This window comes from Mesoplodon mirus (genome assembly GCF_964341445.2).
Source record: "Mesoplodon mirus genome assembly, chromosome: 1".
NCBI classification, from domain to species: Eukaryota; Metazoa; Chordata; class Mammalia; order Artiodactyla; family Ziphiidae; genus Mesoplodon; species Mesoplodon mirus.
Window position 1 is genome coordinate 77,240,668 of NC_138976.1, and position 72,089 is coordinate 77,312,756.

The window sequence follows — 72,089 nt, forward strand, 5'->3', positions numbered from 1 at the left end:
TCCTGGTGCTCGGGTCCCAACTCCAGCCTCTTTTCTAGCAATCTACTCACCAGGGGAAGTCAGCACCTGCTGACTTCCTTCAACATCCTGTTTCGCACAGTTTGGAATTTGTCTGGAGGATGAAGGGGAAGAGGGGGAACAATGAGAGACGAGCCCGAGGTGTCTGAACAGGGACATGCCACTCTAATTTCCAATCAGGAAGGGGAATTGACCAAAGGCTCAGCTTGCCACCAAAACCAGAATAGGGTTGGAAGCAATCCTGGAAAAATGCCTTGAGGTAAGTCACGAAAAAGTACAAGAAAACAAGGCAGGATTGCAGGAAGGGGTTTTCAAGAGGTAGACTGAACTTGCCATGGAAGCAAATGGAAAGGGATAGAACATCTTCAACGATGCCATTGGCCAAAAAGGGCATATGCGTTTTTCCTGAATATATTCAGGAAAAACGCATATGTGCCTTTTCGCCAACCAAAGAGCTGCACAGTGCAAATCAACACTACAAAGAGATATCACTTCACGTCACTCCGAAGGCCATCCTCACAAAGTGTAAAAACCAGAAATGCAGCATAGGGCATGGAGAAAAGGGAGCCTTTTTACGGTGATTGTGGGAAGGTAAATTGCCAACGGCACTCTGGAGAAGTGTATTGTGTTTCCGAAAAAAATCTCAGAAACAAAGCTACAGAGCATACGACACTTTCACTCATGGGGGTATATCTTGGGAAAAGCAACACTCGACAGGACACAGGCACCACAACGTTTAGTGCTGGTCTGTTTACAAAAGCCTTGACTTGGATACAACCAAAATCTCCTTGGAAAGAAAACATGGATAAAGAAGATGTGATATATATGTACAGTGGAATATAACTCAGCCATGAAATCAATGAAATAAGGCCAGTTTCAGCAACTCAGGTGTGCTTAGGTATGATCATTCTCAGTGACATAAGTCAGACAGAAAAAGAGACTTATCATAAGATATCAGTTATAGGTAGAATATCAACATTGCTACACATGAACTAAATGACAAAAGAGACACAAAATCACACATTTAGAAAACACACTTATGACTGCTAGAGTGCAAAGGTCAATTGAGGTGAGGCATAAACCAGGAGTTTGAAATGAGCAGATACCATTCCATAGACCAAATAGGGAATCAACAAGACTTATTCTAAAGCTCGAAGGACTGGACTCAGCACAATCTACACACCGGAAAAGATTATATACGACTGGTAAGAATCTGAAAAAGAATTTATCGATGTCTCTCTGTAAGTGAATCAAGTGGATGTACAGCAGCAAGGAACCCAGCACTGAAAATCACCTACAACCCCTTATAAAAATATATTTAAAAAAAGACAGAGTAAGAGATAAATTCCTACAGAATTCGTTCACAGGCTGGGATGCAAGCTGGATTGAGCATATCTAAACACACAGCTGGATGAGACCTAAGGCTGGACACTCGTGGGGCTGAGAGGATTGGTGAGCATGAGTCAGCTAATGCAGCCTCTTTAGAGTAATACTGCCTGGTCCTGATTCCATGGGTCCCAAATCTCCAGATGCAGGCCACTCTTCGTACAGCTAAAACATGCATGGGACACCCAGAGGACGGTACACCATTGGATAGGGAAGAGTTTGAGAAAACCACCTCATCTCATCTCCTGGTGCCCGGGTTCCCACCTCCACCCTCTTTCCCAACAATCGCCCCACTTGGGGAAGTCAGCACCTTCAACACCCTCTTTTGCACACTTTGGAATTTGTCCGGAGGATGAACTGGAATGGGGGGAACAATGAGAGACAACACCTAGGTGTTTGGACAGGCACATGCCACTCTAATTTCCAATGAGGAAGAGGAATTGACCAAAGGCTCAGCTTGCCCTTCGAACCAGAATAGGGCTTGAAGCAATCCTGCTGTTTGATGGCCAATTCCCAAAGAAACAAGTTGAAAAGTGGAGCTCAGGGGCACTGCAATTCACAATCCTGCAGCATTGTAAAAGATTCCTAACGTGGAAAAATGCCTTGAAGTAAGTCATGAAAAAGGACTTGAAAGCAAGGCAGAATTGCAGGAACAGGATTTCAAGAGGGAGATTGGTCTCGCCTCGAAAGCACATGGATAGGGGCAGAACTTCTTCAACGACTTGGATACAACCGAAAACTCCTTGTAAGGAAAACATGGATAAAGAAGATGTGATACTTATGTACAATGGAATATAACTCAGCCATGAAATCAATGAAGTAAGGCCAGTTGCAGCAACTGGGGTGTACTTAGGTACGATCATTCTCAGTGACCTAAGTCAGACAGAAAAATGAGACTTATCATCAGATATCAGTTATAGGTGGAATATCAAAATTGTGACACATGAGCTAAATGTCAAAAGAGACACAGAATCACACACTTAGAAAACACACTTATGACTCCTAGAGTGCAAAGGTCGGTTGAGGTGAGGCATAAACCAGGAGTTTGAAATGAGCAGATACCGTTCCATAGACCAAATAGGCAATCAACAAGGCTTACTCTAAAGCTCAATGGACTGGACTCAGCACACTACACACCAGAAAAGATTATATACGACTGGTCAGAATCAGAAAAATAATTTATTGATGTCTCTCTGTAAGTGAATCAAGTGGATGTACAGCAGCAAAAAACATAGCACTGAAAATCACCTACACCCCATTGTAAAAATAAATTCAAAAAAAAAGAAAGACAGTGAGTGAGAGATAAATTCTTACAGAATTCGTTCAGCGGCTGTGATGCAACCTCAACTGAACACATCTAGACCCAGAGTTGGATGGGTCCTAAGGCTGGACACTCGTGGGGCTGAGAGGCTTGGTGAGGATGGGTGAGCAAATGCAGCCCCTTTACAGTAATATGCTTGTTCCCCCTTCCATGGTCCCAAATCTCCAGGGGCAGGGGACTCATCCTACAGCTAAAAGATGCATTGCACACCCAGAGTATGGTACACTGTGTGACTGGGAAGAGTTTGGAAAAGGCACCTCATATCCTCATCTCTTGGTGGTGGCTTCCCACCTCGAGCCTCTTTCCTAACAATCTCCCCACTTGGGGAAATTAGCACCTTCAACATCCTGTTTTGCACAGTTTGGAATTTGTCTGGAGAATGAAGCCGAAAGGGGGGAACCAATAATAGACAAGCCCTAGGTTTTTCAACAGGCACATGCCACTCTAATTTCCAATAAGGAAGAGGATTTGACCAAAGGCTCACCTTGCCCCCGGAATCTGAATAGGGTTTTAAGCAATGCTGCTCTCTTGTGGCCTGTTCCCCACAAAATATGAAAAATTCACATCAGGGCCCTGCAATTTTCAAAGCTTCAGCGTTGTAAAGGATATCTATCATCGAAAAATGTCATGAGGTAAGTCATCGAAAAGGACTTGAAAGCAAGGCAGAATTGCACAGAGGGATTTCAAGAGGTAGACTGGACTCGCAGTTAAAAGCACATAAAAAGGGGCTGAACTATGCCAATGATCCATTTGGCCAAGGTGTATGTGTTTTTTCTGAATATATTCAGGAAAAATGCATACTCCCTTTTTGCCAACCAAACAGGTGAGCAATGAATATCAACACTTCGCATCAGTCAGATCTGCCATCATTACAAAGTGTAAAAACCACAAAAGCAGGACAGGGTGTGGAGAAAAGGGAGCCTTGTTTCACTGATGCTAGGAACGTAAATTGCCAACGGCAACTCTGGAGAAATGTATTGTGTTTCCTAAAAAATCTAAAAAAGAGAGCTACAGAGCATACGGCACTGCCGCTCATGGGTGTATGTCTTGGGAAAAACAAAATTCGACAGGACACAGCAAACACAACTTTGAGTGTATCTATGTTTACAAGAGCCTCGACTTGCATACAACCTAAATGTACTTGGAAGGAAAAATGGATAAGGAATATGTGGTACTTGTGTACAGTGGAATGTTAATCAGCCAGGAAATCAATGAAATAAGGCCAGTTGCAGCAACTCAGGTGGACGTAGGCACGATCATTCTAAGTGGCATAAGTCAGACAGAAAAAGAGTCTTATCATAAGATATCACTTAGAGGTGGAATCTGAAAATGGCTACACATGAACTACTTAAAGAAGAGAAACGGAGTCACACATTACGGGCTTCCCTGGTGGTTCAGTGGTTAAGAATTCACCAGCCCATCAGGGGAAACAGGTTCGAGCCCCGGTCTGAAAAGATCCCACATGCCACAGAGCCACTACGCCCGTGCACCACAAATACTGAGCCAGCATTCTCGAGCTGGCAAGCCACAATTACTGGGCACACGTGCCACAACTACTGAAGTCCGCATGCCACCGCCCGAGTTCTGCAACAAGAGAAGCCACCCAATGAGTAGCCTGCGCACAGCAACCAAGACGCAACACAACCAAGTAATTAACTAATTAAAGAAAAACAAGTTGCTGACAGGATTGGTGAAGTTGGGTGAGCAAATACACACCCTTTAGAGCAATACTGTGTGCTACCAATTCCATGGGTGCCAACTCTAGGGGTTTAAGGGAATCTTCCTACACCGAAAACATGCATGGGAAACCCAGAGGATGGTACACCGTGTGATAGGGAAAGGTTTCTAAAACGCACCTCATTTTTGCTCTCCTGGTGCGCAGGATCGCCATTCCAGCCGCTTTACTAAAAATATCCCCACTTGGAGAGTCAGTGCATTTAAGGTCCTGTATTGCAGTTTGCAAATTATCTGGATGGTGAACGGGAAGACGGTGATCTAAAGAGAGATTGGCCGTAGGTGTTTGGACGGGCACATATCACTCTAGTTTCCCATCAGGAAGAAGAATTAACCAAAGACTCAGCCTGCCGCCTGGGAATTAGGATAGAGCCTGAAGCAATCCAGCGGTTTTGAGGGCAGCTCACAAAAAAGCGAGTTGAAAATTGGAGCTCAGGGGAACTGCAATTCACAAACATGCAGGGTTATAAAGGACAACTATCGTCCAAAAACACACTGAGGTAAGGCAACGAGGAGGATTTGAAAGCAAGGAAGAATTGAATATATTAAGGAAAAAATGCATACGCCCTTTTTCGCCAACCAAGCAAGCGGGCAATGCAAATCCGCGCTACAAAGAAGTCTCACTTCCCACCGGTCAAAAGGGCCATCCGAAAAAAGGGTAAAATCCAGAAAGGTAGGACAGGCCATGGAAAACAGGGAGCCTTGTTACACTGATGGGTGCGATGTAAACTGTCAACAGCCACGCTGGAGAAGGGTGCGGTATTTCTTAAACATCTAAAAAACAAAGCTACAGAGCATACGGCACTTCCACTCATGGGCGTATATTTTGGGAAAACTAAAAATCAACAAGACACAGCCACCCCAAAGTTTAGGGCTTCTCTGTTTACAAAAACCTCGACTTTGGTACACCTTAAATATCCCAGGAAAGAGAAAAATGGATAAAGAAATTGTGGTACTTCTGTACAATGGAATATCACTCAGCCATGAAATCAATGTCATAAGGCCAGTAGCAACATAATGACTGGATTTAGGTACAATGATTCTAAGTGGAATAAGTCACACAGAAAAAGAAACTTATCGTAAGATATCACTTATGAAGGGAATGTAAACATGGCTACACATGAACTTAATTAGAAAACACAACAAAGTCTCACATTTAGACAACACAATTATGCCTGCTTAAGGGGAAAAGTGAGGTGGGGTGATGCATAAAACCAGAGTTTGATATTAGCACAGGTACCGTTCAATAAACCAAATATGTAATAGACAGGACCTACTCCTGCTCAGTGAACTGGACTCAACACTCCCTATTCACCGCAGAGGAATATCTCTGACTAGTAATAATCGTAATACCTATGTATTGATATGTCTCCGTAAGGGAATCAAGAGTGTCTAGAGAGGCATAAACACAGCAGTGAAAATCAGCTCAACCCCATTATAAAAATACATTTCAAAAACAAGACACAAAAACACTGATATTCTTACACAATTTGTTCAAGGGCTCTGATGCAACCTGGATTGACCCCATCTACACCCACAGCTGGATGAGACTTAAGGCTGGACACTTGGGGCTGAGAGGACTGGTGAGGTTGGGTGAGCAAACACAGACGCTTTAAAGCAATAATGCGTGCCACCCATTCCATGGGTCCCAACTCTCCAGAATTAAGGGAATCTTACTACAGATAAAACATGCATTCAAAACCCAGATGATGGGACAGTGTGTGATCGGGAAAGGTTTCTAAAACGCCCTCATTTTTCCTATCCTGGAGCTCGGGTTTGCCATTCCAGCCGCTTTAGTAACAATCTCCCAACTTGGAGACTCAGTGCCTTTAACCTCCTGTTTTGCAAAGTCTGCAGTTAGTGCGGAGGATGAACGGGAAGAGGTGAACCAATGACAGACTAGCTGTAGGCATTTGGACGGGCACATGTCACTCTAATTTCCCGTCAGGAAGAAGAATTAATCAAAGGCTCAGCCTGCCGCCCAGGAACCAGAATAGGGCCTGAAGCGATCTGGCGGCTCTGTGGCCAGCTCACAAAAAAGCGAGTTGAAAAATGGAGCTCAGGGGCGCAGCAATTCACAAACCTGCAGAGTTATAAAGGACAACTATCGTCCAAAAATCTGTTGAGGGAAGGCAACGAGGAAGAATTGAAAGCGAGGCAGAATTGCAGGAAACAGATTTCAAGAGGCAGATTGGAATCGCCTTTAAAGGACAGGAAAAGCGGCATAACTCCCACAATGATGCACTTGGCCAAAAAGGGCGTATGCGTTTTTTCCTGAATATATTCAGCAAAAAATGCATACGCCCTTTTTGGGCAACCAAGCAAGCGGGCAATGCAAATCCGCGCTACAAAGAAGTCTCACTTCCCACCGGTCAAAAGGGACATCCGAAAACAGTGTAAAAACCAGAAAGGCGGCACAGGCCATGGAGAACAGAGAGCCTTGTTATGCTGATGGGCGGGACATAAATTGCCAACAGCCAATCAGGAGGAGTGCATTGTGTTTCCTAAAACATCTGAAAAATAGTGCTACAGAACCTAGGGCACATGCACTCATCGGCGTATACCTTGGGAAATCTAAAAATCAACTAGATACTGCCACCCCAACATTGACAGCTGCTCTGTTTACAAGAACCTCGACTTCAGTACACCTTAAATATCCCAGGACATTGAAAAGTGCATAAGGAAATTGTGGTACTTACCTACGATGGAATATCTCTCAGCCATGAAATCAATGTCCTAAGGCCAGTAGAAGCATAATGAGTTGATCTAGGTACGATGATTCTAAGTGAAATAAGTCACACAGAAAAAGAAACTTATCGTAAGATATCACTTATGAAGGGAATGTAAACATGGCTACACATGAACTGAATTAGAAAACACAACAGAGGCTCACATTTAGAAAACACACTTATTCCTGCTTAAGGGGAAAGGTGAGGTGGGGTGATGCATAAAACCAGAGTTGGATATTAGCACAGGTACTGTTCCATAAACCAAATATGTAATAGACAAGACCTACTCCTTGCTCAGTGAACTGGACTCAACACGCCCTATTCACCGCAGAGGAATATATCTGACTAGTAAGAATCTTAAAACCTATGTATTGATATGTCTCCGTAAGGGGATCAAGTGTGTCTAGAGCGGCATAAGCATGGCAGTGAAAATCAGCTCAACCCCATTATGAAAATACATTTCAAAAACAAAACACAAAACCCACGAAATTCTTACACAGTTGGTTCAGGGGTTCTGATGAAACCTGGATTGACCCCATCTACACCCACAGCTGGATGAGACATAAGGCTGGACACTTGGAGCTGAGAAGATGGGTGAGGTTGGGTGAGCAAATGCAGACCCTTTAAACATTACTGCGTGCTACCCATTCCATGGGTCCCAACATTCCAGGACTGAGGCAATCTTACTACAGCTAAAACATGCGTGGGAAACCCAGAGGATGGGACACCGTGTGATCGGGAAAGGTTTCTAAAACGCCCTCATTTTTCCTCTCCTGGTGCTCGGGTTCGCCATTGCAGCCGCTTTACTATCAACCTCCCCACTTGGAGAGTCAGCGCCTTTAACCTCCTGTTTCCAACAGTTAAAATTTGTGCAGAGGATGAAAGGGAAGTGGGGGAACCAATGAGAGACTAGTTGTAGGCATCTGGACGGGCACAGGTCACTCTAATTTCCCGTCAGAAAGAAGAATTAATCAACGGATCAGCCTGCTGCCCCGGAACCAGAATAGCGCATGAAGCAATCTGCCGGTTTTGTGGCCAGCTCACAAAAAAGTGAGTTGAAAAATGGAGCTCAGGGCCACAGCAATTCACAAACTTGCAGAGTTATAAAGGACAACTATCGTCCAAAAATCTGTTGAGGGAAGGCAACGAGGAGGAATTGAAAGCGAGGCAGAATTGCAGGAAACAGATTTCAAGAGGGAGATTGGAATCGCCTTTAAAGGACAGGAAAAGCGGCATAACTCCCACAATGATGCACTTGGCCAAAAAGGGCGTATGCGTTTTTTCCTGAATATATTCAGCAAAAAATGCATACGCCCTTTTTGGGCAACCAAGCAAGCGGGCAATGCAAATCCGCGCTACAAAGAAGTCTCACTTCCCACCGGTCAAAAGGGACATCCGAAAACAGTGTAAAAACCAGAAAGGCGGCACAGGCCATGGAGAATGGGGAGCCTTGTTATGCTGATGGGCGGGATGTAAATTGCCAACAGCCACTCAGCAGGAGTGCACTGTGTTTCCTAAAATATCTAAAAAACAGAGCTACAGAGTCTAGGGCACATGCACTCATGGGCGTAGACCTTGGGAAAACTAAAAATCAACAAGATACAGCCACCCCAAAATTGACGGCTGCTCTGTTTACAAGAATCTTGACTTTGGTACACCTTAAATATACCAGGACATTGAAAAATGCATAAAGATGTTGTGGCACTTAAGTACAATGGAATATCACTCAGCCATGAAGTCAATGTCCTAAGGCCAGTAGCACCATAATGAGTGGATTTTGGTACAATGATTCTAAGTGAAATAAGTCACACAGAAAAAGAAACTTAACATAAGATATCACTTATAGACGGAATGTAAATATGGCTACAAATGACCTGAATTACAAAACAGATCAGAGTCACACATTTAGAAAAGCCACTTATACCTGCTTAAGGGGAAAGGTGAGGTGGGATGATGCATAAAGCCAGAGTTTGAAATTTGCACAGATACCGTTCCATAAACAAAACATATTATAGTGAAGACCTACTCATTGCTCAATGAACTGGACTTAACACACCCTATTCACCATAGAAGAATATATGTGACTATTAAGAGTCTTAAAAATATTTATTGATATCTCTCTGTAAGTGAATCAAGTGGGTGTAAAGCGGCATAAACACAGCAGTGGAAATCAGCTAAACCCCATCATAAAAGTATATATATTCAGGGAAAACGCATACGCTCTTTTTGGCCATCTAAACAAGCGCCAATTGCAAATCAGCACTCCAAGGATGTCTCACTTCGCATGTGTCAAAAGGGCCATCCTAGAAAAGTGTAAAACCAGAAATGCAGCAGAGGCCATGGAGAAAAGGGAGCGTTGTTATGCTGATGGGGGGGATGTAAGTAGCCAAGGCCACTCTGGAGAAGTGTATGTTGTTTCCTAAAACATCTAAAATACAGAGCTACAGAGCATACGCCACTTCGACTCTTGGGCGTATATCTTGGGAAAACCAAAAATCGACAGGACACAGGCACCCCTACGTTTAGTGCTGTTCTGTTTAGAAATGCCTCGACTTGGGTACAACTTACATGTCCTTGGACGTAAAAAATACATAAAACAGATGTGGTAGGGGCTTCCCTGGTGGCGCAGTGGTTGAGAATCTGCCTGCCAATGCAGGGGACACGGGTTCGAGCCCTGGTCTGGGAAGATCCCACATGCCGCGGAGCAACTAGGCCCGTGAGCCACAACTACTGAGCCTGCGCGTCTGGAGCTTGCGCTCCGCAACAAGAGAGGCCGCGATAGTGAGAGGTCCGCGCACTGCGATGAAGAGTGGTCCCCACTTGCCAAGCCCTCGCACAGAAACGAAGACCCAACACAGCAAAAATAAATAAATAAACTCCTACCCCAACATCTAAAAAAAAAAAGATGTGGTACTTACGTACAATGGAATATTACTGAGCAATTATTCAGTGAAATAATGCCAGTTGCAGCAACTCGTGAAGTCTGAGGTACGATCATTCTAAGTGACATAATTCAGACATAAAAAGAGACTTATCATAAGGTATCACTTATACACGGTATCTAAAAATGGCTACACATGAACTCAATTAGAAAACAGAAACAGAGTCACACATTTAGAAAACACACTTATGGCTGCTAAAGGAGAATTTTGGGGTGGGGTTATGCATAAACCAGGAGGTTGGAATTACCATAGATACGGTTCCATAACCAAAATAGGTAATCGACAGGACCTACTGTATAGCTCAAAGAGCTGGACTCAGCACACTGTTGTCACTGGAAAAGGATATATAAGACTAGTAAGAATCTGTAAAATAATTTATTGATGCCTCTCTTTAAGTGAATCAAGTGGATAGATGTAGAACAGGAAGAAAGACAGTACTGAAAATCAGCTATACCCCCTTATAAAATTAAATAACAAGAACAAAAAAAAGACAGTGAGAGAGAGAGAAATTCTTACAAAATTTGTTCAAGGGCTGTGATGCAACCTGGACTGAACACATCTAGACACACAGCTAGATGGGACCTAAGGCTCTACACTCGTGAGTCTGAGAGGCTTGGTGAGGATGGGACAGCAAATGCAGCACTTTTAGAGTAATAATGCCTGGCCTCCATTCCATGGGTCCCATATCTCCAGGTGCACGGGACCCTTCCTACAGCTAAAACATGAATGGGACATCCAGAGGATGGTACATCGTCTGTTCGGGAAGAGCTTGGGAAAGTCACCTCATCTCCACTTCTCCCGGTATTCGGGTTCCCCAGCTCCTTTCCTTAGAGCCTCCCCACTTTGGGAAGGCAGCACACTCAACAGCTGGTTTTGCACAGCTTGGAATTTTCCGTGTGAAGAAGAGGAATGGGGGGATGGACTGAGACACAAGCCCTAGATGTTTGGACAGGAATATGCCACTCCAGTTTCCTAATCTGGAAGAAGAATTTCCCTATCCTTCAGGTGCCCCAGTAAACGGAATGGGTCTGTAGAAATCCTGCCCCTTTTTTGGCAAGGAGTTTCTCCCAAGGAGAAAACACTCCATGTATTTAAAAACAATAAAACAATAAGCATATAATATCATGTTTATAATAAGCTTATAATAAGCGTATATTATATCATATAATATATAAGCATATATAAGCATATAATATCATGCTTATAATAAGCATATAATAAGCATCTTAGATAAAGTAGTCTTTAAGTTCAGAACAATTTGTCATTATTGTAATTAGTATTATTATCCCAATTTCTTAAAAATATTTCAATACTTTTTCTATTTGAAAAAATATTTTATTATTTTTTTCTTCACTCTTTTGTGGTCTAATACATGGTAACTATTTAGGTGCTAACATAACCTAAAAATATATGTTGTTTTTTTACAGCCAAACAAAACTGAATCAAGAAGAAATAGATGACTTGAACATACTGATCACTAAAATCAAAATAGAATCTGTAATTAAAAAAAACTCCCTACCAACAAAGGTCTGGGATCACATGGTTTCAGAAGCAAATTCTACCAAATATACAAAGCAAAACTTATACTGATTCTTCTCAAACTCTTCGAAAAGTTTGAAGAATAAGGAATACTTCCAAAGACATTCTATGAAGCCACCATCACCCTGATATCAAAAACACATGGGGCGGACTTCCCTGGTGGCACAGTGGTTAAGAATCCATCTGCCAATGCAGGGGACATAGGTTCGAGCCCTGGTCTAGGAAGATCCCACATGCCGTGCAGCAACTAAGCCTGTGTGCCACAACTACTGAGCCTGATAGCCACAACTGTTGAAGCCTGCACACCTAGAGCCCATGCTCTGCAACAAAAGAAGCCACCGCAATGAACAGCGTGCACACCACAATGAAGAGTAGCCCGCACTCACCACAACTAGGGAGAGCCCGTGCACAGCAACGGACACCCAATGCATCCAAAAAAAATTAATAAAGAAATTTACCAAAACAAACAAACAAACAAATGGGGACTTTCTGGTGGTCCAGCAGTTAAGATTTCGCCTTCCAGTGCAGGGGGGGTGGGTTCAATCCCTGATGGTGGAGATAAGATCCCACATGCCTCACAAACAAGAAACCAAAACATAAAACAGAAGCAATATTGGAACAAATGCAATAAAGACTTAAAAAAACACAGAGAAAGACACTATCAAAAAAGAAAATTGCAGGCCAATATATTTGATAAATATAGATGCAAAAATTCTCAACTGAATATTAGAAAACCGAATCTGACAACACATAAGAGGATCATATACCATGACCAAATTTGATTCACCCCAGTGTCACAAAGTTGTTTCAACATATGCAAATCAATCAACATGATACACCCCATCAACAAAGGAAAAACACAAAACAAATGATCATCTCAATAGATGCCGAAAAAGCATTTGAAAAACTTCAACAGCCATTCATGATAAAATCACTTACAAGGGCTTCCCTGGTGGCACAGTGTTTGAGAGTCCGCCTGCCAATGCAGGGGACACAGGTTCGTGCCCCAGTCTGGGAAGATCCCACATGCCGCAGAGCGGCTGGGCCCGTGAGCCATGGCCACTGAGCCTGCATGTTCGGAGCCTGTGCTCTGCAACGGGAGAGGTCACAACAGTGAGAGGCCCGTATACCGCAAAAAAAAAAAAAAACACTTACCAAAGTGGGTATAGAGGAAACATATCTCAACATAATAAAAGCTATTTATAACAGACCCATAGCCAATATAATACTCAATGTTCATAGGCTGAAAGCCTTCCCCCTAAAATCTGGAACAACACAAGGATGCCCACTCTCACCTCTTCTCTTCAACATAGTACTGAAAGTCCTAGCCACAACAATCAGACAAGAAAAAGAAATAAAATCTAACCACATTGGAAGGGAAGATGTAAAGTTGTCATTATATTCAGATGACATGATAATATATATAAAGGAAACCCTAAAAGTTCCACACAAAAACTACTAGAACTGATAAACAAATTCAGCAAAGTAGCAGGATACAAGATTAACATACATAAATTGGTTGCATTTCTTGGTTTTTCTTTTTTTTTATTTTGGCTGCATTGTGTCTTCATTGCCATGCATGGGCTTTCTCTAGTTATGGCCAGTGGGGGCTAATCTTCGTTGTGGTGCACAGGCTTCTCATTGCAGTGGCTTCTCTTGTTGTGGAGCAGGGGCTCTAGGCATGCGGGCTTAAGTAGTTGTGGCACACAGGCTCAGTAGTTGTGGCTCATGGGCTCTAGTGTGCAGGTTAAGTACTTGTGGCACACAGTTCAAGGTGCTCCACGGCATGTGAGATCTTCCTGCACCAGGGCTCAAACCCATGTCCCCTGTATTGGCAGGTGGATTCTCAACCATGGAGCCACCAGGGAAGTCCCTGGCTGCATTTCTTTACACTAACAATGAAATATCAAAAAGGAAATGTAAACAACCAATCCTTTTTAAAATGGCATCAAAAAATAAAATACTTAGGAATAAACATCACCAAGGAGGTGAAAGACTTATATGTTTAAAACTACAAAACATTAGTAAAGGAAACTGAAGAAGATTCAGAGAAATGGAAAGACATCCCATGCTCTTGGATGGGAAGAATTAATACTGTTAAAATGGCTATACTACCCAAAGCAATCTACAGATTTAATGTGATCCCTATCAAATTGCCCATGACATTTTCCCCAGAAATAGAACAAATAATCCTAAAATGTATCTGGAACCATAAAAAGTCAGAACTGTCAACACAATCCGGAGGAAAAAGAACAAAGCTGGAGGCATAACCCTCCTAAACTTCAGACAATACTACAAAGTTACAGTAATCAAAACCACAAGGTAGGAGGACTGGGGTTGGTGGCGGGAAGAGAGCCTGAAGGGGTTAGTGCACCACGGCTAGCTGGAGGGAGTCCGGGAAAAAGTCTGGGGCTACCAAAGAGGCAAGAGACTTTTTCTTCCCTCTTTGTTTCCTGGTGCGCGAGGACAGGGGATTAAGAGCGCTGCTTAAAGGAGCTCCAGAGACGGGCGCGAGCCGCAGCTAAAAGCGCAGACCCCAGAGACGGGCGTGGGATGCTGGGGCTGCTGCTGCTGCGGCAAGGGGCCTGTGTGCGAGCGCAAGTCACTGTCCACGCCCCCTTTCTGGGGAGCCTGTGCAGCCCGCCACTGCTGGGGTCCCGGGATCCAGGGACGGCTTCCCCGGGAGAGCGCACGGCACGCCTCTGGCTGGTGCAACGTCATGCTGGCCTCTGCAGCCGCCCGCTAGCCCCGCACTCCTTACCCCTCCCTCCCCCCGGCCTGAGTGAGCCAGAGCTCCCGAAGCAGCTGCTCCTTTAACCCCGTCCTGTCTGTGTGAAGAACAGACGCCCTGCGGCGACCTACACGCAGAGGCGGAGCCAAATCCAAAGCTGAGACCCGGGAGCTGTGAGAATAAAGAAGAGAAAGGGAAATCTCTCCCAGCAGCCTCAGAAGCAGCGGATTAAAGCTCCACAATCAACTAGATGTACCCTGCAACTGTGGAATACATGAATAGACAACAAATCATCCCAAATTGAGGAGGTGTACTTTGAGAACAAGATCTATGATTTTTTCCCCTTTTCTTCGTTTTACAACGAATTATCCCAAATTGAGGAGGTGGACTTTGAGAGCAAGATTTACGATTTTTTTCCCCTTGTTCTCTTTTCGTGAAAGTGTATGTGTATGCTTCTGTGTGAGATTTTGTCTGTATAGCTTTGCTTCCACCATTTGTCCCAGGGTTCTATCTGTCCGTTTTGTTTGTTTGTTTTGTTTTGTTTTTATTTTTTTAATAATTACTTTTTTATTTTAATAATGCTATTATATTTTATCATACTGTATTCTATTTTATCTCCACTCTTTCTCTTTTTCCTTTCCGTCCTTCCTCCCTCCCTCCCTCCCCCTCCCTCCTTCCTTTCTTTCTTTCCTTCCTTCCTCCATCCCTCCCTCCCTCCTTTCTTTCTTTCTTTTTTTCCTCCCTACCCCACTCCATCCTTTCTTTCTTTCTTTCTTCTACTAATTCTTTCTTTCTACTTTTTTCTCACTTTTATTCTGACCCAGGTGGATGAAAGGCTCTTGGTGCTGCAGCCAGGAGTCAGTGCTGTGCCTCTGAGGTGGGAGAGCCAACTTCAGGACACTGGTCCATAAGAGACCTCACAGCTCCACATAATATCAAACAGCAAAAATCTCCCAGAGGTCTATATCTCAACATCAGCACCCAGCTTCACTCAATGACCAGCAAGCTACAGTGCTGGCCACCCTATGCCAAGCAAATAGCAAGACAGGAACACAACCCCACCCATTAGCAGAGAGGCTGCCTAAAAACATAATAAGGCCACAGACACCCCAAAACACACCACCAGACGTGGACCTGTCCACCAGAAAGAAAAGATCGAGCCTCATCCACCAGAACACAGGCACTAGTCCCCTCCACCAGGAAGCCTACACAACCCACTGAAACAACCTTAGCCACTGGGGACAGACACCAAAAACAACGGGAACCATGAACCTGCAGCCTGCAAACAGGAGACCCCAAACACAGTAAGATAAGCAAAATGAGAAGACAGAAAAACACACAGCAGTTGAAGGAGCAAGATAAAAACCCACCAGACCTAACAAGTGAAGAAGAAATAGGCAGTCTACCTGAAAAAAATTCAGAATATTGATAGTAAAGATGATCCAAAATCTTGGAAATAGAATAGACAAAATGCAAGAAACAGTTAACAAGGACCTAGAAGAACTAAAGATGAATCAAGCAACAATTAAAAACACAATAAATGAAATGAAAAATACTCTAGATGGGATCAATAGCAGAATAACTGAGGGAGAAGAACGGATAAGTGAGGTGGAAGATAAAATAGTGGAAATAACTGATGCAGAGCAAAATAAAGAAAAAAGAATGAAAAGAACTGAGGACAGTCTCAGAGACATCTGGGACAACATTAAACGCACCAACATTTGAATTATAGGGGTTCCAGAAGAAGAAGAGAAAAAGAAAGGGACTGAGAAAATATTTGAAGAGATGATAGTTGAAAACATCCCTAATATGGGAAAGGAAATAGTTAATCAAGTCCAGGAGGCACAGAGAGTCCCACACAGAATAAATCCAAGGAGAAATATGCCAAGACACATACTAATCAAACTGTCAAAAATTAAACACAAAGAAAACATACTAAAAGCAGCAAGGGAAAAACAACAAATAACACACAAGGGAATCCCCATCAGGTTAACAGCTGATCTCTCAGCAGAAACTCTATAAGCCAGAAGGGAGTGGCAGGACATATTTAAAGTGATGAAGGAGAAAAACCTGCAACCAAGTTTACTCTAACCAGCAAGGATCTCATTCAGATTTGATGGAGAAATTAAAAATTTTACAGACAAGCAAAAGCTGAGAGATTTCAGCACCACTAAATCAGCTTTACAACAAATACTAAAGGAACTTCTCTAGGCAAGAAACACAACAGAAGGAAAAGACCTACAATAACGAACCCAAAACAATTAAGGAAATGGGAATAGGAACATACATATCGATAATTACCTTAAATGTAAATGGACTAAATGCTCCCACCAAAAGACACAGATTGGCTGAATGGATACAAAAACAAGACCCATATATATGCTGTCTACAAGAAACCCACTTCAGACCTAGACACACATACAGATTGAAGGTAAGGGGATGGAAAATGATATTCCATGCAAATGGAAATCAAAAGAAAGCTGGAGTAGCAATTCTTATATCAGACAAAATAGACTTTAAAATAAAGACTACTAGAAGAGACAAAGAAGGACACCACATAATGATCAAGGGATCAATCCAAGAAGAAGATATAACAATTGTAAATATTTATGCACCCAACATAGCAGCACCTCAATACATAAGGCAAACACTAACAGCCATAAAAGGGGAAATTGACAGTAACACACTCATAGTAGGGGACTTCAACACCCCACTTTCACCAATGGACAGATCATCCAAAGTGAAAATAAATAAGGAAACACAAGCTTTAAATGATACATTAAACAAGATGGACTTAATTGATATTTATAGGACATTCCATCCAAAAACAACAGAATACACGTTTTTCCAAAGTGCTCATGGAACATTCTCCAGGATAGATCATATCTTGGGTCACAAATCAAGCCTTGGTAAATTTAAGAAAATTGAAATTGTATCAAGTATCTTTTCCAACCACAACGCTATGACACTATATATCAATTACAGGAAAAGATATGTCAAAATTACAGACACATGGAGGCTAAACAATACATTACTTAATAACGAAGTGATCACTGAAGAAATCAAAGAGGAAATCAAAAAATACCTAGAAACAAATGACAGTGGAGACACGACGACCCAAAACCTATGGGATGCAGCAAAAGCAGTTCAAAGAGGGAAGTTTACAGCGATACAATCCTACATTAAGAAACAGGAAATATCTTGAAATAACAACATGACCTTGAACCTAAAGCAATTAGAGGAAGAAGAACAAAAAAACCCCCCAAAGTTAGCAGAAGGAAAGAAATCATAAAAATCAGATAAGAAATAAATGAAAAAGAAATGAAGGAAATGATAGCAATGATCAATAAAACTAAAAGCTGGTTCCTTGAGAAGAAAAACAAAATTGATGAACCATTAGCCAGACTCATCAAGAAAAAAGGGAGGAGACTCAAATCAACAGAATTAGAAATGAAAAAGAAGAAGTAACAACTGACACTGCAGAAATACAAAAGATCATGAGAGATTACTACAAGCAACTCTATGCCAATAAAATGGACAACCTTGAAGAAATGGATAAATTTTTAGAAATGCACAACCTGCCAAGACTGAATCAGGAAGAAATAGAAAATATGAACAGACCAATCACAAGCACTGTAATTGAAACTGTGATTTAAAATCTTCCAACAAACAAAAGCCCAGGACCAGATGGCTTCACAGGCGAATTCTATCAAACATTAAGAGAAGAGCTTACACCTATCCTTTCCAAACTCTTGCAAAATATTCCAGAGGGAGGAATACTCCCAAACTCATTCTACGAGGCCACCATCACCTTGATACCAAAACTAGACAAGGATGGGACAAAGAAAGAAAACTACAGGCCAATATCACTGATGAACATAGATGCAAAAATCCTCAACAAAATGCAAGCAAACAGAATCCAACAGCTCATTAAAAGGATCATACACCATGATCAAGTGGGGTTTATTCCAGGAATGCAAGGATTCTTAAATATATGCAAATCAATCAACATGATACACCATATTAACAGATTGAAGGATAAAACCATATGATCATTTCTACCGATGCAGAGGAAGCTTTTGACAAAATTCAACACCCATTTATGATAAAAACCCTACAGAAAGTAGGCATAGAGGGAACTTTCCTCAACATAATAAAGGCCATATGTGACAAACCCACAGCCAACATCATCCTCAATGGTGAAAATCTGAAACCATTTCCACTAAGATCAGGAACAAGACAAGGCTGCCCACTCGCACCACTCTTATTCAACGTTGTTTAGGAAGTTTTAGCCACAGTAATCGGAGAAGAAAAGGAAATAAAAGAAATCCAAATCAGAAAAGAAGGAGTAAAGCTGTCACTGTTTGCAGATGACATGATAGTATACATAGAGAATCCTAGAGATGCTACCAGAAAACTACTAGAGCTAATCAATGAATTTGGTAAAGTAGCAGGATACAAAATTAATGCACAGAAATCTCTGGCATTCCTATACACTAATGATAAAATCTGAAAGTGAAATCAAGAAAACACTCCCATTTACCATTGCAACAAAAAGAATAAAATATCTAGGAATAAACCTACCTAAGGAGATAAAAGACCTGTATGCAGAAAATTATAAGACGCTGATGAAAGAAAATAAAGATGATACAAATAGATTGAGAGATATACTTGTTCTTGGATTGGAGGAATCAACATTGTGAAAATGACTCTACTACCCAAAGCAATCTACAGATTCAATGCAATCCCTATCAAACTATCACTGGGATTTTCACAGAACTAGAACAAAAAATTTCACAATTTGTATGGAAACACAAAAGACCCCGAATAGCCAAAGCAATATTGAGAACGAAAAACGGAGCTGGAGGAATCAGGCTCCCTGGCTTCAGACTATACTACAAAGCTACAGTAATCAAGACAGTATGGTACTGGCACAAAAACAGAAAGATAGATCAATGGAACAGGATAGAAAGCCCAGAGATAAACCCATGCACATATGGTCACCTTATCTTTGATAAAGGAGGCAGGAATGTACAGTGGAGAAAAGACAGCCTCTTCAGTAAGTGGTGCTGGGAAAACTGGACGGGGACATGTAAAAGTATGAGGTTAGGTCACTCCCTAACACCATACACAAAAATAAGCTCAAAATGGATTAAAGACCTAAATGTAAGGCTCCAAACAATCAAACTCTTAGAGGAAAACATAGGCAGAACACTCTATGACATAAATCACAGCAAGGTCCTTTTTGACCCACCTCCTAGAGAAATGGAAATAAAAACAAAAATAAACAAATGGGAACTAATGATACTTCAAAGCTTTTGCACAGCAAAGGAAACCATAAACAAGACCAAAAGACAACCCTCAGAATGGGAGAAAATATTTGCAAATGAAGCAACTGACAAAGGATTAATCTCCAAAATTTATAAGCAGCCCATGCAGCTCAATAACAAAAAAAAAAAACAACCCAATCCAAAAATGGGCAGAAGACCTAAATAGACATTTCTCCCAAGAAGATATACAGACTGCCAACAAACACATGAAAGAATGCTCAACATCATTAATCATTAGAGAAGTGCAAATCAAAACTACAATGAGATATCATCTCACACCAGTCAGAATGGCCATCATCAAAAAATCTAGAAACAGGGCTTCCCTGGTGGCGCAGTGGTTGAGAGTCCGCCTGCCGGTGCAGGGGACACGGGTTCGTGCCCCAATCCCGGGGGATCCCACATGCCGCGGAGCGGCTGGGCCCGCGAGCCATGGCTGCGGAGCCTGTGTGTCCGGAGCCTGTGCTCCGCAACGGGAGAGGCCACAGCAGTGGGAGGCCCGCGTACAGCAAAAAAAAAAAAAAAAAAAAAAAATCTAGAAACAATAAACTCTCGAGAGGGTGTTGAGAAAAGGGAACACTCTTGCACTGCTGGTGGGAATGTGAATTGGTACAGCCACTATGGAGAACACTCTGGAGGTTCCTTAACAAACTACAAATAGAACTACCATATGACCCAGCAATCCCACTACTGGGCATATACCCTGAGAAAAGCATAATTCAAAAAGAGTCATGTACCAAAATGTTCATTGCAGCTCTATTTACAATAGCATGGAGATGGAAACAACCTAAGTGTGCATCATCAGATGAATGGATAAAGAAGATGTGGCACATATATACAATGGAATATTACTCAGCCATAAAAGGAAATGTAATTGAGTTATTTGTAATGAGGTGGATAGACCTAGAGTCTGTCGTACAGAGTGAAGTAAGTCAGAAAGAGAAAGACAAATACCGTATGCTAACACATATATATGGAATTTAAGAAAAAAATGTCATGAAGAACCTAGGGGTGAAACAGGAATAAAGACACAGACCTACTTGAGAATGGGCTTGAGGATATGGGGAGGGAGAAGGGTAAGCTGTGAGAAAGCGAGAGAGAGGCATGGACATATATACACTACCAAATGTAAGGTGGATAGCTAGTGGGAAGCAGCCGCATAGCACAGGGAGATCGGATCGGTGCTTTGTGACCACCTGGAGGGGTGGGATAGGGAGGGTGGGAGGGAGGTAGATGCAAGAGGGAAGGGATATGGGAACAGATGTATATGTATAACTGATTCACTTTGTTATAAAGCAGAAACTAACACACTACTGTGAAGCAATTATACTCCAATAAAGTTTTTTAAGGGAAAAAAAGAAAAAGAGAGGACTCAAATCAATAAAATTAGAAATGAAAAAGGAGAAGTTGTAACAGACACCACAGAAATAGAAAGCATCCTAAGAGACTACTACAAGCAACTCTATGACAATAAAATGGACAATCTGGAAGAAATGGACAAATTCTTAGAAAAGTATAACCTTCCAAGACTGAACCAGGAAGAAATAGAAAATATGAACAGACCAATCACAAGTAATGAAATTGAAACTGTGATTAAAAATCTTCCAACAGGGCTTCCCTGGTGGCGCAGTGGTTGAGGGTCTGCCTGCCGATGCAGGGGACCCGGGTTCGTGCTCCGGTCCGGGAGGATCCCACATGCCGTGTAGTGGCTGGGCCCGTGAGCCATGGCCGCTGAGCCTGCACATCTGGAGCCTGTGCTCCACAACGGGAGAGGCCACAACAGTGAGAGGCCCGCGTACCGCAAAAAAAAAAAAAAAAAAAAAAATCTTCCAACAAAAAAATGTCCAGAACCAGATGGCATCAGAGGTGAATTCTATGAAACATTTACACAGGAGCTAACACCCAACCTTCTCAAACTCTTAAGAAATTTTCAGGGGAAGAAACACTCCCAAACTCATTCTATGAGGCCACCATCACCCTGATACCAAAACCAGAAAAAGATACTACAGAAAAAGAAAATTAGAGACTAATATCACTGGTGAATATAGATGTAAAAATCCTCAACGAAATACTAGGAAACAGAATTGAACAACACATTAAAAGGATCATACACCATGATCAGGTGGGGTTTATCCCAGGGATGCAAGGATTCTTCAATATACACAAATAGATCAATGTGATACACCATATTAACAAATTGTAGAATAAAAATATGATCATCCCAATAGATGCAGGAAAACTTTTGACGAAATTCAACACCCATTTATGATAAAAGTCTCCAAAAATTGGGCATAGAGCTAATCTACCTCAACATAATAAAGGCCGTATATGACAAACCCACAGCAAACATCATTCTCAATGGTGAAAAACCAAAAGCATTTCCTCTAAGAAAAGGAAAAAGACAAGGATGCCCACTCTCACGACTATTATTGAACATAATTTTGGAAGTCCTAGATACAGCAGAGAAGAAAAAGAAATAAAAGGAATACAAATTGGAAAAGAAGAAGTAAAATTGTCACTGTTTGCAAATGACACGGTCCTACACATAGTGAATCCTAAAGATGCCACCAGAAAACTACTAGAGCTAATCAATGAATTTGGTAAAGTTGCAGGATACAAAATTAATGCACAGAAATCTCTGGCATTCCTATACACTAACAATGAAAGATCAGAAAGAGAAATTAAGGAAACAATCCCATTCACCATTGCAACAAAAAGAATAAAATACGTAGGAATGAACCTACCTAAGGAGGTAAAATACCTGTACTCAGAAAACTATAAGACACTGCTGAAAGAAATCAAAGATGATATAAACAGATGGAGGTATAAACCATGCTCTTGGGTTACAAGAATCAATATTGTGAAAATGACGATACTACCCAAAGCAATCTACAGATTCAATGCAATCCCTATCAAATTACCAGTGGCATTTTCTACAGAACTAGAACAAAAATATCTTAAAACTTGTAGGGAGACAAAAAAGACCCAGATAGCCAAAGCAGTCTTGAGGGAAATTAAAAGAGCTGGAGTAATCAGACTTCCTGACTTCAAAGTATACTACAAATCTACAGTAATCAAGACTATATGGTACTGGCACAAAAACAGAAATATAGATCAATGGAACAGGATAGAAAGCCCAGAGATAAACCTACGTACCTATGGCTAACTCATCTATGACAAAGGAGGCAAGGATATACAATGGAGAAAAGACAGTCTCTTCAGCAAGTGGTGCTGGGAAAACTGGACAGCTACACGTAAAAGAATGAAATTAGAACACTCCATAACACAATACACGAAAGTAAACTCAAAATGGATTAGAGATCTAAATGTAAGGCCAGACACTATAAAACTCTTAGAGGAGAACATAGCCAGAACACTCTATGACATAAATCACAGCAAGATCCTTTTTGACCCACCTCCTAGAGAAATTGAAATAAAAACAAAAATAAACAAATGGGACCTAATTAAACTTTAAAGCTTTTGCACAGCAAAGGAAAACATAAACAAGACGAAAACACACCCCTCAGAATGGGAGAAAATATTTTCAAATGAAGCAAATGACACAGGATTAACCTCCAAAATTTATAAGCAGCTTATGTAACTCAATATCACAAAAACAAACCACCCAATCCAAACATGGGCAGAAGACCTAAACAGACATTTCTCCAAAGAAGATATACAGATTGCCAACAGACACATGAAAGGATGCTGAACATCACTGATCATTAGAGAAATGCAAATCAAAACTACAGTGAGGTATCACCTGACAGCAGTCAGAATGGCAATCATCAAAAAATCTACAAACAATAAATGCTGGAGAGGCATTTATTGGAGAAAAGGGAACCCTCTTGCACTGTTGGTGGGAATGTAGATTGATATAGCAACTAGGGAGAACAGTATGGAGGTTCCTTAAAAAACTAAAAATAGAAGTACCATACGACCCAGCAATCCAACTACCCTGAGAAAACCATAATTCAGAAAGAGTTATTTACAACAATGTTCATTGCAGCTCTATTTACAATAGCCAGGACATGGAAGAAACCTAAGTGTGCATCGACAGATGAATGGATAAAGAAGATCTGGCACATATATAAAATAGAATATTACTCAGCCATAAAAAGAAACAAAACTGAGTTATTTGTAGTGAGGTGGATGGACTTAGAGTCAGTCCTACACGCTGACGTAAGTCAGAAAGAGAAAAACAAATACCGTATGCTAACAGAGATATATGGAATCTACAGGAAAAAAAAGTTTATGAAGAACCTAGGGGCAGGACGGGATTAAGGACACAAACGTAGAAAAAGGACTTGAGGACACGGGGAGGGGGAGGGGTAAGCTGGGACGAAGTGAGAGAGTGGCATGGACATATATACATTACCAAATGTAACATCAATAACTACTGGGAAGCAGCCACATAGCACAGGGTGATAAGCTCGGTGCTTTGTGACCACCTAAACGGGTGGGATACAGAGGGTGGGAGGGAGATGCAAGAGGGAGGGGATATCATGATATATGTATATGTATAGCTGATTCACTTTGTTATACAGCAGAAACTAACACTCCATTGTAAAGCAATTATACTCCAATAAATGTGCAAAAGGAAAAAAAAAAAAGAAAGCCCAGAGATAAACCTACACACCTATGGTCAACTAATCTATGACAAAGGAGGCAAGACTATACAATGGAGAAAAGACAGTCTCTTCAATCAGTGGTGCTGGGAAAAATGGACAGCTACATGTAAAAGAATGAAATTAGAACACTCCCTAACACCATACACAAAAATAAATTCAAGATGGATTAGAGACCTTAATGTAAGACCAGACAGTATAAAACTCTTAGAGGAAAACATAGGAAGAATACTCTGACATAAATCACAGCAAGATCTTTTTTGATCCACCTCCTAGAGTAATGCAATAAAAAAGAAAACTAAACAAATGGGACCTAATGAAACATAAAAGCTTTTGCAAAGCAAACAAGATGAAAAGACAACCCTCAGAATGGGAGAAAATATTTGCAAACGAATCAATGGACGAAGGTTTAATCTCCAATATATATAAACAGCTCACGCAGCTCAATATTAAAAAAGCAAACAACCCAAAACAAAAATGGGCAGAAGATCCAAATAGACATTTCTTCAAAGAAGACATAGAGATGGCCAAGATGCACATGAAAAGATGCTCAACATCACTAATTATTAGAGAAATGCAAATCAAAACTACAATGAGGTATCACCTCACACCTGTTAGAATGGGCATCATCAGAAAATCTACAAACAACAAATGCTGGGAAGGGTGTGGACAAAAGGAACCCTCTTCCACTATTGGTGGGAATGTAAAGTGATGCAGTCACTATGGAGAACAGTATGGAGGTTCCTTAAAAAACTAAAAATGGAATTACCATATGATCCAGCAATCCCACTACTGGGCATGTACCCAGAGAAAACCATAAATCAAAAAGACACATTCACCACAATGTTCATTGCAGCACTATTTACAATAGCCAGGTAATTGAAGCAACCTAAATGCCCACAGACAGACGAATGGATAAAGAGGTGGTACATATATAAAATGGAATATTACTCAGCCATAAAAAGGAATGAAATTGGGTCACTTGTAGAGACGTCAATGGATCTAGAGACTGTCACGCAGAGTGAAGTAAGTCAGAAAGAGAAAAACAAATATTGTATATTAATGCATATATGTGGAACCTAGAAAAATGGTACAGATGAACCAGTTTGCAGGGCAGAAATAGAGACACAGAGGTAGAGAACAAACATATGGACACCAAGCGGGGAAAGCTATGGGGTGGTGGTGGTGGGATGAGTTGGGAGATTGGGATTGACCTGTATACATGTATATGTATAAAATAGATAACCAATAAGAACCTGCTGTATAAAAAAATAAATTAAATTAAAATTTTTTTTAAAAATAAATAAAACAGAAAAAAAGTTCTTCCCTTCACATAGATGTATTTATATGAATGAATTATTTCCATGCTTATATCTATAAATACAAAAAAGAGGAATAAAATCGACCTTGAACCAAAAAAGAAAAAAAAAAAAAAACCCCAGAACCCACCAGTTATACAGAGGAAAACCCTATCAGGGCACTTGCTCCAGTGGTAAACAATTCTGAAGTTGGTCAGAGGTGGTGAATCGTCTCCCATGCAGCCAGCAGCCCCCCCTCAAGGAGCGTCCTCATTGCAAAGCTGGGGGACAGTGCCGAGGCATCTGTGAGTAAACGTGAGCTAAGCCCCAGGCCAGCTGCTGCTGAACTGTTCCCACCCTCCCCAGGTAAAACACCTGAATGTGTACAAGGACTTGAAATCCTAGAGGAAGGGCCGTGGAGCCACACCAGTGACAGCACGCAGGCCAACTTGGTGCCTGAAGGCCAGCCAGGAAGGTCCTGGCTCCAGGCGCTGTTTTGGAAGCTTTCCATTTCCCTGCCTGAGGTACCCCTCCTGTCCCGGCCCCCACTGTTTTTTTCCTTCCTACCTCTGCCCGGGGAGAAATTCCAGGGGCAGGTATGCGTGACACATCCTCTTGTTTAGCAGGTGGCAGCCTGGCAACTCCTGCAGAAAGTCCAGCAGAGCCCCACTCACACCGGGCCACCCACAAAGCCGTGACCCCTCACTCCGTCCCACCAGCACAGCCCCGAGACTGCTGACGGGGCAGAGAACATGGCGTCAGGCACAGCTGCAGGGGCTCTTGCTGCCTGGAGCCGTGTTTATATTGACCTCAAACCAGGCACACCTGAGGAGGGCTGGCCAGCAGCGTCAGGCTGCCCAGGTCAGCCAATCCTCACCCCTCAGGGGCTCACATTGCAGAAAATGGACCTTGCTGAACCAGCCAGGTCCAAGGAACAGGTGTATAGTCCTGAGGGTCAGGATAGACAAGGGGTTGCAGCCATGGCTTGTTTTCTAATCATTTTATCTGGCCCATGAGTGGGAGACAACTTCAAGAAGACTCTCTCCTAATGAGAGGAACCCAGGAGTCAGGGAGAGGAGGGGTGGTGGGTGGAGACAGAGGCCTGGTGCCACGGCTGCAGTGGAAGCCTCTGGAAGACCAGGCAGAGGGAGGCCGCACAGAGTGATGCCCAGGGTCACAGACCTGTCGGAGCTGCTGTTTGTTAGATCAAGTCCTGCTCTGAGGTGCTCTGTGTCAGCTCCGAGTGACAGGCGATCTGGGGTGCTCTGCAATGAGGGCTATGTGCACGGTTCCTGTGTGCCTAGCCCTGCCGGGGCACCTGACCAGGGGAGCTCCGTATCCTGGGAGGGGCCTGACCACGAGAGCCCCATGGGCTGCTGGGTAGCTGCACAGGTGAGCTCCATAACCTGGGAGGGGCCTGACCAGCAGAGCCCCGTGGGCGCCTGGGCATGTGCCCAGGTGAGCCCCATATCCTGGGAGGGGCCTGACCATGAGAGCCCCCGTGGGCTGCTGGGGCCTGCCCAGGTGAGCTCCATATCCTGGGAGGGGCATGACCACGAGAGCCCCGTTGGCTGCTGGGGACCTGTCCAGGTGAGCTCCATATCCTGGGAGGGGCCTGACCACGAGAGCACCATGGGCTGCGGGGGACCTGGTAAAGGATGTCAGGACAGTCAGTGAAGCCACTGAAGATATACATCCAGTAGTTCCTAATTCCTACACCCTGCTGGTCATTCTACCCTCCACCAGGACATGGTATTCTGTATTAGACTTCAATGATGCCTTCTTCTGTATTCCGTTAGTCCCAGAGTCACAAGAAATTTTGGCTTGTGAGTGGCAGGACTCAACATACAAGAAAAACAACACTGCTGGGCCGTCCTGCCCCAAGGGTTCAAAAATTCCCACACCATCTTTGGGGAAACTTTAGCTAAAGACCTAAAAGTTCTACGTCTGGAAAAGGGAACCCTCCTTCAATATGCAGATGACATTCTCATCGCCAGCCCTACTAAGGAGGCCTCTGAACTACCTAGCCAATAAAGGATAGAAGGTGTCCAAGAAAAAGGCTCAAATATCACAGACTAAGGTGACCTGCCTGGGCTTCATTCTCATGGAAGGTCGGAGAAGCCCATCCCAGGAAAGGGAAGAAGCCATTTGCAGCCTTTCCCCTTCTAAAACTAGAAGACAGCTTAGGGGTTCCTGAAGAGGCTGGGGTTTGCTGCATCTGGATCCCTAACTACAGTCTAATAGCTGAGCCTGTATATGAAACACTGAAAGGAAAAGATGATGATCCTTTCGAATAGAATCCAGAAGCGGCCTTTCAAGAATGGAAAGAGCAGTCAATTCAGACCCTTGCCCTGGACCCCCCCTAATTTAGCTAAACCCTTTGACCTTTACATTCCCGGTCAAAGGTGAATCGCCCTTTGAGTATTAGTGCAAAAACTGGGACCACTTGAAATGGAAAAATGCAAGAATGCCCTCCAGGTAGGATAAACTACGGTCACCAAGGGCTTGGCCCGCCTCCCCATCCGGCCAGGATACTGGGGGTATCTAAAAACCTGGAAATCAGCAGCCCGCAAGGCCAGGCCTTCCTAAGGGAAAAGGACCCCATGTGGTGATCCTACCCACCCACCATGCCCTGAAGTTGCAGGGGTCGCTCCGTGGGCACACTGACCCCCAGTGAGGAGGCCCTCCAACTCCAACCTCCAGAGAGACAACCAGGGGCAACGGGCCCCCATGACGACTCATGTGACCATCACTTGACCTGGAGTTTCTCTCAGAAAATAACAAGAGTGTACCCCAAAAGAGCAGACTACTGCTTGCAGGACTTACTGCACCCAGAGGGGAGCTAATAAGCTTGGCGGGGGAACCGTATATCACGCTGTCACCATAGAAAAGCCTACAGACACCGTGGTGACGGTGGCCAACAAGACCGGCTGGACTCCTGGCTACTTCAAAAGGCCGTTGACTCAGTGGCCGTCATGGTCCTGGATCACCACCAACCCTGGACTCTCTCGGAGTTGAGCGGGCAGGGCTCTGACACCTGGTGCTGTTTGTACGTTAATTCAGGGGCCTAATTGAAGAAAGCGCAGACTACTGGTCAGAGCATCTAGGCTGGCAGAAACCGTCAGCCTAAGGTGGCCAAACAAATGTGGGGCGGGGTAAAACCGACCCCACCCAGCGTCTCTGTGCATCTCTTTCCTGGACCCTTAAAGGTCATTAGAATCTATAACACTTCCAATGCTGGTGCTCAGGCGGACGAGCAGTGAGGCAGGAGGCCTGGGGACAATCAACCTCACCTGGAGGCTGCTGGGGAGAAGTTCGGCCCCTCCCCCCCGGGTATGAGGACTCCCAACTCAGCACGAAGCACTTACAGAAGAGGGGTCTGCACCCTCAGCACCCCAAGAATGAGGAACGGGACAAAAGGCAGAGGAGGGGTTTGTCACTGGCAAAGCCCATGAAAAATTCCTGGGAGATAAAAATAGAATCTGGGCAATAAAATAAAGTCTAACCTTTTTTTCCTTTGTGCTTTGTCTAATTTCACTTGCTCCTAGGGTTCCGCATGCAGAGGTCCCACACCCGGCACTTCAGACCTGATTTCCTAGTGCAGAATAGCTGGGGCGACACCTCAGCTCGCGGGGACCCATGCAGACTCCACCATAGAGAGCCTCAGCTGCAGCCAACCCGGCCCTCGAGAGCTCCGCCCCCTCCCTCCCGCTGACTGCTGCCGGGATCCCTACACAGCAGCCCCGCCCACAGCCCGCGGGGGAGCGCAGGCTCTCACCTCTCCATTCTCTGATCAAAATATAAAATTTTCCTTTGCTTCTGAACCAAACTCAGTCTCGTTCTGTTGGCTCCAATGACACTGGGCAGGGGCACCCTTGTTGGGGCCCACTCTGGAGGATCAGTAACAGAAATTGAGAACATTGTAACTTCAATGAACAGATGTGTGAGCCAAACTGTAATTAACATAGAGCAGTGTATAAGGCTCAGGTAAAATAAGATGTTTCTAAAACTTCCATTTGATATTTCCATCACTTTATTATAAGCAAGTTCAGTAGAGGGGTTTGTCTTATTTGTCAGGTCAACATTAGAGAAATGAAGTGATTTCTTTCCAAGGATGTACATCTAATAATCTTGGCTGAAGCTTCAATCTTGTTTTGAATGCTTTTCCATTGAAAATGATACCTCTCTTTCAGCTCCCCCATTTCTGAGAAGTATAAAATCTTATAATTTATTATTACGAAAGGGGAAAGGTGGGAGGAGGGATAAATTAACAGTTTGGGATTAATACATACACACTGTTATGTATAAAATAGATCATCAACAAGGAACTACTGTATAGCACAGGGAACTACACTCAGTATTTTGCAATAACGTAAAAGGGGAAATAATCTGAAAAAGAATAGATATTTTTATCGACATCATCTATCAATGACAGATAAAATGTAACCTAAGGGAAGCCGATGGTGAGTGCTTCTGACTCTGAAGACTTCAATCATCTAAAGTTCGGACTCTGCCTACTTCCCAAAGCCCTTAATGAACATACGTGTAGGCTTAGCTTAAAAATTCCCCAGTTTGGGGTTCGGGGAGACATTGACTTGGAAAAATCCCTGGTGTTCTCCTTACATGCACGGGACCCTTCCTACTGCTGAAACATGCCTGTCACACCCAGAAGATGGTACACGTTTGATCGGGAAGAGTCTGGAAAAGGCATCTCATCTCTTCATCTCCTGGTGCTCGGGTCCACCCCTCCAGCGTCTTTCCTAACAATCTCCCCACTTGGGGATGTCAGCACCGTCAACATCCTGTTGTGCACAGTTTGGAATTTGTCCAGAGGATGAAGCGGAAGGATGAGAAACAATGAGAGACAATCCTAGGTGTTAGGAGAGGCACATGTCACTCTAATTTCCAATCAGGAAGACGAATTGACCAAAGGCTAGGATTGCCCACGGAAACAGAATAGGGCTTGAGGAAATCCCGCTGTTTTGTGGCCAGTTCCCAAAAACACAAGTTGAAAAATGGAACTCAGGGGCACTAAAATTCATGAAACTGCAGAGTTGAAAATATCTATCGTTGAAAAATGTCTTGAGGTAAGTCACCGAAAAGGACTTGTAAGCAAGGGAGAATGGCAGGAAAGGGATTTGAAGAGGTAGAAAGGACTCGCCATTAAAGCACGAGAGAAGGGGCTGAACATCGCCAACGATGGAGTTGGACAAAAAGAGCGTATGCGTTTCTTCTGAATATATTCAAGAAAAGGGCATACTCCCTTTTTAGCCAACCAAACTGGTGGACACTGGAAATCAATACTACAAAAGGTATCACTTTGCATCAGTCAGAAGAGCCATCCTCATAAAGTGTAAACACCAGAAATGCAGGACAGGGCGAGGAGAAAAGGGAGCCTTGTGAGGCTGATAGTGGAAATGTAAATTGCCAACGGCCACTCTGGAGAAGTGTATTGTGTTTACTAAAACATCTAAAAAATGAGCTACAGGGCATAGGGCACTTGCACTCATGGGCGTATATCTTGGGAAAAACAAAAATGGACAGGACACAGGCACCCCAACATTTACCACCTCTCTGTTTAAAAGAACCTCGACTTGGATATAACCTAAATGTCCCTGGAAGGAAAAAATGGGTAAAAGAGATGTGGTACTTACGTAGAGTGGAATATTACTCAGCCCAGAAATCAGTGAAATAAGGCCAGTTGCAACAATTCTGGAGGAGTTACGTACGATCATTCTAAGTGACATAAGTCAGAAAGAAAAAGACACACATCATAAGATATCACTTAAAGGTGGAATCAAAAATGGCTACACATGAAATAAATTACAAAACAGAAACAGAGTCAAATATGTAGAAAACACACATAAGGCTGCTAAACGGGAAAGGTGGGGAGGGGTGAGGCTTTATCCAGGAGGTTGAAATTAGCAAAGATACCGTTCCAAATACCAACTTGATAATCGACAAGGCCTACAAGGTACCTCAAAGAACTGCACTCAGCACACTCAAGTCACCGAAAAAGAACATATACGACTGGTGAGAATTTGAAAAAGAATTTACTGATGTCTGTCTGTACGTGAATCAAGTGGATGTACAACAGCAAGAAACAGAGCACTGAAAATCAGCTGTAACCAATATAATAATAAATTTTAAAAAAAGACAGTGAGACAGAAAAAAATTCTTTTGGCAAGGGGCTGTGATGCAACATGAATTGAAAACATCTAGACCCACATCAGGATGAGACATAAGGCTGGAAACTGTTTCCGCTAAGATAATTAGTGAAGATGGGTGAGGAAATGCAGACCCTTTAAAGTAATACTGCCTGGTACCCATGCCATGGGTCCCAAATCTGTAGGTTCAAGGGAATCTTCCTACAGCTAAAATATGCATGGGAAACCCAGAGGACTGTACACCGTGTGATCGGGAAAAGTGTCCAAAATGCACCTCATTTTTAATCTCCTGGTGCTCGCGTTCGCCATTCCAACCACTTTAATAACAATCTCCCCACTTGGAGAATCAGCGCCTTTAACCACCTGTTTCGCACAGTTTGCAATTTGTGCAGAGGATGAACGGGAAGTGGGGGAACCAATGAGAGACTAGCTGTAGGCACTTGGATGGGCACATGTCACTTTAATTTCCCGTCAGGAAGAAGAATTAACCAAAGGCTCAGCCTGCTGCCCCGGAACCAGAATAGGGCCTGAAGCAAAACGGCGGATTTGCGGCCAGCTCATAAAAAAGCGAGTTGAAAAATGGAGCTCAGTGGCAGTGAAATTCACAAACCTGGAAAGTTATAAATTACAACTAATGTCCAAAAATATATTGATATAAGGCAACGAAGAGGATCTGAAATCAAGGCAGAATTGCAGGAAACAGATTTCAAGAGGTAGATGGGACTCGCCTTTAAAGCACAATTCGACAATGATGCCCTTGACCAAAAAGGGCGTATGTGTTTCTTCCTGAATATATTCAGAAAAAAACGCAGACGCCCTTTTTGGCCAACCAAGCAAGCGGGAAATGCAAATCCGCATTACAAAGAAGTCTCACTTCCCACCGGGCAAAAAGAACATCCGAAAATATTGTAAACACCAGAAAGTCAGGACAGGCCGTGGGGAACAGGGAGCCTTGTTAGGCTGACCGGCCGGATGTAAATTGCCAAGAGCCACCCTCAAGAAGTGCATGGTATTTCCTAAAACATCTAAAAAACAGAGCTACTTGGCCTAGGGCACTTCCACTCATGGGCGTATGCCGTGGGAAAACTGAAAATCAACAAGACACAGCCACCCCAAAGTTTAGGGCTGCTCTGTTTACAAGAACCTTGACTTTGGTACACCTTACACATCCCAGGAAAGAGAAAATTGGATAAAGAAGTTGTGCTACTTACGTACGACGGAATATCCCTCAGCCATGAAATCAATGTCATAAGGCCAGTAGCAACATATTGAGTGGATTTATGTACCATGATTCTAAGTGAAATAAGTCACACAGAGAAAGAAACTTATCATAAGATATCACTTATATAGTGAATGTAAACATGGCTCCACATGAACTGAAATAGAAAACAGAACAGAGTCTCGCAAGTAGAAAACACACTTATGCCTGCTTAAGGGGAAAGGTGAGGTGGGGTGATGCATGAAACCAGAGTTGGATATTAGCACAGGTACCGTTCCATAAACCAAATATGTAATAGACAAGACCTACTCCTTGCTCAGTGAACTGGACTCAACACCCCCTATTCACTGCAGAGGAATATATCTGACTAGTAAGAATCTTAAAACCTGTGTGTTGATTTGTCTCAGTAAGGGAATGAAGTGTGTCTAGGGTGGAATAAACACGGCAGTGAAAATCAGCTCAACCCCATTATAAAAATAAATTTCAAAAACAAAACACAAAAACAGCGGCATTCTTACAAAATTCGTTCAGGGGGTCTGATGCAACCTGGATTGACCCCATCCACACCCACAGCTGGATGAGACATAAGGCTGGTCACTTGTGGCTGAGAGGATTGGTAAGGTTGGGTGAGCAAATGCAGACCCTTTAAAGCAATAATGCATCCCACCCATTCCATAGCTCCCAACTCTCCAGGTTTAAGGGAATCTTACTACAGCTGAATCACGCATGGGAAACCCAGAGGATGGGACACCGTGTGATCAGGAAAGGGATCTAAAATGAACCGCATTTTTCCTCTCCTGGTCCTCGGGTTCGCCATTCCAGCCACTTTACTATCAATCTCCCCACGTGGAGAGTCAGCGACTTTAACCTCCTGTTTCTCACAGTTTGCAATTTGTGCAGAGGATGAAAGGGAAAGGGCGAACCAATGAGAGATTAGCTGTAGCCATTTGGACGGGCACAGGTCACTCTAATTTCCCGTCAAAAGAAGAATTAATCAACAGATCAGCCTACCGCCCGGGAACCGGAATAGGGCCTGAAGCAATCTGGCGGTCCTACGGCCAGCTCACAAAAAAGCGAGTTGAAAAGTGGAGTTCAGGGGCACAGCAATTCACAAACCTGCAGAATTATAAAGGACAACTATCGTCCAAAAATCTGTTGAGGGAAGGCAACGAGGAGGACTTGAAAGCGAGGCAGAATTGCAGGAAACAGATTTCAAGAGGGAGATTGGAATCGCCTTTAAAGGACAGGAAAAGCGGCAGATCTTCGACAATGATGCACTTGGCCAAAAAGGGCGTATGCATTTTTTCCTGAATATATTCAGGAAAAAACGCATACGCATACGCATATGCCCTTTTTGTCCAACCAAGCAAGGGGGAAATGCAAATCCGCACTACAAAGAAGTCTGACATCCCATCGGGCAAAACGGACAGCCGAAAAAATTCTAAAAACCAGAAAGGCAGGACAGGCCGTGGGGAACAGGGAGCCTTGTTATGCTGATGGGCGGGACGTAAATTGCCAAGAGCCACCCTCGAGAAGTGCATGGTATTTCCTAAAACATCAAAAAACAGAGCTACAGAGCCTAGGGCACTTCCACTCATGGGTGTATACCGTGGGAAAACCTAAAATCCACAAGACACAGCCACCCCAAAGTTTAGGGCTGCTCTGTTTACAAGAACCTCGACTTCGGTATACCTTAAATATCCCAGGAAAGAGAAAATTGGATAAAGAAGTTGTGGTACTTACGTATGATGGAATATCCCTCAGCCATGAAATCAATGCCATAAGGCCAGTAGCAGCATAATGAGTGGATTTAGGTACGATGATTCTAAGTGAAATAAGTCACACAGAGAAACTTATCATAAGATATCACTGATAAATGGAATGTAAACTTGGCTCCACATGAACTGTATTAGAAAACAGAACAGTCTCACATTTAGAAAACACACTTATTCCTGCTTAAGGGGAAAGGTGAGGTGGGGTGATGCATAAAAATAGAGTTTGAAATTAGCACAAATACCGTTTCATAAACCAAATATGTAATAGTGAAGAGCTACTCATTGCTCAATGAACTGGACTCAACACACTCTACTCACCACAGAAGAGTATATCTGACTAGTAAGAATCTTAAAATGTATTTATTGATATCTCTCTGTAAGTGAATCAAGTGGTTGTAAAGCAGCATAAATACAGCAGTGGAAATCAGCTTAACCCCATCATAAAAATAAATATATTCAGGAAAAACGCATACGCCCTTTTGGCCATCGAAACTAGTTCGAAATGCAAATCAGCACTACAAAGAAGTCTCGCTTCGCATTTGACAAAGGGGCCATCCTGGAAAAGTGTAAAACCAGAAATGCAGCACAGGACATGGAGAAAAGGGAGCCTTGTTACGCCGATGGGGGGGATATAAATAGCCAATGGCCACTGTGGAGAAGTGTATGGTGTTTCCTAAAACATCTAAAAAACAGAGCTACAGAGCTTACGGCACTTCCACTCTTGGGCGTATATCTTGGGAAAACCAAAAATCGACAGGACACAGGCACCCCTATATTTCGTGCTGCTCTGTTTAGAAATGCCTCGACTTGGGTGCAACTTACAAGTCCTTGGAAGTAAAAAATGTATAAAGAAGATGTGGTACTTATGTACAATGGAATATTACTGAGCAATTAAAGCAGTGAAATAAGGCCAGTTGCAGCAACTCGTGGAAACTGAGGTATGATCATTCTAAGTGACATAAGTCAGACATAAAAAGAGACTTATCATAAGGCACCACTTATAGATGGTATCTAAAAATGGCTACACATGAACTCAATTAGAAAACAGAAACAGAGTCACACATTTAGAAAACACACTTATGGCTGCTAAAGGAGAATGGTGGGGTGGGGTGATGCATAAACCAGGAGGTTGGAATTAGCATAGATACAGTTCCAGAAACAAAATAGGTAATCGACAGGACCTACTGTATAACTCAAACAGCTGGACTCAGCACACTGTTGTCACCGGAAAAGGATATATAAGACTGGTAAGAATCTGTAAAATAATTAATTGATGTCTCTCTTTCAGTGAATCAAGTGGATAGATGTAGAGCATGAAGAAAGACAGTACTGAAAATCAGCTATACCCCCTTATAAAATTAAATAACAAGAACAAACAAAAGACAGTGAGAGAGAGAGAAATTCTTACAAAATTTGTTCAAGGGCTGTGATGCAACCTGGACTGAACACATCTAGACACACAGCTAGATGGGACCTAAGGCTTTACACTCGTGAGTCTGAGAGGCTTGGTGAGGATGGGACAGCAAATGCAGCACTTTTAGAGTAATAATGCCTGGCCTCCATTCCATGGGTCCCATATCTCCAGGTGCACGGGACCCTTCCTACAGCTAAAACATGAATGGGACATCCAGAGGATGGTACACCGTCTGTTCGGGAAGAGCTTGGGAAAGTCACCTCATCTCCACTTCTCCTGGTATTCGGGTTCCCCAGCTCCTTTCCTTAGAGTCTCCTCATTTGGGAAGGCAGCACACTCAACAGCCGGTTTTGCACAGCTTGGAATTTTCCGTGTGAAGAAGGGGAATGGGGGGATGGACTGAGACACAAGCCCTAGATGTTTGGACAGGAATATGCCACTCCAGTTTCCTAATCTGGAAGAAGAATTTCCCTATCCTTCAGGTGCCCCAGTAACTGGAATGGGTCTGTAGAAATCCTGCCCCTTTGTGGCTGCTTCCCTAAACAAGTTGAAAACTGGTGCTCAGGGGCACTGCAATTCACAAACATGTAGGGTTCTAATTGACACCGCTAATGGAGTCATTTCCTGAGCCAAGTATGAGTAAAGGCCTTGTAAGCAAGGCAGAATTGCAGGAAAGGGATTTCAAGAGGTAGTTTGCACTCGCCATTAAAGCACATGCAAAGCTGCTGAACATCGCCAATGATGCAGTTTGCCAAAAAGGCCGTATGCGTTATTCCTTAATATATTCAGGAAAAACCCTTACTCCATTTTTGGCCAACAAAACAGGCGGGCAATGTAAATTAATACTACAAAGCGGTATCACTTCACACCATTCAGAATGGCCAAGCTCACAAAGTGTAAAACCTGAAATGCAGGACAGGGCATGGAGAAAAGGGAACCCTGACAAGCTGATGGTGGGAATGTAAATTGCTCACAGCCACTGTGGAGAAGTGGGTGGTGATTCCTTAAAAATCTAAAAAACAGAGCTTCAGAGCATATGGCGCTTCCACTCCTGGGCCTGTATCTTGGAAAAAACGTAAATTGACAGGACCCAGGCACTCCAAAATTTATGCAGCCCTGTTTACAAGAGCCTCTACTTGGAAGCTACCTAAACGTCCTTGGAAGGAAGACTGGATAAAGAAATTATGGTAGATATGTACAATGGAATATTACTCAGCCATGAAATGAATGGAAAAAGGCCATTTGCAGCCCCTCGGAAGGACATAGATACATACATGCTAAGTGTCATAAATCAGACAGTGATAAATATCATATGATATTACTTACCGGTGTAATCTAACAATTGATACAAAGGTACTATCTTACAACACAGAAACAGAGTCCCAGACTTAGAACACAAACTTATGGTTACCAAACTGGAAAGGTGTGTTGGAGGCATAAATCATGTGGTTGGAGTTAGTATATACATATTTAGAGAGAGAAAACTTGTAATCAACATGAACCTGCTGTAGAGCACTTGGAACTCTTCTCAACACCCTTTACTAACCTCAATGGGAAAATAATTCCAAAAAGAATATATAGACTTCTCTGTATAAATGAATCATGTTGGTGTGTAACAAAAATGAACACAACATAGTAAATCAACTATACTCCATTATAAATTTAAAATTAAATTATAGAAAAGAAAAATGATCACTAAATACATTGAGTCATGGTGAACGTGCTAGTGTCACATCCCTGGACACAGACCCAATTTGGTCCCAAGGCTGGACTGTTGTGGGCCTGAGGACCTCGGGAGGATATGCCAGCTAATTTGACCCCTTGAACATGTAGTACCTGGTCCCCTCTGCATGGGATCACAATCTCCAGATCTAAGTGTGCCCTCATACTACTAAACCAACCCTCTGACACCCAAAGGATGGTGGACTCTCTGGGCTGGATGACATTTGGAAAATCACCTGGTCTCTACATATCCTGGTGTTGGGGTTCCGACCTCCCGACTCCTTCGTTAGGGTCATCCCACTCTACAAGACAGCACCCTCAACAGGTGATTTTGCAGGGGGTTATACTTGTTCGGGAGATGAAGGGTAAGGGGGAAGAAGGAATGGGACAGAAGCCCTTACTTGTTTGGTCAGGCACATTCCACTCTAATTTAAAACCCAGGAACAGGACTTTCCCTACATCTAAGGTTGTGTCAGTAACCAGAGAGGGACAGTAGAAATCCTGCCACCTTCTGTTTCCCATAACAACAATTCTAAAACTGGACCTTATAGGCACTTCATATTCACAATGCTTGGGGAGCTGTAAATGACAACAGCCTTCAAAAAATGTCTTGGGGTAGGTAATCGAAATAGACTTCAAAACAAGGCAACATTTCAATAACCCTTTTTCAAGGGGTAAATTTTACTCACACTGTTCAAAAAAAAAGCACATATGAAGATGCTCACCATTTCTTTATGTTAGACAAATGCAAATCAGATGTACAAAAATGTATCACCTGGAACCACTCAGAGTAGCCATCCTCACAATGTCTAGAAACAATAAATGCTTCAGAAGGTGTGGAAAAAAAGAGAAACCTACTACTTATTATTATGTTTTTTTTAAAATCTGCATTGGGTCTTCATTGCTGCGTGTGACTTTTCTATAGTTGCAGCAAACGGGGGCTACTCATCATTGTGGTACGCAGCCTTCTGTTTGTGGTGGCTTCTCTTGTTGTGGTGCACAGGCTCTAGGCACACAGGCTTCAGTAGTTGTGGCATGTGAGCTCAGTAGTTGTGGCTCGTGGGCTCTAGAGTGCAGACTCAGTAGTTGTGGTGCACGGGCTTAGTTGCTCTGTGGCGTGTGGGATCTTCCTGGGCCAGGGCTTGAACCTGTGTCCCCTGCACTGGCAGGCAGATTCTTAAATACTGCACCACAAATACTATGTTACTGGTGGCAATGCCAATTGGTAACAGCCACTGTGGAGCACAGAATGGAGGTTACCAGAGTAAGGGGAGGTAGGAGGGATAAACTGGAAATTGGGATTGACATATACATAACCACTATATATAAAAGAGATAACAAATAATGGCCTACTGTATAGCACAGGGAACTCTACTCAATACTCTGTAATGACCTGTATGGGAAAGGAATCCATAAAGGATTGGATATATGTACAACTGCTTCACTCTGCTGTGCAGCAGAAAGTAACACAACATTGTAAATCAACTATACTCCAAAAAAATTGAAATGAAATGAAATGAAATGAAATAAAATAAAATAAAATAAAATAGAGCTACCAGATGATCCAGCAAGTTCACTCCTATGCGCATATCTGGAGGAAAGCATAAATCGAAAAGACACATCTTCCCCAATGTTCACTGCAACGCTCTTTACAATAGCGAAGACATGGAAGCAACCAAACTGTCCATCAACATATGAATATAGGTAAAGAATATGTGATACATATATATATATATTATGGGATATGACTCAGCCATAAAATAGAAGAAAATAATGCCAATTGCAGTAACATGGATGGACCTAGAGATGATTGTACTAAGTGAAGTAAGTCAGACACAGTAAGACAAATATTGTATGATATCACTTCTAGGTGGAAGCTAAAAATTGATACCAATGAACTAACTTACAAAACAGAGGCAGACTCACAGACTTGGAAAACAAACTTATGCTTACCAAAGGGGAAAGGTGGGGGGTAGGGATAAATCAGGAACTTGGGCTAAGCATACGAATACTGCTCTATGTAACATAGATAAGCAGCAAGGACCTACTATATAGTACAGGGAACTCTACTCAATATTCTGGGAATACTTTTATCAGAAAAGAATCTGAAAAAGAATGAATATATGCATATGTGTAACTGAATCACTTGCTGTGCAGCTGAAATGAACACAACATTGTAAATCAACTATACTCCAAGAAAATTTAAATTACAAAATAAAGAAAATCACCTATATTTCAAAAGAAAAAAAGAATTCCCATATATTTTTATGGCTTGATAGCTTATTTTTTTAGTGCTCAATATTATCCCATTCCCAGAATAGATTAATACTGTATCATTTCATTCACCTATTGGAGGACACCTTCGTTTCATTCACATTTTGGCAATATTGAATTAGGTGCTATAAATATCCATATGCAAGTTTTCGTCTGGAAGTATGTTTTAAACTACTTTCAGTAAATATCCATGAGAACACTTGCCGGATTGTACAGTAACGGTATGTTCATTATTATAGCAAGTGTCAATCAGATTACCAAAGTAGCTGTATTATTTTTCATTTCCACCAATAACAAATGACATTTCCTATTGTTCCACATCCCCTACAGAATTTGTTCTTGTCATTGTTCACATTTTAGCCATTCTAATGGCTAAAATCGTATGTAATTGTATTGTTAATTTGCTTTTTCATGGCAGCATGTAATCTGAATTATTCTTCTGTATACTTATATGCATAGTGTCTACTTTCTTTGGTGAGGTGTCCATAAAGTATATTGGTCCACATTTTATTTAGGCTGCTTTCATTTTTTTCTACCCAACCTGTATTTGTTTTATTTATTTTTGTGCCTTATTGCATTAGCACGGACTTGGAGTAAAATATTGAAAAGTAGTCATGAAAGGGGACATCCTTGCTTTTACCTGAACTTAGTGGAAAAGCTTCATGTTTTTGACCATTAATCATGATGTAAGATAAATGTTTCTTCTAGATCTTTGTTATCAACTTGAGAAAGCTCCAGTCTATTTCTTTAACTGAGAGCTTTAATGAAGAATGGGTGTTAGATTTTTTCAAAGGTCTTCTGACTCTGTTGATATGCTAATGATTGTCTTTAGGGTGTCGATATGATGGATATAATTATTTGATTTTAGAATGTTGAATCAGCCTTGCATTCCTGGGATTATTCCCTCTCATTCTCCCTCAAAATTCTCTCAAAATATTGTTGGATTCGATTTGTTAATATTTTGTTGAGGATTTTTGCATTGATGTTCCTGAGAGATATTGGTCAGTTTTCTTTACTATTCACATGTTCCTCTAAGTTGGGATGTTGTGGATTTAGTGTCAAACATTCGTTTGGGGAGATTCTCAGTCATTTTTTAAAAAATATTTTCTGTTCCTTGTTATCTTTATTCTCCTCCTGCTATACCCATTATGAATAGGTCACAGCATTTTCATTGTTCCACAATTATTGATTACTCTGTTCTGTTGATTTCTTTCCTGCCCATTTCCTCTTTTCTTTTGAGATTTAAAGGTTTCTCTTGATATATCTTCAAGCTCACAGATATTTCTCCTCAGCCAGCTCTTTGACTGCTAAAACAAAATACGAGAGGTTGGGTATTTTATAAACAACAGAATATTTTTCTTTTCTCATAATTTCTGAGGCTGAAAAGTTCAAGAACAAGTTACCAGGGACTTACCTGGTGGTGCAGTGGTTAAGAATCCGCCTACCAATAAAGGGGACACGGGTTCGAGCCCTGGTCCAGGAAGATCCCACATGCCAAGGAACAACTAAGCCCGTGCACCACAAATACTGAGCCTGTACTCTAGAGCCCACAGGCCAAAACTACTGAGCCCGTGTGCCACAGCTACTGAAAACCGCATGCCTAGAGCCCATGCTCCGCAACAAGAGAAGCCACCCAATGAGAAGCCCGCACACTGCAACAAAGAGCCAATGCAGCCAAAAATTAATTAATTAATTAAGTTAGTTAATTTAAAAAAAATTTTTTAAAAAGAACAAGTTGCCAGCTGACTTAGTGTCTGGTGAGGGAACAATATCTGGTTCATAATGTGGGTCTTCTCGCTCGGCAATGAAATCATGTGATGGGCATGAGATCTTCTGTGTGCCACATTTATTAGGTCACTAATCCCATGTTTCAGGTCTCTGCCCTCATGACCTATTCACCTCCCAAAAGCCCCACCTCCTAATACCATCAACATGGGAGCTTTGTTTCAAAATTTTAAAATTAGAGGTACAAAATGTTTACACCATAACAGGGACCACAGGGTTAACTGATTTTCCTTTCATGTTAAAGGTTTGCACATTTATATTTATTTTATAATCCCAAAACCCTTGTTGTTTTTTTAAAGATTCTTTTCCCGTATATGCCAGTACACACCATTGAGTAGAGTTCCCTGTGCTATAAAGCAGGTCCTTATCAATACTTATCTATTTTATATATACTAGTGTGTATAGGTCAGTCCCAATCTCCCAATTTATCCCTTCCCCACTTATCCCCTGGTAACCAGAAGTTTGTTTCCTATATCCATGACTCTATTTCTGTTGTGTAAATTAGTTCATTTTTACCTTTTTTTTCTTTTTTAGATTCCTCATATAAGCAATATCAAATGATACCTACCTTTCTGTGTCTGACTTGCTTCATTCAGTATAACAATCTCTAGGTCCATCCATGTTGCTACAAAACCCTTAATTGTTAAGGATAACTCTCAACTTTTCCCAGTATCATCAGCAATTCTTTCTGGCAGACATGTGATAACACAGGGATATTGAGACCAAGGCTCCTGGCCTGTAAACAAACAAAACATCATTCATATAGTGAAAACTTTGCACATCAGAGGATGAAAGCACTTGATCTAAATCCCTTTGCACCCACTGCTGACAGAGGGCAGAGGAGTTTGACTCACTAATCTTCCTTACCTGCACTTCTTCCTAATGGGGTATTCCATCTAAAACTTATAAGAAGCGGAATGCATCATGGAACACACCAATCTCTACTACTGATTCTGAAGCAGCAAATAAACAAAAACAAAACATGATGAATCCATCCAAAGGATCCTGTCCACATTGTTACAATAGTTTCCCTTGCACTGTGAACCCTTTTCAAACCCTATCACTTGAACCTACTTTTATCTTTTTCAACAAAAATAATGTTAATCTGCAGTCACATGCTCCAGTAATATTACACTATCCCTTGTGCAAGTATGTAGGGATTCGAGGAGCTATGGGAGGCTATCATGAGAGGTTGCCTAGAGTAATTAGGACATTTCATTTAATGTTGGCTCTTCTCCCTAAGATGTCTGCTGTCCTCTTCTTTTTGTAGCTACTAGCATTGAGAAAGTGACCAAGATAAGGCCCTTCTCTTTTCCCGCCCATGAATGCAGCTGTGATTAACCCCACAGACCTTGGTGCTTCCAGAATCCCCTGAACCTACTGACCCTCCATGCATGGCATGACACAGATAAGGATGGTGACATGTAGACTTGTATAGAGCATGCTATAAAATGTTCGAGTCTTCCCTTCCTCATAATTCCAAAGAATAGATTTCTTTGGATTTCTGCTTAATGCTGATGGAGTTGGTACATAAGTTGAGGGAGGTATAAGGGCACACCAAAAGAGAGGGTAACTGCACAGAAACTACAAGCAGGTATATTTCTGTGTACTATCAAGCAGCTTATTTGCTATATCAACCATGGTGACACGTTGACCCTTCCTCTTTCTACGAGTAGTACAACATACATAAAGGATATTTAGGCTGCTTGTTTTATCCCCGCCTCTCTCAATTGATCTGCATTCACATAAAGGACAATGAAGGGCCCTTTCTACCATCTTAACCAAAACTTGAGAACTAGAAAGTGTCCAGATTTTTCCAGGGATTATTTTCATATTCCCCAATCAGGTCTATGAAGGAATCTTACCTATTGTGTTTAATGAAGTCATATCTCTGATGGCATCCCATCATCAACAAAACTGGAAAGAAATTTGAATGGTCTTAGATATTACCATATTTGAAATTCCAATATTTTAGCCTGACACGTTTTTGGACTTTAGAAAAAAATAGTTTAAATGAGACAAAAAATCATTTTTATGACACAAAAAGACAGCAAGAGTTTTATATTTTTATCTGTTCCACTTGCACACAAAAGTCTCATGGGGTTATGTAAAGCAGTCCTGTTGGGTGCTGGGCATGGTGCAAGTATGGATTAAAGCTTAGGAATCTTAAGCTTCAGTCACCTGAAACTTTTAAATACGGATGCAAGCAATCCTGTCCAACATTTGAACAGAGCAAGACACTGTCTTTATTTTATTTGTCAGGTAATTAATCCGCCTTTTTCCCCAAGGAGAGAGACAACTGGCATCTTCCATCAATTTGTTGTACAAAAATCTTTGAACACAGAGTGCAAGCAGAGGCTGATGCAAGATGTGAAAAAAAAATGAGAGACAACTGTGGCATTTTCTCCTAACTTATTGCAATCTCCCATTTAAAATGTGGGAATAATCAATCTTCTGAGGAAAAAGGCCCAAGGAAGGTTTTTGCTTCTGTGAAATAATGGGATTACTAAAGATTTCAGGAGGCAAGACGAATTAGTGAGAATGACCATGAGAAATCAGAGAAAAGTCAGATCCATGGATGAAGTGATGTTTTCCTCTGTGAATCAATGAGAAGTAGGAGCAAATGAAAAGAAAGCTGAATACAACATTTTCTGAATAAATGTAACATTTCAGCTGTCATAGAAAAATTAATACTCACTATGATACAACATATTTAGTTTAGAAAATTAAATTTAAAGCTTAATAATTAGATTTATTGAAGAAACGAAAACATATTTGTGGTTTAGAATAAATAATGTGTTCTGCTACAGATAAGAAGACTACATAAATAGAAATAAGACTAAATAAATAAATAGGAAAATAACTAATTAGATATTATTAACATTAATAACTGACACTCATCTAAAGAAAGAGAGGGACAGACAGAAAGAGAGAAAAACTCACAAGAAGCATATATTAAAAACTCCTAAATAAGAAGTCTTTGGATGTTAAAAAAATCTTCAATAAGAAGATAATGTAATAGCAAAAATGGGGAAAATATACCAAAAGATATTTTTATTTTTATTTATTTATTTTTTTTTTTTTTTTCTTTTTGCGGTATGCGGGCCTCTCACTGTTGTGGCCTCTCCCGTTGTGGAGCACAGGCTCCGGACGCGCAGGCCCAGCGGCCATGGCTCACGGGCCCAGCCGCTCCGCGGCATATGGGATCCTCCCAGACCGGGGCACGAACCCGCATCCCCTGCATCGGCAGGCGGACTCTCAACCACTGCGCCACCAGGGAGGCCTCCAAAAGATATTTTTAAAAAAAGAGTACAAAATGTTAAGTAAACATATCAAAAGATGCTTGGCTTCTTTGTAGTCAATTAAATGCAAAAAAGTGATACCTGGAATTATCACTCACCAACCAGAAAGTTCAAATGAAAATGACAGGTATTATCAAGTTTGACAATAATGTGTATAATCCTTGAATCTCATTCACTGCTGCTGAGGATGAAAAATCATACAAATGTTTTGAAAATATTTAGAAATATCTAAAAAGATAAACACATGAAAGCTATGACTCGAAAATCTTACTACTACTTGTATACTTACCAATAATTTATACACATACAACCAAAGCTCAAGTTCTAGAATTTATATACCAGTGCTATTCTCAATACACACAAACTGAAAATCACTCATATTGTAATACACATTGGAATAAATTAATTAATAGTTAAATATTTACACTATGGAATCCTATGCAACAGTGGCAATGCATGATCACAACAACAGGCAACCATATAGTCATATTCACAAGCAACATAAAATAAAAAAGCCCAATCCAAAAGTGATTTTACTGTCATAAAATTTATATAAAATACAAAATACAGGTAACATGATCTTTTTGTTTGATACAAAAACAATATTAAACCTTAAGGGGAGACACTAGAATGGGAACGGGGGCCTCTGAGTATCTGCCAATTTTCTGTGTCTTTGTCTAGAAGCTATGTATAGAGTGTATTCAGATTCTGAATTTTCTGAAATTTGTCATTTCCTTACAAACCATGCATGTTTTTTGTTGTTTTTTATACATAACAAAAAGTAAAAACGATAGACTAGGGAAGGTAATTATATTGGCACTTTAATATCCATGTTTTTCAAGGGAGAAGTGAAAGGTATTAAATACTTGATATTGTGATTACTTCTTAAAAGTAAGGTGAAAATTTGAGATTAATAAATAAGACATACTACTTCATATATAATGCTCAAACAGGAGGGGTAGAAAGGAGTATTATTTTTTTAATTTAATACAGGATCATTAAGATAGAAAATAATGAAAACAGACTATGTTTAAAAAAGAGCACACTGGGGCCTCCCTGGTGGCGCAGTGGTTGAGAGTCCGCCTGCCGATGCAGGGGATACAGGTTCGTGCCCCGGTCTGGGAGGATCCCATATGCCGCGGAGCGGCTGGGCCCGTGAGCCATGGCCGCTGGGCCTGCGCGTCCGGAGCCTGTGCTCCACAGCGGGAGAGGCCGCAACAGTGAGAGGCCCGCATACCGCAAAAAGAAAAAAAAAAAAAAAGAGCACACTGGACTTCCCTGGTGGCACAGTGGGTAAGAATTTGCCTGCCAATGCAGGGGACAGGGCTTCAATCCCTGGTCTGGGAAGATCCCACATGCCGCAGAGCAACTAAGCCCGTGTGACACAACTAAGGAGCCTGCACTCTAGAGCCAGCAAGCAACAATTATTGAGCCTGCATGACACAACTACCGAAGCCCGTGCACCTAGAGCCCATACTCCACAACAAGAGAAACGACCGCAAGGAGAAGCCCGTGCACCACAACAATGAGTAACCTCTGCTTGACACAACTAGAGAAACTTTGTGTAGCAACGAAGACCCAATACAACCATAAATAAATAAAATTAAATCTTTTGACTTCTGAGATGACTCACTCACGTGGCTGTAAGTAAGAGGCCTCACTTCCTTGTCACATGGATCTCTCCTTAGGGCTGCTTGAGTGTCTTCATGACATGGCAGCTGGCTTACCACAGGATGACTGATCTAGCAGAAACCAAAGCAGAAGCTGCAATGTCTTTTATAACTTTGGAAGCTGCACTTTGTCATTTCTGCAATTTCTTATTAGTTAAACAGTCAGCCCTTTTCAAGTGCAAGAAGCCACACAGGTACATGAAGACTGGGAGATAATTAGGGCCATCTTGGAGGCTGGCTACTAAAGTGGCTGACTAGCTGAAGACTGAATTTTGTTTTCTTCACTTCTGGGGAGAAAATGGTCAGTGAATCTCATTGGTGGTCTCTGAGATGTACCAAAGCTACCTCTCGCTCTCATCCCCAGCTGTGTGGCTGACAGGGTCTTGGTGCTCCGGCCGCGTATCAGGCCTGTGCCTCTGAATTGCGAGAGCAGAATTCAGGACATTGGTCTACCAGAGACCTCTGGCACCTTGTAATATCAAAATGGCGAAAGCCTTCTAGAGATATCCATCTCGACGCTAAGACCCAGCTCCACTCAGAGACCAGCAAGATCCAGTGCTGGACATCCTATGCCAAACAACTAGCAAGACAGGAATGCAGGCCCACCCATTAGCAGAGAGGCTGCCTAAAATCATAACAAGGCCACAGACACCTCAAAACACACCACCGGATGTGGACCTGTCCACCAGAAAGACAAGATCCAGACACACCCACCAGAACACAGGCACAAGTCTCCTCCACCAGAAAGCCTACACAACCCACTGAACCAACCTTAGCCACTGGGGGCAGACACCAGAAACAACGGGAACTACGAATCTGCAGCCTGCGAAAAGGATACCCCAAACACAGTCCCCAAAGCCAAATGAGAAAACAGAGAAACACACAACAGATGAAGGAGCAAGGTAAAATCCCACCAAAACAAACAAATGTAGAGGAAATAGGCAGCCTACAGGGAAAAGAATTCACAGTAATGATAGTAAAGATGATCCCAAATCTTGGAACTGGAATGGAGAATATACAAGAATCGTTTAACAAGGACCTAGAAGAACTAAAGGGCAAACAAACAATGATGAACAACACAATAAATGGAATTAAAAATTCTCTAGAAGGAAACAATAGCAGAATAACTGAGGCAGAAGAATGGATAAATGACCTGGAAGACAAAATAGTGGAAATAACTACTGCAGAGCAGAATAAAGAAAAAAAAGAATGAAAAGAATTGAGGACAATCTGAGACACCTCTGGGACAACATTAAGCACACCAACATTCTAATATAGGGGTCCCAGAAGTAGAAGAGAAAAAGAAAGAGACTGAGAAAATATTTGAAGAGATAACAGTTGAAAACTTCCCTAATATGGGAAAGGAACTCATTAATCAAGTCCAGGAAGTGCATAGAGTCCCATACAAGATACACCCAAGGAGAAACATGCCAAAACATATATGAATCAAACTATCAAAAATTAAATACAAAGAAAAAATATTAAAAGCAGCAAGGGAAAAACAACAAATAACATACAAGGGAATCCCCATCAGGTTAACAGCGGATTTTGCAGCAGAAACTCTGCAAGCCAGAAGGGAATTGCAGGACATATTTAAAGTGATAAAAGGGGAAAAGCTACAACCAAGATTACTCGACCCAGCAAAGAATCTCATTCAGATTTGACAGAGAAATTAAAACCTTTACAGACAAGCAAAAGCTAAGAGAATTCAGCACCACCAAACCAGCTTTACAACAAATGCTAAAGGAACTCCTCTAGGCAAGAAACACAAGAGAAGGAAAAGACCTACAATAACAAACCCAAAACAATTAAGAAAATGGTAATAAGAACATACATATCAATAATTATCTTAAATGTAAATGGATTAAATGCTCCAACTAAAAGAAACAGACTGGCCGAATGGATCCCAAAACATGACCGGTAAATATGAGGTCTACATGAGACCCACTTCAGACCTAGGGACACATACAGACTGAAAGATAGGGGATGGAATAAGATATTCCATGCAAATGGTAATCAAAAGAAAGCTAGAGTAGCAATTCTCATATCAGACAAAAAAGACTTTAAAATAAAGACTATTACAGGAGACATAGAAGGACACTACATTGATCAAGGTATCAATCCAAGAAGAAGAATAACAATTGTACATATTTATGCACCCAACATAGGAGCACCTCAATACATAAGGCAAATGCTGACAGCCAAAAAAGGGGAAATCGACAGTAACACAATCATAGTAGGGGACTTTAGCACCCCTCTTTCACCAATGAACAGATCATCCAAAATGAAAATAAATAAGGCAAAACAAGCTTTAAATGATACATTAAACAAGATGGACTTAATTGATATTTATAGGACATTCTATCCAAATACAACAGAATACACTTTTTCTCAAGTGCTCGTGGAACATTCTAAAGGATAGATCATATCTTGGGTCACAAAAAAAGCCTTGGTAAATTTAAGAAAACTGAAATCGTATCAAGTATCTTTTCTGACCACAATGCTACCAGACTAGATATCAATTACAGGAAAAGATCTGTAAAAAATACAAACACAGGGACGCTAAACAATACACTACTCAATAATGAAGACATCACTGAAGACATCAAAGAGGAAATAAAAAATACCTAGAAACAATTGACAATGAAAACATGAAGACCCAAAACCTATGGGATGCAGCAAAAGCAGTTCTAAGAGGGAGATTTATAGCAATACAATCCTACCTCAAGAAACAAGAAACAACTCAAATAAGCAAGCTAACTTTACACCTAAAGCAAATAGTGAAAGAAAGAAAAAAAACCAAAGTCAGCAGAGGAAAGAAATCATAAAGATCAGATCAGAAATAAAAGAAAAAGAAATGAAGAAAATAACAGCAAAGATCAAAAAAACTAAAAGTTGGTTCTCTGAGAAGATAAACAAAATTGATAAACCATTAGCCACACTCATCAAGAAAAAAAGGGAGAAAACTCAAATCAATAGAATTACAAATGAAAAAGGAGAAGTAAAACTGACACTGCAGAAATACAAAGGATCATGCGAGATTACTACAAGCAACTCTATGCCAATAAAATGGACAACCTGGAAGAAATGCACAAATTCTTAGAAAAGCACAAGCTTCCAAGACTGAACCAAGATGAAGTAGAATCTATAAACAAACCAATCCCAAGCACTGAAATTGAGACTGTGATAAAAAAATCTTCCAACAACCAAAAGTCCAGGACCCGATGGCTTCACAGGCAAATTCTATCAAACATTTAGAGAAGAGTCAACACCTATCCTTCTCAAACTCTTCCAAAATATAGCAGAGGGAGGAACTCTCCCAAACTTATTCTATGAGACCACCATCTCACTGATACCAAAACCAGACAAAGTTGTCACAAAGAAAGGAAACTACAGGCCAATATCACTGATGAACATAGATGCAAAAATCCATAGCAAAATACTAGCAAACAGAATCCAACAGCACATTAAAAGGATCATACACCAAGATCAAGTGGGGTTTATCCCAGGGATGCAAGGATTCTTCAATACATGCAAATCAATGTGATACACCATATTAAAAAAACTGAAGGATAAGAACCATATGGTCATCTCAATAGACCCAGAAAATGCTTTTGACAATACTAAACACCCATTTATGATGAAAAAAACCTCCAGAAAGTAGGCATAAAGGGAACTTTCCTCGACATAATAAAGGCCATATATGACAAACCCACAGCCAACATTGTTCTCAATGGTGAAAAAGTGAAACAATTTCCACCAAGATCAAGAAGAAGACAAGGTTGCCCACTCTCACCACTATTATTCAACAAACTTTTGGAATTTTTACCTACAGCAACCAGAGAAGAAAAAGAAAAGGAATCCAAATCAGAAAAGAAGAAGTTAAGTTCTCCCTGTTTGCAGATGACATGATACTATACATAGAGAATCCTAAAGATGCTACCAGAAACCTACTAGAGTTAATCAATGAATCTGGTAAGGTTGCAGCATACAAAATTTATGTACAGATATCTCTTTCATTCCTATACACTAAAGATGAAAAATATGAAAGAGAAATTAAGGAAACACTCCCATTTACCACTGCAACAAAAAGAATAAAATACCTAGGAATAAACCTACCTCAGGAGACAAAAGTCATTTACTCAACAAACTATAAGACACTGATGAAAGAAATCAAAGATGACACAAACAGATAGAGAGATACACCATGTTCTTGGATTGGAAGAATCAACATTGTGAAAATGACTACACTACCCAAAGCAATCTACAGATTCAAAGCAATCCCTCTCAAACTACCAATGGCATTTTTCAGAGAACTGGAACAAAAAATTTCACAATTTATATGGAAACACAAAAGACCCCAAACAGCCAAAGCAATCTTGAGAAGAAAAACAGAGCTGGAGGAATCAGGTTCCCTGACTTCAGACAATACTACAAAGCTACAGTAGTCAAGACAGTATGGTACTGGCACAAAAACAGAACTATAGATCAATGGAACAGGAGGAAAAGCCCAGAGATAAACCCATGCACATATGGTCACCTTATTTTTGATAAAGGAGGCAAGAATATACAATGGAGAAATCACAGCCTCTTCAATAAGTGGTGCTGGGAAAACTGGGCAGCTACAGGTAAAAGAATGAAATTAGAAGACTCCCTAACACCATACACAAAAATAAACTCAAAATGGATTAAAGACCTAACTGTAAGGCCAGACACTATAAAAGTCTTAGAGGAAAACATAGGCAGAACACTCTATGACATCAATCACAGCAAGATCCTCTTTGACCCACCTCCTAGAGAAATGGAAATAAAAACAAAAATCAAAAAGAGACCTAATGAGACTTAAAAGCTTCTGCACAGCAAAGGAAAACGTAAACAAGACGAAAAGACAACCCTCAGAATGGGAGAAAATATTTGCCCACGAAGCAACTGACAAAGGATTAATCTCCAAACTTTACGAGCAGCCCATGCAGATCAATATCAAAAAAAATAACAACCCAATCCATAAATGGGCAGAAGACCTAAACAGACATTTCTCCAAAGAAGATATACAGATTGCCAACAAACACATGAAAGAATGCTCAACATCAATGATCATTAGAGAAAAGCAAATCAAAATTACAATGAGGTATCCTCACACACAGGTAAGAATGGCCATCATCAAAAAAATATACCAACAATAAATGCTGCAGAGGTGTGGAGAAAAGGGAACACTCTTGCACCACTGGTGGGAGTGTAAATTGATACAGCCACTATGGAGAACAGTATGGAGGTTCCTTAAAAACCTAAAAATAGAACTACCACTACCATATGACACAGGAATCCCACTACTGGGCATATACTGGGAGAAAACCATAATTCAAAAACAGTCATGTTCCACAATGTTCATTGCAGCTCTATTTGCAATAGCCAGGACATGGAAGCAATCTAAGTGTCCAATCAACTGATGAATGGATAAAGAAGATGTTGCACATCTTCAATATAAAATGGAATATTACGCAGCCATAAAAAGAAAGAGAAAAACAAATACTGTATGCTAACACATATATATGGAATCTAAAAAAATTGATTCGGAAGAACCTAGGGGCAGGACAGGAATAAAGACGCAGACATAGAGAATGGACTTGAGGACATGGGGAGGGGGAAGGGTAAGCTGGGACGAAGTGAGAGAGTGTCATGGACTTATATATACTACCAAATGTAAAATAGATAGCTAGCAAGAAACAGCTGCATAGCACAGGGAGATCAACTCAGTGCTTTGTGACCACTTAGAGGGGTGGGATAGGGACGGTGGGAGGGAAACGCAAGAGGGAGGAGATATGGGGATATATGGACATGTATAGCTTGTTCACTTTGTTATAAAGCAGAAACTAACACATCATTGTAAAGCAATTATAGTCCAATAAGATGATGTAAATAAATAAATAAATAAATAAATAATTTATGCCCCCCCAATTAAATCTTTTTTTAAAAAATAAATAAATAAAAAAGAGCACTCAATAACATGGTAACTCTAAACCTAAGTATTTTCAGTACTATAGTAAATGTAACTGGATTAATATCTCCTATTAAAGTGTAAGCTTTTATATTATGTGCAACTAAATTTTTTTCACAATATAAAGGTAAAATAAAAGAATTATGTTAGAAAGGAGAAAACATTCCATGTATTTAAAAACAATAAGCATATAATATCATGCTTATAATAAGCATATAATAAGCATCTTAGATAAAGTAGACTTTAAGTTCAGAACAATTTGTCATTATTGTAATTAGTATTATTATCCCAGTTTCTTAAAAATATTTCAATACTTTTTCTATTTGAAAAAATATTTTAATATTTTTTTCTTCACTCTTTTGTGGTCTAATACATGGTAAGTATTTAGGTGCTAACATAACCTGAAATATGTATGTTGATTTTTTACAGCCGAACAAAACTGAATCAAGAAGAAATAGATAACTTGAACATACTGATCACTAAAATCAAAATAGAATCTGTAATTTTAAAAAAACTCCCTACCAACAAATTCCAGGATCAGATGGTTTCACAAGCAAATTCTACCAAATATACAAAGCAAAACCTATACTGATTCTTCTCAAACTCTTCGAAAAGTTTGAAGAGTAAGAAATACTTCCAAAGACATTCTATGAAGCCACCATCACCCTGATATCAAAAACACATGGGGCGGACTTCCCTGGTGGCACAGTGGTTAAGAATCCGTCTGCCAATGCTGGGGACCTAGGTTCGAGCCCTGGTCTTGGAAGATCCCACATGCCGTGCAGCAACTAAGCCTGTGTGCCACAACTACTGAGCCTGCGCTCTACAGACCAGGAGCCACAACTACTGAGCCAGATAGCCACAAATGTTGAAGGCTGCGCACCTAGAGCCCATGCTCTGCAAAAAAAGAAGCCACTGCAATGAACAGCGTGCACACCACAATGAAGTGTAGCCCCCGCTCGCCACAACTAGACAGAGCCCGTGCACGTCAATGGACACCCAATGCACCCAAAAAAATTAATAAAGAAATTTACTAAAACAAACAAACAAAAAATCAGATGGGGACTTTTCTGGTGGTCCAGCAGTTAAGATTTCGCCTTCCAGTGCAGGGGGGGCGGGTTCAATCCCTGATGGTGAAGCTAAGATCCCACATGCCTCACAAACAAGAAACCAAAACATAAAATGAAGCAATATTGAAACAAATTCTATAAAGACTTAAAAAAACACACAGAGAAAGTCACTACCAAAAAAGAAAATTGCAGACCAATATATTTGATAAATATAGATGCAAAAATTCTCAACTGAATATTAGAAAACCAAATCTGACAACACATAAGAGGATCATACACCATGACCAAATTTAATTCACCCCAGTGTCACAAAGTTGTTTCAACATATGCAAATCAATCAACATGATACACCCCATCAATAAAGGAAAAACACAAAACAAATGATCATCTCAATAGATGCCAAAAAAGCATTTGAAAAACTTCAACAGCCATTCATGATAAAAAACACTTACCAGGGCTTCCCTGGTGGCGCAGTGGTTGAGAATCCGCCTGCCGATGCAGGGGACACGGGTTCGTGCCCCGGTCTTGGGAGATCCCACATGCAGCAGAGTGGCTGGGCCCGTGAGCCATGGCCACTGAGCCTGCACGTCTGGAGCCTGTGCTCCGCAATGGGAGAGGTCACAACAGTGAGAGGCCCGTGTACTGCAAAAAACCCAACAACAACAAAAAAAACACTTACCAAAGTGGGTATAGAGGAAACATATCTCAACATAATAAAGCTATTTATGACAAACCCATAGCCAATATAATACTCCATGTTCATAGGCTGAAAGCCTTCCCCCTAAAATCTGGAACAACACAAGGATGCCCACTCTCACCTCTTCTCTTCAACATAGTATTGAAAGTCCTAGCCACAACAATCAGAAAAGAAAAAGAAATAAAATCTAACCACATTGGAAGGGAAGAGGTAAAGTTGTCATTATATGCAGATGACATGATGATATATATAAAGGAAACCCTAAAAGTTCCACACAAAAACTACTAGAACTGATAAACAAATTCAGCAAAGTAGCAGGATACAAGATCAACATACATAAATTGGTTGCAGTTCTTGGTTTTTCTTTTTTTAATTTATTTTGGCTGCATTGTGTCTTCATTGCCGTGCATGGGCTTTCTCTAGTTGTGGCCAGTGGTGGCTAGTCTTCGTTGTGGTGCGCAGGCTTCTCATTGCAGTGGCGTCTCTTGTTGCGGAGCATGGGCTCTAGGCACGTGGGCTTAAGTAGTTGTGGCACACAGGCTCAGTAGTTGTGGCTCATGGGCTCTAGTGTGCAGGTTAAGTACTTGTGGCACACAGGTCTAGTTGCTCCACAGCATGTGAGATCTTCCTGCACCAGGGCTCAAACCCATGTCCCCTGTATTGGCAGGCGGATTCTCAACCATGGAGCCACCAGGGAAATCCCTGGTTGCATTTCTTTACATTAACAATGAAATATCAGAAAGGAAATGTAAACAACCAATCCTTTTTAAAATGGCATCAAAAAGTAAAATACTTAGGAATAAACATCACCAAGGAGGTGAAAGACTTATATGTTGAGAACTACAAAACACTAGTAAAGGAAACTAAAGAAGATTCAGAGAAATGGAAAGACATCCCATGCTCTTGGATGGGAAGAATTAATACTGTTAAAATGGCTATACTACCCAAAGCAATCTACAGATTTAATGTGATCCCTATCAAATTGCCCATGACATTTTCCCCAGAAATAGAACAAATAATCCTAAAATGTATCTGGAACCATAAAAAGTCAGAACTGTCAACACAATCCTGAGGAAAAAGAACAAAGCTGGAGGCATAACCCTCCTAAACTTCAGACAATACTACAAAGTTACAGTAATCAAAACCGCAAGGTATTGACACAGAAAGAGATACATGGATCAATGGAATCGAATAGAGAGCCCAGAAATAAAAGCACACACCTATGGTCAATTAACCTTTGACAAAGGAGGCAGGAATATACAATGGGGATAAGATAGTCTCTTCAGCAATTGGTGTTTTGAAAGTTAGACAGCCATATTCAAATCAGTGAAGTCAGAACATACCCTCACACCATACACAAAAATAAACTCAAAACGGCTTACATGCTTAAATATAAGATAGGACACCTTAAAACTCCTAGAAGAGAACATAAGCAAAACATTCTCTGACATAAATCATACCACAGTTTTCCTAGGTAGTTCTCCCTAGGCAGTACAAATACAGTAATACGAACCTTCATATGAACCTTCAAGTTGCAAACTTTCAAAGATGCAAACGTCCTTTCGCATGTCCAATCATGTAAGTTAGTTCATGCGTCTGGCATACATTGTCATGTGCGTGCATCCTCTATAAGTGGTTGTGCTTTTGTGTACTTTACAGTACTGTATAGAGTACAGTAGTACAGTACGTTTATTTCAAGCCCAAGATGTCTGGAAGCAAGCGTAAAAGCAGCGGTGATGTAGCTGGTACTGTTAAGAAGGGCCAAGCGATAATGATGGAAACAAAAGTGAAAGTAATTGAGAGAGTGGAGCAAGGCAAACAGATGTTAGACATCGCTCGTTCTTATAACATGAATCATTCAATCATTGGCACGAATCTAAAGAACAAGGACAAGATCATGGAACATGTGAAGTCTGCTGTGCTGATGGTGTTGACAAAATATCAAAGAAGCATGGAAAAGTGATGGAGGAGATGGAGAAACTTCTCAGTGTGCAGATGCAGGATCAACATCAGCACTGAGTCCCGCTCAGCTTAATGCTGATTCAAGAGAAAGCTAAAAGCCTTTATGAAGACTTGAAGAAGAAAAACGGCAAAGAATCAGAGGGCACATCTTTTAATGCCAGCCTTGGCTGGTTTCATTGGTTCAAGGCTAGAGCCAACCTTCACAATGTAAAAGTAAGTGGAGAGGCAACAAGTGCAGATAGGGGAGCTGTCTGGGAACTTCTGGAAACACTGTGAGAAATTATTGATGATGGTGTGTATTTACCCAACCAGGTTTTTAATGTGGATGAGACACAACTGTACTGGAAGAGGATGCCAGACTGAAGTTACATCAGTAAGGAGGAAAAGTTGATGCCGGGCTGTAAAGCAGCAAAGGATAGGCTAACTGTTGTTTGCTGGCAATTCTTCCAGTGATATGCAGCTGAAGCCTCTCTTAGTTTATCATTCAGAGAACCCAAGAACCCTTAAAAACATAGCCAAGGGCTCTCTTCCTGTTGTGTGGAAGTGTAACCCCAAATCCTGGATTACACAGGCCACATTCCAGGACTGGTTTTGCCACCACATTATCCCAGATGTACAGAAATATTGCTCGGAGAAGGACGTTCCAGCAAAACATTCTTTTGCTGCTCGACAGTGCTCTGGGCCACCCCCCATCCATGGATGACTTTCATCCCAACGCCAAAGTAGCGCATCTGCCACCGAATACTACGTTGCTCATCCAACCTATGGACCAGGAGTTAGAGCGACTTTCAAGAAATATTATTAATGTCACACTTTTTGTCAGGCAGTAAAGGTAAGTGACAAATCGGGAACAACCTAAGGACAACTTTGGAAGGACTATAACATCTACAAGACCATAAAAACATTGACTTTGCATGGTGTGACGGTATGGTGGTCACTGTGAATGGGGTTTGGAAGTATCTTTGCCCACAATTTGTTCATGATTTTTGTGGATTTGAGAAGGTAGATCAGAAGTCTGAAGAGGTCTTCAGCAACGTAGTGACCCTCAGCGAGAAGCTGGAGCTAGATCTGCAAGAGGACGATTTCATTGAACTCCTTGTTGTGCAACATGAGGAGCTTACTGATGGAATTGGAGGCCCAGAGAAAGGATGAAGAGGGACAGGAGGAAGAAAAAGTAACTGAAGAACTGAAGAGATTCATGACACAGAAAATGGCAGGGGAATCTTCTTTATTTGAGGAAGCACTGTTAGTTTTTGAGGCAGAGAACCAGAACCTAGAATGGTACCCAAAGGTGGCAGCAGCCATTCAGAATGAAATCCAGTGCTACCTTGTCATCTATGATGAGAATAAAAGAGCTACAACCCAGACATCAATGGATCATTTTTTCAAGAGGACAGATAGAATTAAATCCAGCAAGGAACCAGAACTTGTGCCATCAATGTCAGGTATGAGTGAAATTGGAGTTGCCCTCTGTCTCCTACTGCTGATAATCCTTCACTTCTACCATCTCCCACCTCCTCTCCCTCCTCCAATCAGTAACTCTTCTTGCCTGTTCCCTCGATGCCAGCCCGAGTATCCTAGCTGTTGTAATATATTTCTGTACTTTTCAAGTTACTGTACTGTAAGATTAAAAGTGTTTTCTTTATTTTTGTGTTTGTTTTTTATGTATTGTTTGTGTGAAGAGTATTATAAACCTATTACGGTACAATACCATACAGCCGACTGTGTACGTTGGGTACCTAGGCTACCTTTGTTGGACTTACAAACAAATTGGACTTAAAAATGCACTTTTGGAACAAAACTTGTTCATATGTAGGGGACTTACTGTAAAAGCAAAAAAGAAACAGGAACTAATCAAACTTACAAGCTGTTGCACAGCAAAGGAAACCATAATCAAAATGAAAATACAGCCTATGGACTGGAGAAAATATTAGCAAATTATAAGACTGACAAGGGCTTAATTTCCAAACTATACAAACAGCTCATACAACTCAATAACAAAATAACAAATAACTCAATGGAAAAATGGGTAGAAGACCTAAAGAAACATTTCTCCACAGAAGACATACCGATAGCCAATAGGCACATGAAAAGATGCTCATCATCACTAATTATTAGAGAAATGCAAATCCAAATTACAATGAGGTATCACTTCACACTGATCAGAATGGCCATCATTAAAAAACATCTACAATTAACAAATGCTGGATGGGGTATTGAGAAAAACGAACCCTTCTACACTGTTGGTGGCCACGTAAGTTGGTGCAGCCACTATGGAGAACAGTATGGAGGTTCCTCAAAAAAACTATAAAGAGAGTTGCCATATGATCTAGCAATCTCACTTGTGGACATATATCGAGACAAAACTATAATTCAAAAAAATACATAAAACTCTATGTTCATAGCAGCACTATTTATAATAGCCAAGACATGGAAACCATCTAAATGTTCATTGAAAAATGAATGTATAAAGAAAGTGTGGTATACGTATACAATAGATATTACTCAGACATAAAAAAGAATGAATAGTGCAGCAACATGGATGGATCTAGAGATAATGATACTAAGTGAAGTAAGTCAGAAAGAGAAAGACAAATACCATATAATATCACTTACATGTGGAATTGAAAACAGGACACAAATGAACATGTCAGTGAAACAGAAACAAACACACAGATATAGAAAACAGAATTGTGGTTGCCAAGGAGAGAGTGATGGAAAGATTGGGAGTTTTGGAATACCAGAAGCAAACTATTCTACATAGGCTGGACAAACCACAAAGACCTACTGTATAGCAGAGGAAACTATATTCAATATCCTGTGATAAATCATAATGGAAAAGAATATATATATATATATATATATATATATATATATATATACATATAAAACTGAAGCACTTTGCTGCACAGCAGAAATTAATACAACAATGTATAAAGGCTGCAGAGGGTGTGGAGAAGAGGGAACCCTCCTGCACTGTTGGTGGGAATGTAAACTGATACAGCCACTATGGAGAACAATATGGAGGTTCCTTAAAAGCTAAAAATAGAACTACCATATGACCCAGCAATCCCACTACTGGGCATATACCTGGAGGAAACCATAATTCAAAAAGATACATGTACCACAATGTTCATTGTAGCACTATTTACAATAGCAAGGACATGGAAGCAACCTAAATGTCCATCGACAGATGAATATAGAAAGAAGAGGTGGCCCATGTATACAATGGAGTATTACTCAGCCATAAAAAGGAAGAAAATTGAGTTATCTGTAGTGAGGTGGTTGGATCTAGAGTCTGTCATACAGAGTGAAGTACGTCAGAAAAACAAATACCGTACGCGAACACACACACACACACACACACACACACACATATATATATATATATGGAATCTAGAAAAATGGTACTGACGAACCTAGTGACAGGGCAGGAATAAAGACACAGGTGTAGAGAACGGACTTAAGGACACAGGGCAGAAGGGGAGACAGGGACGTAGTGAGAGAGTAGCACTGACATCTATACACTACCAAATGTAAAAGAGCTAGTGGTAAGCTGCCACATAGCACAGGGAGATCAGCTCGGTGCTTTATGTCCCCCACAGGGGTGGGATAGGGAGTCTGGGTGGGAGCCTCAAGACAGGGGGATATGGGGATATATGTATACATATAGGTGATTCACTTTGTTGTAAAGCAGAAACTAACACAGTGTTATAAAGCAATTATACTCTAATAAACATGTATTAAAAAACCGACAACATTGTAAATCAACTACACTAGAAAGTATTTGTTAAGTGAAAAAGATTTTTTGAATGTAAGTTTTATTGTGTGTGTGTACCACAGGTTCAATATATATGAATTATGTCAAACTGATTACATTGTTTTTCAAAATAAAGAATTTTTGATATTCTACATCAGCTTCATAATATAAATGCAGAAAAAACTATATTATTTTTTTCTAAAGTTCAGAAATAGCCGTTTTGCTCATTCGGTATACTATAAACCACTAACGGTTAAAAAGGGATTCGTGACCTCTTCCTTCCAAAGAAATATTTCTGCACTCACACAAGTTTAATAGAATGTTCCGCCATGAACTGACTTCCCACCTTAGAGACACGAGATTTGCAACCTGAAATCTCTTTCTTGCAAAAATGTCCAATTAGCATCCTAGCATTACAGAAAAGAAATACTTTCTTCCAGATCTCAAATTCCATACAACTTTATCAAGACATCATGTATGTTTTTTCTTTCACACACACAGACTGTATTTTATTTTTACAAGAGATAAATCAACTGACACCAAGCATTGTAAATGGATGACCACAACAAAAGCAACAATGATTGCAATTACCAAACACGAAACACACTCACACTATGTCATAATGTTGACATTCAGTCCAGGAATCCTCCACTGTAAGAGCTCCTTTACTTTGCAGTGAAAGACATCATGTATTTTTTTTTTTTTTGGTACACAGGCCTCACACAGTTGTGGGCTCTCCCATTGTGGAGCACAGGCTCTGGACGCGCAGGCTCAGTGGCCATGGCTCATGGGCCTAGCCGCTTCACGGCATATGGAATCTTCCTGGACCGGGGCACGAACCTGTGTCCCCTGCATTGGCAGGCGGACTCTCAACCACTGCACCACCAGGGAAGCCCGACATCATGTATATTTAAATTATCAGCACTCACCTGAGATCTTCAAAAATCAACAAAAACATAATTTTCTGTTCTCTTTCATTTATTCAGGTTCTAAGTGGTCATTTCTAAATGAAAGTATTTAAATATGTTAACGTCATCTTATAACATCATATTTCAAATGACTACCGTCTCTCCAAAGATGCAATATCAGGAACTCATAATTAGGCTCTCCAAAGTATTACTCTCTGAATATGTATTACACTTCTGCTGAACTCCACACTGTGCAGTATTCTCTGAGAATATTCTTTTTCTTGTATGGCCATCTCACATGCTCTTTCATTTGATGAAGTTTTTTCCTACAATTTTATGCCTAGTTTATTTCTGAGAAAATGCATTATTCCAGATTGATATTTATAGACACAAAGACTTCTCTATAATTCCCTGAGAGTTTCAAGAACTCCTTCTTCTTTTCATTTTTCTTAATACCTAGACTCTGAAGCTCTCCACAAAGCATTACTAAAATTGCATTTACATAAGTATCTACATATTAATCACACATTAATGCATTTACAATTGTATTATGCTTTATTGCTAATTTTGGAGCATAAACATAGCTGTCTTATTTACCACCCTCTTGGAAATCAGTTTAATATTTGCACTTAGGACTTGAAAGAGAATGGATAAATAAAAACCTGAAGAATATGCAAATACAATTTATATATTTCTCATAAAATTAGGTGATTATCTAACCTTTATCCAGAAAAAAGAAGAGCCCAGATAATCTGAAGGCATGTTACTCGAGAATGTGTGGTCTTCCAGCAGGAAAACATGCAGTAATCCATGTGGCAGAGTTTACCTGTGACCTGCTGGGGTTAGTGACCTATGCATTCCTTACATGCAACATATCAGGAGTGGCAAAAGGGAATTTGTCAGTTGTGGCAATAAGTATAATGAAGATTTGTAGCAGGTCATGCTCATATATTCAGCACATTTACAATCAAAATTTTGCTCAGTTCTGGTAGATCTAAATCTGTATCTGTTACCTTGTCTTTAACGAGGAAATGTCAGAACTGACTTACCAAAAAAAAGTGTTTTGTTTGTTTTAATTACAGTCACGGTGAGTAAGACATAGCTCAGAACAGCTAATGTGACTTAGTGATTCTCTCATCAGGAAATACAGTTTCTACTTCCCTGTTTATTCTCCACATCCTGTAGTAAGTTAAGTTTCAATGAAAGATAAATCTACACGGTGAAAAAGAAAAGACAAGTTACATGTGTTGATAAGATCATTCTGACAGGTTTTACTACGTATGTCAGTGTTTCTGGTGACGGACACAAGCCAGAGCTCCCTACTCTGACATTTTCACTGATGTCATTCCCCTTGATCCTCAATTTGAAAGTGGATAAAAATGTTTTCTATGTTTTCTTCTTTAAGAAATTAAATAAAGAATGCTGTCTAGACATGATCCTCTAATGATTTCAGTCAGTGGTCATCAAGAGAGGAAAAGCACAGAATCTCATCCCCACAAAAGGGTGACATTCAGTCAGGTAAGAAAATTCTCCCCAAAATCAGAGCTTCATCTTTAACATGCAATCAGAGGCTTTCACAGGTTCTTCATCACTCTGCACTCAGCCCTACCATATGGGATTGGCTCTGAGAATCTCACATCAGATGACTGACAAACATGTCATAGTACACTGATCTGGGACCAGATCCTGCCTCTCTTAATGATCTCCCGCAGGGATATTGCAATATTCTAGGATATTTCCTGGAGCCCTCTACTCTATACAGGTACACTTCCAAGTAGAAACAAGCTTTGATTCTCACTGGAACCCCTGCTCTGTCCAACCAACCTCTCTAGAAATATGATGTTCTAATCTCTCCTGATTAGAACCTTTCAAGGTCTCTCCCTGTGCTAATTTAGTAAAGGTAAAAGAGAAACAAGAAAGAGCAAACTATGCAGGGAGCTATAGATAAGATTCCTTTACTTAATGTATTTATCTGATATACCCAAATATTGAGAAATATAGATTCATTTCATAATGGTCAAGAAAAGAGGAGGAGGAACCTCCATGCCAACAGTATATATAAAATGGAATCAATATTGCATAAGCTCCAGCTTAAGCTTACCTACGAGGTACTAACTCTTCTCATAAAGAAGCAATAGTTCTCCATCATTTGAAGAACACTGAGGACTCAGACAGCTGGACACTGAGGGTGTAGTCTCTTCACTCGAATTCTGTACCTGCATCACAGAGCAATGAAATATTCCTGAAGAATTATTAAGGATGAAGTGGGGAGCCACAATAAAAAAGATCAATCCATAGTCTGCCCTACAACCCGTTCTGCTGGATATTACCACCATCTTGGCCCAATATGACCTCCCCACTTTTCTCTGGGCCTCCCTACTTTCCAGCTCCATCCTCTCATTATATCTTACCTACACTTGGAAACGACTCTAGTTTTTCCACTGATCTTCATCAACAAGCAATCCAAATAGCAACTGTGTATGTAACTCCTTAGAAACCTCAGGTCTGACTCAGTAATACATGACCTTCGAAGTCGAAAGTTTTCCTAATTCCCTCTATTATCTTTTTTTCCAATTTCCATGTACTTACACTCTCAGGACCTCCACTGTTCTCAGGTTCATCTTCCCTGCAAAATCTGTCAACCTAGACATAGACTTAAGTACCACCCTCTAATTATCTCCTAGGGAATCCAGTTTTTTTAAAAAGCCTCAACAAGCCTTATGGACTTTATTAAAGACACTTTAAGATAACCCAGGGGAGATAGCAGTACACCCACAGATATCTAGTTAATACACCCTCAGAGTATTTCTTTTTCTTTTTTATAAAGTCTCTTCGGCCAATGAAGACCCTTGCCTCTTCTTCTTCAACATATGCAGTGTCTCACCCTTCTGATTACTCTCTGCTCTATCCCAGGTCCACTCCCTTTCCTGATATTACATTCTTTCCCAATTTTGTATGTTGGTAAAATCAAATAACATAAAATATAACATGTTAATTATTATAAAGTGCACCGTTCAGTGATATTATATACATTAATATTATTGGGTGATCAACATCGCCATTTATCTTTCTAATTATTTTCTATGTTTTAAAACTGTAACTCTATATCCTTTAAACATAACTTTCCTTTTTGTTCCATAACCACCTGAAAAGCATCATTACACTCCCAATTTCTATGGTTTTGATTACACTAAGTACCCCATATAATTGAAATAAGTAGATGCATTGTTATGACTCACTAAAAGTCACAAAAATGGCATATTTGGTAGCTAAATTTCCTCAGGATTCATCCATGTTGTAGCATATTCCTAGATCTTTTCCTTCTTAACACTGAATAATATTGTATTATATGGGTATATCACACTTTGCTTATCCAGGAACTAGTGGATGAACACTTAGGTTGCTTTCATATTATAGCTACAGCGATTATTACTGCTCTAAAAACTGGAGTACAAATATTACTTTAAGACCCTGATTTCAATTCCTTTGGGTATACCTCATAGTAAAATTCCTGGATCATGTAGTCATTCTATTTTTCAATAGCTGAAAAATTGCCATACTCTTTTGCAAAGCAGCTGTATCATTCTACATTCCCACTGACAGAGCACAATGCTTCCAACTCCCTCACATCCTCACCAATACTTGTTTTCTGCTTGTGTATGTGTGTGTGTGTGCTTGTGTGTGTATTCATGCACACAAATATATAAACATGCATTTTGTGATATGGAGCATCTATTCAAATGTTTAGTCATTTGTACATCTTTTTGAAGAACCACCTATTCAAGTCTTTTATCCATTTTTGAATCAGGGTGTTTGCTTTTTGTTGACTTGTAGGAGTTCTCTGTATATTCTGAATCGAAATCTCTTGTCATATAGATGGCTTTCAAATATTTTCTCCCATCTTGTGGGTTGCCATTTTATTCTATTTACATTTCTTTGATACACATTTTTTTAAATTAGGTAGTGTAAGTTGTTTATTTTTTTGTTAGCTGTACCTTTGTTGTTCCTTCGTTTCATATTGAGGAAAACTGCCAAATCCAATGTCATGAAGCTCTTGTCCTGTGTCTTCTTCTAAGACTTTTTATTTTATTAGGTCTTATATTTAGTTTCTTGATACGTTTTCATTAATTTTTGCCTATGATGTTATGTAAGGGTCCATCTTCCTTCTTTTGCATGTTGACAACAAGACCTCTCAGCACCATTTGTTGAAAATACTATCCTTTCTACTTTGAAAAGTCTTGGCAACTTGTCAAAAATCATTTGGCCATATATCAGGATTTATATCTGGGTGTTCTATTCTATTCTATTGGTCTTGAATAAGGGAGAAAAGAGTGTAAATTATCCAGGTTGATGAAGAACATAAAGAAAGACCAGGACGGAGAATTCGGAGGGCAATATAAAACAGCAGGGAGTAAAGGACAGTGTGAGAGAAGATCTTGTATTTGCAAGTTCATGGAAATATGATCATGTTAAACCACTAAACGCCTGACATTGAACAATACGGTAAATGTGCTAGCAAGAAACATAACACTTAACCATCTCTGGGAAATATAGTATGGGCATAAAGATAAACTACACACAAATATATTAAAAAGGGAACGGTTTTCATGGTGTGAGAATACTGTGGGATTTGAAATACAATTTACTTCTGTTCTACCATTGTCTCTAAAATTTATCAAAGTGTATATACAAGCAATTCCAATTCTGGTAATGTGCTTGACAGGTTTATATATGAACTTCAGCAGACCAGTAAATGTACATTCATAGTAGGACTGTTCCCTAAACCAAAAAAACAAAACAAAAGAACTGGAAAGACTGGAGATCACTTTGTCAACACACATACAGATGCAGTGACGGTTAACAGTCCAAAAACAGAACCTGAGCATGGGTGCAAGAGGTTAATCCCCAGGCTGGGGTGGGGTGCAGAGTTTGAGGGTAACACAGGTAGAAAAGGCTTTTGTCCTATCCTTGATTATTGAGGTATGGAAATTCACAGGTTACTACCTTCATTTCAAAATGAATGAATGCACTATTCAATTTTTTAAAACAGGCGAAGTAAACATGACTGATAATAAATTTCAAACTGTCGCTAATCAAATAAGATACTAAGAAAAATTAAATAATATGATTTAAGAATGAAGTGGAGAGATTGTCCAAGATGGTAGCATTCAAAGACCCAGAGCTTGATGCCTCTCATGGGCACACCAAAGTCACAACTGTTTACAGAACAGCAGTTGATGAAAAAGGCCGGGACCTGACATAAAAGATGTCTTAGAGCTAAAGATATAAGGAAGGCACCTCAGCAAGACAAGAAGGAAGGGCAAAATCTCAACAGAGTCAAGACCCATACCACCAGGTGGGTGGCCCACAAATGGGAGAATAATTACAATTTCTGAGGTGCTACCAGGTAGCAAGGGGTATGAACAGAACATCAGGTTCCCAAGCCCAGGGATCCTGTGCTGGAAAGAAGAGTTCCTAGAAAGTTGGGCTTTGAAGACCAGTAGTGCTTATTTTCCAGAGAGCCAGAGGGTTGTGGGAAATAGAGATTCCACACTTAAAAGATACTCACAGGGCTTCCCGGGTGGCGCAGTGGTTGAGAGTCCTCCTGCCAATGCAGGGGCCACGGGTTCGTGCCCCGGTCCGGGAGGATCCCACATGCCGCAGAGCAGCTGGGCCCGTGAGCCATGGCCACTGAGCCTGCGTGTCCCAAGCCTGTGCTCCACAACGGGAGAGACCACAATGGTGAGAGGCCCACGTACCGCAAAAAAAAAGATGCTCACAAAATCCCACATGACCCGAGAATCAGAACAGAAGCAGTCATTTCAAAGGATCCTGGATCACACCTACCCTCTGATCTTGGAGAGTCTCCCAGAGAGGCAAGAGGCAACTACAGCACAGCCTCAGGGACATGGACACTGGCAGCAGCCATTTGGGGGAGCTCCTTCTACCTCGTGGCAACTGGTACCAGCAAGCATAATTTCAGAATCCTCCCTCTATCTTTTTAGCCTCAGGACTTGGCCTACCCACTTCCACCAGACTATAGAAACAAGTACTAGGATGCTGCAGGCCAAACAACTAACTGAGCAGGGGCATAGCCCCATCCACCAGCAAACAGGCTGCCTTAAGACCCTCTCAATGCACAGCTGACCCTGGACATGGGCCCAGCCACCAAAAGCCCCAGGACCAGCCTCCACACCTCAGTCGTCAGGCACCAGCCCCAGAGTCCACGGCCCCTCTGACAAGTGAGCCTGCTCTGGCCTTGGAATCAGCCTCACCGTTGGCAGGTGATTACTGCACAGGGAATACATGGAACTTGGACTTACCCAACAGCAAACCCGCTCTAGCAGTGGGATCAGCCTCATACACCAACAGGCACACACCAGCTCCAGGGATACCATAGTCCAGCAGCCTGTGTCACCAGAACACTCACTTGCAGGCCAGAAGCAGCCATGGACTCAGCTGGGTCTTGACCCTGCCCATCAGAATGCCAATACAAGATTAGGCATACCCCAGCCCCTGCAGATAGCTGTGTCAGAAACAGTGATCCAACACCAACTCTGTGACTCCTGGGCCCTGCAGCCAGAACTCAGGACCTGTGTCTTCCTCCCAGTAGCCAGCATAGCCCCAGGACCAGTGACTGGGCACTAGCCCTGATTTCACCTGGACTGCAATTCTACCCATAAGTGAACCAGCACTAGATTTGTTGTCCCCCAGAGTTGTTCAGCCAGCTGCCTTATGATTTAGCTTCACCAAGCAGCACAGACAGCCTCCATACAAGGCAGAGTGTGGCAAACAAGCACTCTGGGGGCAGCCAAGCCTACCAGACCACCCACAGTAGTCAGCCCACCACAACAGAAGAGCCCAAGCAGCCCACATAGGGGGTACACCTAGATCATATAGTTCGAGTGACCAGGGGACAGTGGGATGCTGGGACACATAGGACCTCTCTTACAAAAGGCCAGTTCTCCAAGGTCAGGAAATGTAATGAACCTACTACATACATAACAATAAAAACAGCAAGTTAAGAAAAATGAGGTGACACAGAAATATGATGCAAATGAAGGAACAAGATAAGAACTCAGAAGAAGATCTAAGTGAAGTGGAGATAGCCAGTCTCCTCAACAAAGAGTTCAAGGTAATGACTATAAGGATGATCAAAGAACTCAGGAGAAGAATGGACAACCAGAGCAAGAAGTTATAATTTTTTAAAAAAGAGTTAGACCATTAAAGAACAACAAAACAGAGATGAGAAATACAATAACTGAAATGAAAAATACACTAAAAGGAAACTACTGTAGACTAAATGATACAGAGGAATGAATCAGAAAACTGAAGGACAAAGTACCGGCAATCACTGAAGATGAATCGTAAAACAACAGATTAAAATGAAATGAGGAAAGTTGAACAGACTTGTGAAACAACATCAAGTGTACTAATATTTGCATTATACTGGTCCCAGAAGCAAAAAGGAAAGAGAAAGCAGTGTAGAACATACCTGAAGACATAAGAGCTGAAAACTTCCATAACCTGGGAAAGAAAACAGACATCCAAGTCCAGTAAACACAGTAAGGCCAAAACAGGATCAACCCAAAGAGGACCACACCAAGACTCATTGTAATTAAAATGGCAAAGAAATAAAGATAAAAAGACACTATTAAAAGGAGCAAAGGAAAAGCAACAAGTTACAAACATGGGAACTTGCATAAAGTTGTCAGCTGAATTTTCAGGATAACCTCTGCATGCCAGAAGGGAGTGGCATGGTATATTTAAAGTCATGAAAGGGAAAAGCCTATAACCAAAAATACTCTACCCAGCAATGCTCTCCTTCAGATTTGATGGTGAGATCTAAAGTTTTACAGAGAAGCAAAACTAAAAGAGCTCAGCATTGCCAAACCAGCTTTATGAGAAATCTTAAAGGGGCTTTTCTCAGTGAGAAAGAAAAGGCCACGACTGAAACATAAAAATTAGGAAAGGAAACTTACTAAAGGAAAAACCTCATTGGATAAGGCAAATATTCAACAAAGGCAGTAAATCAACCATGTACACAGCTTCTAGGAAGGATGAAAGAAAACAGTAATAAAATCATCTATATTCACAATAAGAAGTTAAGGGACACACAAAACAAGTAGATGTAAAATATAAGGTCAAATTCAGTAACTGGGGGGGAGCAGAGTAACAATGCAGGGTTGTTAGTGTCCGTGTGAAATTAAGAGCTCAGCAACTTAAATAATCACACACACACACACACACACACACACACACACACACACAACTGAAAGAAATCCAAACATAATATTAAAGATAGTCCTCACACCACAGATGAAGGGAATAAAAGGGGAAGAAAGGAACACTGAAGAAATTAAAGAGGGATTCTAAAAATACCCAAGACAAATGAAAATGGACACACAATGATCCAAAATCTATGGGATACAGCCAACGCAGTTCACAGGGGGAAGTTATAGTGATACAAGCTTATTCTTAGGAAACAAGAAAAATATCAAATAAACAACTTAACATTACATCGGAAGGGATTAGAAAAAGAAGAAAAAACAAAACTCAAAGCTGTCAGAAAGAAAAAATTAAGAAAACAATACCATATGCAATCACATCAGGAAGAGTAAGATACCTAGGAACAAACACACCTAAGCACGAAAAAGACATGTACTCAGAAATCTATCAGCCATTGGTGAAAGAAATTGAAGGCAACAGAAAAAGATGGGAAAATATAGCAGGTGCAGGGACTGGAAGAATTAATACTGTTAAAATAACCATACTACAAAAGACAATCTACAGATTTAATGCAATCCCTATCAGAATACCAAAGCATTTTCACAGAACTTGAAAAAGTAATTTTAAAATTTGTATAGAAACACAAAGACCCCAAATAGCCAAACAATCTTGAGAAAGAACAGAGCTGGAGGCATCACGCACCTTGACTTCAGACTATACTGCAAAGCGACAGTAATCAAAGCGAATCGGACTGGAGCAAAAACAGACACAAAGATCACTGGAATAGAACAGAGATCCCAGAAATAAGCCCACACACATATATATTTAATTGATTTATGACAAAGCAGGCAATATGGAGAAAAAACTGTCTCTTCAGTAAGTGGTACTGGGAAAACTGGTCAGCTACAGGGAAAAGAATAAAATTAGAGTATTTTAGCACACCATACGTAAAATAAACGCAAAACTGAATAAAGACCTAAATGTAGGACCATAAAACCCCTAGATGAAAATACAGAACATTCTTCAACATAAATGATAGCTACAGTTCTGGGTTCAGTCTACTAAGGCAAATGAAACAAAAGCAAAAATAAACAAATGGGACTTCACTAAACTTAAAAGATTTTGCACAGCAAAGGAGACCAAAGACAAAATGAAAAGACAGCCTGCTGAAGGAGAGACAATATTTGCACGTGATAAGAGGTTAACACCAAAAAGATGACCAAGCAAGGGTTCATATCTAAAACTACAGAAACAGCACATACAACTCAATATCAGGACAACACCCAAAATATTTTTTAAAAAAATGAGAAGACCTAAATAGACATTTTTCCAAGGAAAAATACAGATGGACAGCCAGAACTCACAAAGATGCTAAACATAGCTAATCGGCAATAAAATGCAAATCAAAACTATGAGATATATCACCTCAGTCTTGTCAGAATGGCTGTCATCAATAAGGTCACAAATGACAAAGGTTAGTGAGGATGTGGAGAAAGGGAAACTCTTGTACACTCTTGATGTGAATGTGAAGTAGTGCAGCTACTGTGGAAAGCAGAACGGAGGTTCCACAAAAAACTAAAAATAGAACTGCCATAATATCCAGCAATTTCACTCTTGGGTATATCAGAAGAAAACAAAAACACTATTTCAAAAAAATAACTGCACCCCAATGTTCATAACAGTGTTATTTGCCATAGCCAAGATATAGAGTCAAACTAAGTGTTCATCAATAGGTTAGGGGATAAAAAAAGATTTTTTATGATGAGTTCAGCAAAAGATGAAATTTTGCCATTTGCAAGAACATGGATGGACTTGGAGGGTATTGTGCTTAGTAAAATAAGCCGCAGAGAAAACAAGCCTGGTAGGTTATCACTTACACGTGGCATCTAAAAAATGGAATACAACAACAACAACGAAAGAGACTCACAGATTAAAGAACAGACTAGTGGTTACCAGCAGGGAGAGACAGGTGGAGGAGCAAAATAGTGGCAGGAGATTCTGAGGAAGAATCCACTTTGTATCAAATCAATAATCTACAGCAACGTTCTGTATAGCATGGGGAATAGAGCCACTCTTTTATAATAAGTACAAATGGAGAACAACCTAAACATTTATGAATCACTATGTTGTACCTCTGAAACTAATATAATAATGTAAATTAACTATAGATCAATAAAATATAAAGTAAGAAACAATAAAGGGGAGAAACTGATTATTAGATAGAAACCAATTAAATAAACACACGTTTTGGAAATCAAGGAATTAAAAAACAACATGTAAGACACAACACTGGCATTTAAAGTGTACGATCTATTCATTTAAAAGAAATCATTTAAGTGGTGAAACATGATATCCATTCTCACAATTTTGTATATCTAGGATAAATTATTATCTACAAAAATATGTTACAAATATTCACTCAAAAAGAAAGAAAAATTAGATTAACCCATTTTAGTATATAAACTTAATATCAAAGTCTCTATGTAA